This window comes from Crocuta crocuta, unplaced genomic scaffold, assembly GCF_008692635.1.
Source record: "Crocuta crocuta isolate KB4526 unplaced genomic scaffold, BGI_CrCroc_1.0 scaffold205, whole genome shotgun sequence".
Taxonomy (NCBI): domain Eukaryota; kingdom Metazoa; phylum Chordata; class Mammalia; order Carnivora; family Hyaenidae; genus Crocuta; species Crocuta crocuta.
In genome coordinates, this window is record NW_027530644.1 from 3,579,263 (window position 1) to 3,651,351 (window position 72,089).

The 72,089-nt window shown below is 36.2% G+C and overlaps 1 protein-coding gene and 1 long non-coding RNA gene across 5 annotated transcripts in view; both read right to left on the reverse strand.

Annotated features, from left to right (window-relative positions):
* Positions 1-20,530: 20,530 nt before the first annotated feature.
* Positions 20,531-46,087, reverse strand: LOC144235544 (uncharacterized). Of its 2 annotated transcripts, XR_013336242.1 has the most exons (4): positions 45,931-46,087; positions 27,545-27,646; positions 26,392-26,494; positions 20,531-20,744 (listed from the first exon to the last, which is right to left on the reverse strand). It is a non-coding gene; the product is annotated as an uncharacterized LOC144235544 (long non-coding RNA). The 2 variants fall into 2 exon arrangements; XR_013336241.1 differs by lacking the exon at positions 45,931-46,087 and having other exon boundaries at positions 27,545-28,701.
* Positions 46,088-65,448: 19,361 nt separating this feature from the next.
* The window catches only part of KHDRBS2 (KH RNA binding domain containing, signal transduction associated 2), a 572,791-nt gene continuing 566,150 nt past the window's right edge, over positions 65,449-72,089 (reverse strand). For 2 of the 3 annotated variants that reach the window (XM_077769101.1, XM_077769104.1), the window contains one exon: positions 65,449-65,822. In XM_077769101.1, coding sequence (XP_077625227.1) covers positions 65,725-65,822 — 98 coding nt within the window. In that variant the 3' untranslated portion in view covers positions 65,449-65,724. The remainder of the gene's footprint in view (positions 65,823-72,089) is intronic. The other variant, XM_077769102.1, reaches the window with a different exon arrangement.

Sequence of the window (72,089 nt, forward strand, 5' to 3'; positions counted from 1 at the left end):
CTGATTCTGTGTCTCCCTCTCTTTCTCTGCCCCTTCTTTGTCCCTATGCTGTTTCTCTCTCTCAAAAATATATAAGCATTAAAAAGAAATTAAAAAACAAAATATAAATAAACTCTTCTCTGTATACTTCTGTATGTTCAAATAAGAATAATGTCATGTATTACTTGTATAGTTAACTGTGTCTGTGCATATAGTTTTCATGTTGTCACATTATAATATATTTGATTTTAAGTCCTTAAAAATTTTACATGATGTTTGCTATAGGCTTCATAATTACCATTTGTAAAAGTTGAATGCTTTATATATATATATATTTTTTTTTTTTTTTTGCTATTTCAATATTCTGCAAAACCAGCTAGTCCCTGGTTTTAGGTAAGTTGTGAAACTTGATCACTGGAAGTAGAGAAAGATTAATGAATTATTTGTTGAGTTAACTTTGGCTCTTTTAGGCAGGAGACCTATATATAATTCTTAAAATCCAGAAGAAAGCTTGTGAAGCCCAAAGCAATCAGTTATAACAGTGAGAACAGAGAAAATTTGCTTTAAATATATTTTTAAGGAACACCAGGCTTCCAGAACATTCCAACTGAAAGATTTTGAAAACATAATTTTGAAAAAAATAACAACAGCTACTATATTATCCCATTATATTTCATTATATTATTGCCAAGTATTCCAGAAATAACATTGAAGTTCTAGGGGGAGAAAAGAATATGTATCTAGCATGGTTTTATAAAGTTTTTCAAAAAATATATTTAACAATTTTATTAGTTTTAGATTGCTTTGTAACAAACTATCCCAATAATGTTAGCAGCTGAAATCGACAAAAATGTATTATCTCACAGTTTTTCTGGGTGAGGATTTTGAGCTTAGCTGTATTGTTTTTGCTTCAGGATCACTTGCAGCAAAGATGTTGGCTGAGGGTGCAATCACCTGAAGGCTTAACTAGCCCTGGAGGACCAGTTTTTAAGTTGGCTCACCCGCTTGCTGGTCATGGTCAGTTCCTCACTATTGTAGACGTCTCCAGAGGGCTACTAAGTTGTCTTCATAACATGGCAGCTGGCTTTTCCTAGAGCAAATGATCCAAGGGAGAGAGGAAACACAATTGCCTCCCTCCCTTTTCCTTCCTAATGCTTTTTTCTTTGTTTCTTAAGTTATGACATTGTTTTTAAAGTTATGCATTGTTTAAAAGAAGTCACTGATCACAACCTATACCCAAGGGGAAAGGATTTCATTTCCATCTTTTGGAGAAAAGAATATCAAAGAATTTGTGGACATAATGTGAAACCACCACAATATCAGCATCCATTCTTTTCTCTTGATAATACCTATTAACATTCCAAGGATCACACTGAGAATACCAGGCAATAAGGTCCTAACACTGAAGAAGACTCCTTATGTTTTCTCTTCAATGGAGAGAATAAAAGGCAGTGACTAAATCTGTATTCAGTATCTACGTGGTACTTGCATTTTGCATCTCCTTAGAAACAACATGTTTTAAATAATGTACAAATGGGTTCCCTATGGTACTTTTTTTTAAACAAAGTAAGTGCGAATTAAAACAATCAACAACATGTAAATCCTGTAGAAAAATCAAGCAAAAGGAACACAGCACGTGATATTTTATCTCGATCTTCTCTCTCGTAATCACTCATTCTCCCATCTACCCTTCCATGTATCAACCTATCTTGACAGCTAAATGTTCATCAGAACTGTATAGACTGTGTATAAAATCTAGAGAACAGAGGCCTCCTTTCACCGTTTGAAAAACATCATAGTCTTGTGGAAGGAAACACACTTGGAACCATTTGTCCAGAAAGGAGCTGAAGTTAATATCCTCACAGAGGTAAGACCAGGAGTTTGAGAGCCAAGAGATGGGATAAGTAATTATGTCTGTGGAATATCTGGAATGAAACCTTAAATTGTTCTCTCTCTGGCCAGTTTCCTTTTAATTTGTTATGAATCCTAGCATTGTAAACCTTTGTTAGAAGTAGCAATTCAGTATGTGAGTAGTCTACATACATAGTGGAATTTATTCAACCAGTGAATCCTATGTGCACTTAATAAGTTCTATGTTTTAAAGCATTTTTTGTACCATTCTTCATTTAAGAACAATTTATTACATCAACCATATAGGAGAAAGCGAATAGAATCGGATCATTAAAAATGTGCATATATGTAGTTGTAGATAAATTAGATACATGAGCATACATAACATCTGTCCTCTCAGGGTCATATGCAAAAGTAAAGGAAGAGAAGAAAGCTAAATAAAATCTTGAAGATTTTCCATATATTTGTTCATAATTTGCTAGGAAAACTTGGCATATGCTTACTATCTATACAGAATCTCTCAATTGCTCTCCTTATTAAGCTAATGAGGAGACTGGCTTAGACCCTCAGAATTGTATATTATTTCTTAGTTTTTAGCACTGACCACAGGTCTTGTTATAAGACTAGAGTTGAAAGAAGAGCATATAGTCTAAGTGATGGCTTTTGGGAAGGAATGGGGTCTGTTAGAATAAATATGGGCTTTAGCCTAATTCCTAACCAGCTCAGTATTGCTGTCAGTGTAGTTTAAGTTATTTATATTCTGTAAGCCTCAGTTTTCTCAGTTGTATAATGGGCATAATCATATCTACTTCCAGCATAGTCGTAGAAGGATAAAGAAAATAATGCCTTTAAATTCCTATCATAGTGCCTGGCACAAAAGATTTACTCAATGAATAATAGGTAATGTCATTGTTATGATTCTGATATTTCTAATGCATTTTTTTGGTACCATTCTTCATTTAGGAACAATTATATCAAGTTATTACATACATGTCATTATCATATAATGGTATTATCTATTTATTAAGCACTTATTTTATAATGGGAATGTGTGAAACATATTATGTACATATAAAAAATACTATTAATTTATAGAAAAGGGAATTGAAACTGACAAAGCTTTAGTACCTTGCCCCACGTCATTAGTATAATGACGTAATGACGTGCTAAGTAGTAACTTAGCACAGCATTCAGACTCAGGTTTGCTGGACTTCCTTGTAGTCAGTGCCTTTGCCAGCACTTTAGAGGAGACAGTGTCATGCCTATGAAAGGTATATTTTCCCTTTCATATTGGTAAAACATCTTGGAAAAACATCCTGTCTTTCAAAATTGTCTTGGGTGTAGGAGTTGGTCAAATGGGGATCATATCCTTTTTTTAAAAAAAATCATATTTATCTCTTAAAAATCAGGAAAAATGATTCATTTTCTTATTGCCAGCACCCCAGCCAAGCTCCAAGGAGAGTTCCAATTATGGAAAAAGGAAAAGAGGATTTTTTTGCTTTACTCCCTGAGTAACTTTTTAGAGATCAATTTTGGCTCTTACCACCCAGTAGTCATTATCTCTGTTCTTACTGTTCCTAATCACTGTTTCATGAACACTTTGAGGATGCTGCAAAATAATGTAGAATGAAGCACAATATCTGATACATATTGGGGCTCAGTGTCATTTGATTAAATAGATGATTTTTATAGATGAGTGGATGGGTGAATAAAGGAATGGCTGGGAGGCAGAGCAGGGGGATGAGGAAGAGGTGAGAAATGATTCTGACACTAGTCATGAGCGACACCTTTCCTAGCAATGCATTAATATTCCTCGGCTCACTTGTGATGAGTGCTTGGAGTGAGAAAGCACTCAACATCGCTGTCTATCGTGGGGCAGGAACACCTGTGTACAGTGTAGCAGAACACCTCCAAATGGAGAAGTCACATGTTCCCATCACCCTCCAGTGCTCAGGATTTCCCATCCTTTCTATTTTTATGGACCCAAATAATAACAGTTACCACCACCATGTTATCTCCTTCCCGTAGGTGAAGCAATCTAAAGCAGTCTACAATGTATGTTTTCACCTATTTTTTCATTGTTTGTTTTTATGATTTCCTCCTCTAGAATAGAAGGGTTAGGAGGACAGGAACTTTGTCTGGCTTATAGGCATAAATTGCTTTATTGTGTTTCTCTTTATTGCCCTTCACAGATAATGCATTTGTTACAAGCTGAGGGTTTATGGCAACCCTGTACTGAGCAAGGCCCTTGCCACCCTTCTTCCATTAGCTCACTTGGTGTCTCTGTGTCACATTTTACTAATTCTTGCCATATTTCAAACTTTTTCACTATTATTACATTTGTTATGGTTATCTGTGATCAGAGATCACTCACTCAAAGCCCAGATGATGGTTAGTACTTTTTTTTAGCAATTAAGTATTTTTCAATTAAGGTAAGTACATTTATTTTAAGACATGATGCTATTTCACACTTAAGAGACTACAGTGTAATGTAGACATAAGTTTTATGTGCTCTGGAAAACCAAAATATTTATTTGGCTTGCTTCATTGTGATACTTGCTTTGCTTTACTATTGGGGTCTGGAATAAAAACCACAATACTTCCAAGGTATTCCCTGTATTTCCTGCTATAACCTCCCTTCCTAAAATAATGTCTGATGCTTATAATAATAATAGTTGCTCACTTAATGTTTTCTGGATGCTTAAGTGAGCAAATGTCCATAGTTGGTAACATTTGATTTTACAGTAGCTCTTTGTCAAGACTTAACAGAATCTTAGGATGCTTGAGGCTTTGGGACTCAACCTAGAGAGTTTGTTTCACTCACGTTTCAGATAAGGCAGCTGTGTTCCAGAGAGATTACATTAGTTGTGCAAAATCACATACCAGTCATTACAGCACTGAGATGAGGAGTCAGGTCTCCTATCTGTCAGGCTGAGGCATTTCTCACTCCTCTACATTTCTTCCTGTTTTTCTTAAACCCACTCCTTACAATTATCTTTGTAAAGTCACTACAGTCTTCCCTTCTTTAGCTATAAGAAACTTTCAGTGTGTTTATTTTTTAATGTTTTTAAACTCTAAATAAAGCTGTTATTTGACTTTGGTCAGTATTCTACTGGATAATGCAAATTCATGTCAAAAAGAGCTCGAGGAAGACTATTGCCACCAGAAGGTGTTTGACATTCCACAGACCCATGGTATAAACTCTTCCCTGGAATTTGCACACAAATAAGCAGACAGCAGTATTTGGGATTTTTCTACTCAATTTACCACATGATGTTTTGGGTCACCTTTTTGTATCCTATATTAATTGGTCTACCTCATAGCTAATTCATCAACTTGACCAAAAATAATAAAAGGAATTTATACTCCAGTTAGTTTTGGTTCAAGTCAGAAGGACAAGTGCTTGACAGTTTAAGATGCATTATTTCATTCCCTTCTTCAGTAGTACCATAGCTCCATTTTAGACATAAGGGACTGAAGTTTCCAGATGATAACTTGTTTATAATCACATATTAAGAATAAAGTCAGGATTTGAAGTCACTTCACTGTGTTTGTTTACTAACCATGTTGTGACCTCTTTCCTGTAATCTTCCATAGTGGTGGGGATGGTGAATGGGAAGCAGACAGACAATAATAGTGATTATTGATTCTAGTGATAAAATCAATAATTGGGGTGACTCAGCTGTTCATTTGCCTGCCAGGATGGTTGGTTATCAGAATAGATCTACAATCTACTTTTTCCTCAATGTCCTTGCTTCTAAAGATCTCCTAGTGTGGCAATCTCAATTCACTACAAGATGAAGGACTTTTATCTTTATTTCCTCTGATTAAATATAATGCTTTAATCTGTGGAACAATAATAGTTTCATCTTCTCAGTGCTTTCCTGTCCAGTCTCTCAGGGTAGGACTTAAATTATCTTGACCAATAAAGACATTCTAGGTTACATACAGACAAAAGGAATGGTGAGATAAGGACCACTTAGTCTCCCAACATTTTCATTCTACGTAAGGGCATCATGGTGAGCATCAGATTCCTTCATTGTCTTCAAAGTGTACGATGAAGTTTTTGTTTTGTTTTAAAATCATGAACTCAGGATTTTGTGTCAGTGTTAATAGCTTAGGCTGCAGAGGCAGCATGATCTTGGTTTAGATATTAGCTCTGTCACATGCTAGCTCTGTGAACTTTAGCCTGGGAGAACCTCAGTTTTCTCATGTTCAAATGAGAATGACAACAACAATATTAATATGCTTTATATTAAGATTAAATGAGTCACTGTAGATAACAGTTCATAGCTCATAAGTAATAATGAAGTATATGATATTATTTGATAAAGTTTACCTAGCCAATACTCTACTTAACCTTCTCCTTTGCTTTTATTATTTGAGGTATTATAAACAAATATCATTCACAATTTAAAAACAGGAAAATTCAGAACAAAAAACAAATGAAGAAACAAGTAATAGTGTTGTTTTCTCTTCAGAGTCTACCCAATGCCATTTCTAAAGTGAGATATCCTCTTTTTCTTTGGGAATCACTGAATGCCTAGATGTTATTGATTGATAATATCCAATACACAGTATCTACCAAAGAAATAAATCAGATAAATGGTCCAAATCTGTTCAGCTTTGATGTTCCATCTTTATAAGTATTTATAATGTCAGTTGGACAAGCTCAAAGTTGACCAATCCATAAAAATCTATGAAAAGTGCATACAGGGATGTTACAGGCATATTATGAAGGATAGTGGTCATCTTATTTCCTCTAAATGTCACTTTATTTCTGTTAAGAGACAGAATCCTAAAAGAGAGAGGGGAAGGGAGAGAGAGAAAGAGAGAGACAGAATCCTGAGTTGGATAGATTATAGTCTGTCTCAACATGATATTTTCTTCCTGGGGTGGCTGGGTGGCTCAGTGGTTGAGTGTCTGACTTTGACTCAGGTCATGATCTCACAGTTGGTGAGTTCGAGCTCCACATTGGGTTCTGTGCTGACAGCTCGGAGCCTGGATCCCGCTTCAGATTTTCTGTCTCCCTTTCTCTGCCCCTCCTGTTTGTTCTAATTCTCTTTCTCTCTCTCAAAAACAAATAAACATTTTTTAAAAATGGCCTTTTCTTCCTGAAAGAAGCTGACTATAGAAAGATGTTTATGTTCCTGTGCTCACTGTACTAGTAGTAGAAACATTGAGCATCAATCGATAAGAAGAGGGTGAGAGTTCTAGGTGCAAAAAATTGATGACTTAAAAATGTGACCAAGCATACTGTTTGCTTTGAAATGCCTTTCTGGAAGATTAGGACATATTATATTTTAAAGCTATTGAAATATTTCATCTTGAACTCAATGGCCATGTATGTGGAGTTGAGGGAAGGATTATTGGGGGAACAGTTAGCTAGGAGAATAGAATACAATGATCGTATAGTAAGAATGTTTACATTTTATATGTGAGATGACAAAATATGTATGAAATATTATTAGATTCCAAACCATTCATAGCCCAAGCTATTTTTGTAATATTTGTAGTTGAGTAAGTGACTTAATTAATTTGACTGATGCACTAGAATAGATCCTTGGCATTTGCTAAGGCCAAATATGAATGATAAACTTACATATATCAAACATGTACAGTGTCACTTATTTTTGCATTTTTCTTGAGCCTGACAACCCTGATGAAGAGCACATTAATGAAAAGACTGAAGTCTAAAGAGTCAACTGTCTTACAAAGTCTGTTTAGCTAGCTTAGTTTTTTTTTTTTTTTTTACAAATAGTTTATTGTCAAATTAGTTTCCACATAACACTCAGTGCTCATCCCCACAAGTGCCCTCCTCCATGCCCATTCCCCCCTTCCCCCCACATCCATCAGTCCTCAGTTTTTGTCAGCATTCAAGAGTCTCTCATGGTTTGCCTCTCTCCCTTTCCCCCACCATTTCCGCCCTTCTTCTCCCCCTTGTTCCTCCGTCAAGTTCCTCCTAATCCTCCTATACGTGCCAACATATGATATTTGTCCTTCTCTGCCTGACTTATTTCGCTCAGCATAACCCCCTCAAGGTCCATCCACGTTGCTACACATGGCCAGATTTCATTGTTTCTCATTGCCATGTAGTATTCCATGGTATAGATAAACCACATCTTCTTGATCCATTCATCTGTTGATGGACACTTAGGCTCTTTCCATGTTTTTAGCTAGCTTAGTTTTAATACCAGACATACAGCAGACCAGCTACTTATATTCTCCAGTTTAGCTTTCCTCCCTGACTTCCCAACTTAGGTGGAAAACTTTAAAACATTCAGGAAAAATCCCTTTTATTAAGCTAAGTCTGAACCTACTAAAACCATCATTGTTATGATGACCATTTTTAATTCTTAGGCACAAGTTATTTTGTTTAGTAGCTGTTGCAGGGTGCCTGGGTGGCTCAGTCGGTTGAGCGTCCGACTTCAGCTCAGGTCATGATCTCACAGTTCATCAGTTCGAGCTCTGCGTCAGGCTCTGTGCTGACAGCTCAGAGTCTGATGCTGCTTTNATTTTAGTTTATTCTTTCCTTCCTCCCTCCCTTCCTTCCTTCCTCCCTTCCTTCCTTCCTTCCTTCCTTCCTTCCTTCCTTCCTTCCTTCCTCTATTTTAGAGAGCAAGAGAGCACAAGCAGGGAAGAGGGGCACAGGGAGAGAAAGAAAGAGAGAGAGAGGGTGAGAGAGAGAGAGAGAGAGAGAGAGAATCATAAGCAGGCTCCATGTTCAGTGTGGAGCCTGATGTGAAGCTCAATCCCACGACTATGGAATCATGACCTGAGCTGAAATCAAGAATTGGACTGTCAACCAACTGACCTACCCAGAAGCCCCTGTTTTTCTTTTTTATGTATACAGAAAATAGGAACAAGATCACAGCTGAAACTTAGTGCTAGTTGAAGCCAATGTCAAAACAAAAGAAATGAGAATTTAGATGCAGATGTGAAGCAGTTAAGTGGTTTCACCAGAAATAATTGGACTATTGGGATTTAAAAATACATTTATAGTTATAAAAGTATAACTTATCTATTTAGACATATGTAATTGTTGGATTTGATTTTGTTTTAAACTTAGAAACAGCAAAACTAGTTTCAAACCACATTTTAAACTATAGTCCCTCTACAGGAATTTAAAGACTGATGCCTGAAAAATTGATTTATTTCAGCCTTCTCAGCGATCAATGTGGCTGTCTGCATATATTCTACGTATCGATTTTGAAGGATAGCTATGCTTTCATCCAGATTATCTATTTCATTGTCTCAACCATCATCTTATTTTGATGATTTTCTTTCTAAAACACTACCTATTATTAAAGTAATTACTTCTGCATATTTTGCTGTAGCAATGCTTTCTAACATTTTGGTATCGTACAAACCACATTATTTTGATATGTTAGGCAGCCAGAGTATGTGATTAGAATTAAATATTAAAAATACAAATTAAGAAGAATGTTAATTTATTTTGTTCTGAAAGCTTATTAACTGAAGTAAACTCTGATTTTTTATCTATTTTGAGTATCTCATGTCAGCGATATCATGTTCATAGCACACCTCATTAAGTAAAGTAATTTAACAAAAAACTGTGTCCCAATGAATACTAATAACTTACAAAAGCACAAATAAAATTGAATTTGTATGAAGAAGTGTTTGCCTATGTCTAGACAGTAGGTAATCATTAATTTCCACATATTTCCTAGAAATAATTAAGAAAATGTTATTGTTTTTGCTTAACCTTGGGATTCTTAAGAATACCATATAAAATTGAAGACAAAAAGATAAGCAATTAATCTTAACTTTTCCCCCAAATTGTCCTCTTTTCCAAGAAAATTTAATACTATTTCAAATCAATTTGCTATTTATTTCCTTATTTTTTCCATGATTTTCATAAATTTTCATTTCAAATTGTTCTCCACATGGGTACAGATGAGTTTTTAAAATTAGGAAGAAATTTCCAAAATCTATAAAGAACTTATCAAACTCAACACCCCCAAAATAATCCAGTGAAGAGATGGGCAGAAGACATGAATAGACACTTTTCCGAAGAAGACATACAGACGGTTAACACACATACACACATAAAGATGCTCAACATCACTCATCATCAAGGAAATGCAAATCAAATCCACAATGAGATACCATCTCATATCTGTCAGGATGGCTAAAATTAACAACTCAGAAAACAACAGATGTTGATGGGGATGCAGAAAAGGGGAAACCCTTTGGCACTGTTGGTGGGAATGCAAACTGGTTCAGCCACTTTGGAAAATAGTATGGGGGTTCCTCAAAAAGTTAAAGATAGAACTGCCCTATGACCCAGCAGTTGCACTACTGGATATTTACTCTAAGGATACCAAAATGCTGATTTGAAGAGACAAATGCACTCCATGGTTATAGCAAATTATGGAAAGAGCCCAAATGTCCATCGACTGATGAATGGATAAAGAAGAGGTGGTATATAAATACAATGGATAATAATACTCAGCAACAACAACAACAAAAAATGAAATCTTGCCATTTGCAACAATGGATGAAACTAGAATATATTATGAAAGCGAAATAAGTCAGTAAGAGAAAGACAAATATCATGACTTTACTCATATCGTATGATTTCACTCATATCATATGATTTTCCACTCATGTGGATTTAAACAAAACAGATGAACAAAGGGAAAAGGAAGGAGAAGGAAGATGAAAACAAGGGGGAGTCAAACTATAAGAGACTTTTAAATACAGAGAACAAACAGAGTTGCTAGAGGAAAGGGGGTGGGGGAGGACGGGCTAAGTCTGTGATGAGCCTTAGGAGGGCACGTGTAGGAATGAGCACTGGGTGTTGTGTATAAGTAATGAATCACTGAATTCTACTCCTGAAACCACTACTATATGTACATATACTATATGTATATTACATATACTATAGTACATATACTATATGAAACTACACTATATGTTAACTAACTTGAATTTAATCTAAAAAAAATGTTAAAAAAAAACCCCAAAGTAAAAACAAAACAAAACACAAAAGCAAAAACAAAAATAAGATAAAATAAAATTAGGAAGGAATTTGAACCTAAGTAGAAAGTCACAATAATAATTAACAATAATAATAATAATAATAATAATAATAATCTTTTTGCAATTAGAACAATTTTGTAAGGCAAATATTTTCTATAGATGCTTTTAAATCAATCAGTTAACAAATGTTGACTCTGCCATTGATTGGTGAATCACTATTTTGCGATGCACTGTATCAGGGGCTATGCCTTTGGGAAATCACTTTGTTTTGTGGTGGTCTGCTAGATACCTAGAAGTTCTAGAATTCGGTCTACCATTATACACAGAATATTCTTTAGGCCATATGTATAATGTAGGCAATTTTCAGGGGAGTGGATGGTTTTTAAAAGAATTTTTAAAATTCTTAATTATCCCATGACATTTTTTTTGGTAGACAATTATTGGTCCTAATGTAGATTGACTTTTTGAGGTATACCTCACTTCTCAGGAAGTTGTAGCTCTTTCATTGGTCATCTGCTGACCTCTATATAACTGATTCCCATTCTTTTTATACATACAGCTTTTTCCTTAATGCCTTCACTTAATTGTTTGTTTATATGTTTGTTTATTGTTGGTTTCTCTAATATTAGCTCCATAAGGGCTGAGGCTTTTGCCTGTTTTGGTTTATGCTATGTCATTTTCAGCAACACACACTGAACAAACATTTCCCCAAACATTTTTTCTCTCCCTAAGGAACTCAGTTATTTTTCTTTTATAGTGCTGAAGAGTGAGCAAAATTTTGTCAATTTGCAATGCAAAAAATATTGAAATTTTAATCAAAGTCAGTAATTTTGTATTAAGCTCTCCAGTCTCTTTAATGTGATATAATTGTGCAAAGTTTGTTGTAAATATCAAAAATATAATGATTATGAGTCACTTAGAAAAATTCTTATTACAATCATTCCTTGCTGTTGGCTCTTCCTAGCCTCCCACCCAAATTTCATGTGTAGTGTTGTTTTTTGATTTGTGGAATTTACTTTCAATTTTAAGAAACTGCTTAATTTAAAAATTACACAATATAGTTATATGTATCAAAAGTCAAAACTGTTTAAATATTTATACTTTGAAAAGTTTGCTTCATTCATTCTTACTTACTTTGGTAATTATTTTTTAAATTTCTCATTTATTCTACTAGTGACTGTACAAAGAGACTCAAAGGCTTATTTCATTAGTAATATTATTGATTCTTTTAATTAGATTTCATATATGTTATACATTTAAGACAGTATCTATTCTTTCCAAGGTTCCTATAATGTACCAGAGTGTTAGTCATTATAGTCTGCTTTGAAGAGGCAACATGGCTCTGGAATCAGACATTTTTGAATTATCATTCCAGTTCTGCTATTTACAGGATGTGTGGTTTATATAGTTAGTCAGTGTTTCTAAGCTAAATTTCATCATTGCAAAGTACCTCTTAAAGATTAAAAGAACTGTGGTAGTCATGGGGTTGTGAGACTTAGGTTTGTCTTCCTAAGAAGAAACTTCCTCTTGTCTTGTCTTGTCTTTTCTAATAATCTTTACTCTCAATGTGGGGCTTGAACTCATGACCTTGAGATTAGGAGTAGCATGCTTTACTGACTGAGCCAGCAAGGGGCCTTGAAACCATCCCTTTCTATTAAGGGATAGCATGTCTGGAGCAGTAAAGATACCATGAAAGTCTCTCTCCTGCAATGCAACAGATGCCTCTTGTAGAGTAGCCCACCTCCTCTCTTGACTTCTAGGCCAGTAACTTGGGTTAAATCTCAGTATAATAGAAATGGAGATGAGCTAAGCCTGATAATGGATGAAAGATTTTATATCCAAAGAAGTATAAGATTGGTCAGCATGTACCAACTGAATCCAAGGTAATGGATAGGATTTTGAGGCAGATTGATCAAGTAGTTCAGAATTTAAGTGTAAATATGCAAGAATTCAGTGACTTGCATGTCTTTCTTAGAACATAAGATTTAACACTAAAGCAAGGACCCTAGGGGATATGGTGAACTCAGTGTTAGGGTAGCTCTTAGAAGCCTGGAGAAAGTGAGAGCCCATGCCAGAGTGGATCTGTTTGAGTTTCTCTGATAAACAGTGGAGAAAGTAGTAAAAATAAATAAATAAATAAATAAATAAATAAATAAATAAATAAATAAATATTCAGAGAAGCAAGTGTGCTGCAACAAAATTCTCTGGTTGGGGCTTGAGAGAATGGATCCCATTTGGAAGTGCTTAATTGCCTGAAGCTAGGGGATCACAGTTACTAGAATGACTGGCAAAGATGACTGACAGCCATGGGACCTTGATTTGCAAGGGATATGGGGATGATTAGTGGCATCTCTAGGAGCAGAACAGATGGACAATCAATAAGGGAGTTGTTTAACATTTACACACAGAAGAAGTAAAAAATGAGGATTGGTGTTGTACCAATGGAGCAGTTGTAGATAGTGAAGATTCCTTCAATCTCTGGAGCAGGACATGTCAGTGGTGGATAATGATGCAGTGTGGGGTTTATAAGCCCTAGTGGGAAAAGTACAACACAGCCCCCTGGGGTTCTGGAACAATGCAATACCATCTGCAGAAAAGGAGTATAGGCCTTTTGAGAAACCACTTGTGCTATGTTACTGAGCCCTGGTGGAGACAGAACACTTATCCATGGTATAACAACTGGGTAACCACCATGTCACCCTCCACAGTTGCAGCAGCGCCCCTCCCCCAGCTTGCACCTAAGGTCTGATTGGTAGGGGTTTTGGGTCAGATGTTGGGGTTCTATATGACCACCTGAAAAAGAGAAAAAATCCTGAGTTTGACTTATGGAAAGGTCAGTTTGTTTGTGGATGTAAGCTGAAAATTGATGTTTACTACATTATAGTAACATTCAGGGGTGACTTAGAAATTCAGTGGAGAGGATAATATTTCCTCATGGTTGGAGCTGGAAAAAGTGTACATGGTCATCTACTTTATGGGGAAAGAAGAGTGACCTGAGGTGAAAACATATACAGATTCTTGGGTAAGGACCAATGACCTAAGGCTGGAAAATTAAAGGATTAGAGTAGTGAAGACAAGGCAATGAAGTGGAAATATGTGGAAAGTCATATGGGAGGAGGCAAAGAGTTTGGAGATTTTTGTATCCTATGTCAGTGCCAACAACAAATCATTTTCCATCGCAGAGGTACTGCATACCTAGCAAAATGCTTTAGTTAATGGCTATAACAAGCTTTTGTCCTCAACCACCTCAGAATTGGCATGATGGACATATGAATAGAGTAGTTACAGTGGCAGAGATGGAGAATACAAATTGGGTCTGTAGCATGGATTCCCACTTACCAAGGCTGATCCAGCTACTGCCACATCTGGAGGTCCAATTGTCCAGAAAGATATATCAAGTAAAAACTTGTTAACAATTCAGTTACACTGGGGATCCTCCATCCTATAAAGGCCAGAGTTTACTCTCACAGGGAAAGATACCTATTATGAATATGGGTACACTTATGGATTTGACTTTCCTTCCCACAAAGATTTAGTCATCACCATTACTTGGAAGTTTACTAAAAGTCTGATCCATAGGCATTGAATCCTTCACAACACCATCCAACAGAGAAACCACTTCACAACAAATGTGGTGTAGACATGGACCAATGGCCACAGGATCCGCTGGCTGGATCATATACCACACCATTCAAAGGCAGGTCTTCTTACAGAATGTTGGAATGGCCTTTTACTGGAGAGCCAGCTTGATGGCAGTACTGTGTGAAGAGGTGTTGCCATACTTCAGGACATAATATATACTAAGACAGAGATCTAAGTAGGAATATTTGGGCCCAAGTGCGCAGAGACAGGAAAGGAATGGTGCCAGTTACTGACTACTGTTACTCCTAATGACCCACTGTGGGACTTTCCATTAGAGATCCTTGTCTAGGATGGCAAAGGGGCAAACTCTTGCTAAGGAAAACAGCAAAAATTCTATTAAACTCAAAGCTACAGCTGCCACCTGGGCAGTTTAGACAAGTTGTGTCCAGAAAACACCACCAGGTAATTTCCAGGAATAATGGATCTGCTTTCCAGAATGACATAAGGCTACTTTTTCCATGAGGGAGGCAGAGAGGAAGATGTGTGGAATCCAAGTGATTCACTCTGACATCCTGTGATATTCCCTTATTCAGTTTTAATAGTGAGTGGACGTGTGCAGCAATCCTAGGCTGAGAAAGATATGATTGCCTGTGGTTCAGAATCATCAAGAATGAGATTTTGGTTCTATCACCGGGTAAACCAGCAAGACATACAATTATTGTTCAAAGACTAACTGCAGAGACAGGGCTACAATTTATCCTCCAATATCCCACCTTTAAAATTTCTCTCAGGAAAGGAGATCCACAGAAATGAAGGGATACTTTCTGAAAACTCTGTGGAGGAGAGACTTTATCAGACATGCAAGGGGTGGGGTGTGGTGGCCATGGAAGTGTACCACTCAGATATCCCTTCTAGGAAACCTGCTGTAAGGAGAGTAGTTGGTGAATGGCCCCTAGTGGCTATACTTTTAGGACCCACTTTAGTGTTCATGTAAAGCCCATGGTCTCCTGGCCTGCCCCCAGCCCATACCAGAGTACAACAGCCAGGTAATTCTAGCCTGATGTAACACTCCGCTTATGGGCAGTTTTTGCTTTGACACTGTACTACTCCTCTACCCAACCTTTCTTCTTTCCTGCTCTCCTTTCACAGATGTCACAGCTGCACCAGAATCTGAAGGCTTTTCCTGATCTTGCTTCTTCCCTTTATCCTTTGTAGGCATTTCTCCCAGCAAATCACTTGCACATCTAATTCTTGGCCTCTACAGCTCACAGGGATGAAACTGAGTCATTAGATAACGCTGCCTCTGGAAGCCTGATCATTGTGATTCAAACTAAACACTCAATTTTTTAAAGTCCTTATCAGTCAGTGTATATTTTTAATATGTTATAGAAATTGCTTATTTCTTAAGCCACAGAGTTGTGAATATTTTGCATGCATATAAGGTCTGATTATGTGAAAAAATATATTGTACCATATTTACTAATTCAAAATAACAAATATTCTTTTATACTATTTCCTATGTCCATATCTGTTACAGAAGTATAATGAAGCAAAATCTAAATGTAGTGTATTTTATAATATATCCTTTTTCTGCCCATGGATATCTTTTAAGTAAGTCATATTCATTCTGGAATCCATTTCTGATCATTCTAAAGTTGAATAATAAAGAGTTGAAATAGAAAAAGAATCTTTTACATAGTTTTCACTTGTGCCATCACCACTGAATAAGAGAAAAGATAATGTTTTCCATTTGGATACAATCATCCTCAAAGGCAAATACATGCAGATATTGTTACAAGTATAGGGACTGGGTTGGTTGATCTTCCATTACTTCTTAGCTGATAACTGCAAAAATCTGTGGCAATGAATTGAACTAAGGACATATCAAAAGAGAGCAATTACAGCTAAGTTTATGCTGGTATGCAGTGCACAAAATAAAAGGAGCATTAATAATGCTGACCTCATCACTTTTGCATTTGTCTAATAAGAATGAAGTATTTTAAGTCACCGCCATATTAATTTTAGATTTATATATTGTTTAAGATCACATTTTCTTTAGGGATTTGTTTTATATGCTGTAAAATGTATATATTTTAGACATCTGGTTAAAAAAGAAGATGCAAGAATTGTTTCTATTCAAGCAAATGTTAGTTTCAGGCTCAGGGTTGATTTCCTTAGAAATATATGCTGTGTTTGCTTGGGTTGCTTTTTCCATGCATATCCTCTTGACAGGGACTATAGACCTTGCTGAATAGCTGTGAACCCTGAACTATACCATGTGATTTTTCTCTGTGTGACCAAAGTCACATCTGTAGTCTTCTTTTTCTCTCCAGTTTGGTTTGGGATTTCACCTGCCAGTGGAGAGCCCACCTAAAAGAGCCTAGAGTTACTTTCAATTCATTGTGTTGTGTAGTAAAGAATGTGGGCCTTTGTCCCTGGTTCTTGAGAGGGATCCTACCCTCTAAATCCTTAGATTTCCCAAGATAGTAGTGTCTTTGTTCTTTAAGATGGGGCTCTTGAGCCACACCTGAGTTTATGCTAATGAGATAGCTCCTGAAGTGCCTTTAAATAATTTATGCTAATCAAATGAGTCAGGATGGGGGCTGGCCATGCAGGAAGGACCAATCATGCTACATAGAGGTTTGGAGCTTTGAGTCCTGTGATATCAGCCTGATCTCTGAGGAGAGAAAGAAGGTTAGAGATGAAGTTCAGTTTTATAGCCAATGATTTAGTCAGTCATGCCATGTAGTGAAACTTCAATTTAAAAAAAATCATGTACAGTGATGCTTAGTTCAGATTCCTGAGCTGCTGACACTCATCAATATCCTGAGAAGCTGATACATCTTGAGGACATAGAACCTTCATGATTGGGAAGCTCCCACATCTTCCTTAATATTTCTTCATTTAGCTTGTCCTAAATGCTATGCTTTATAATAAAACCAGCATTTTCTTGAATTCTGTGAGTCATTCTAGTGAATTATCAAACCAGAAGGCATACTGGGCACCTCCAAAATTGTAGCCACTTGGTCTCAAGTATGGATAGCCTGGGAACCCTAAAGCTTGTGGCTAAAGTGGGAGCAGTCTTGTGGGGGACTATGCCCTTACCCTGCGGAGCTATGTGTTTACCCTGTGAAGTTTGACCTAATTTGGATTGTTAGCATAAGAACTGCGTTGCAAATTCCTTAAATCCTAAAGCATAATCTCCTTTAATAGCCAATCAGTTTATCTGCTGAACTTTCTAATCCTCCTTCCATATTATCTACCATTCAGTCCAATTTCTCTTCTTTCATAACATTATTCACTTTCATCTCCTTCATTTCATGTTCTATTATCACATGTATATCCCTTTTTCCTTGGGCTGTTTCAATACAACTTCTCATTGCAGTCTTTTCTGTATTGGTCAGTCAAATTAGTCTCCCTTACCTTTTTGTCAAGCTCAAACCACTTTTTCAGAGGTATCTATTTAATGCCCACTGCAATACCTCTCACATAGCAGGGACTCATTTATTTGTTGAAGAACTATCTCCCTGCTATTCAAACTCCATTGCTCTAAGGAATCCCACATGTTGGTTCCTACACATCTCTTCACTGTAGTTACTTTCATAAATGAATCCTTTATTCCAACCCAGTTATTTGCTCCCAAACAATATGGGTCCATCTCCATTCCACTGAACAAACTGCACATCTGAAATGCTACTTTTCCTTCTCTACTTGTCTAAATGCCACGTCTGTGAGCCTTCTTGGACTCCCTTCCTCAGGGATTGCTCTTACCTCTGAATTCTCTTAGCACACATTTTATGCATATTGTGTGTACTGTATGCATTTCTAATTTGAGTCTTCACCTAGACCACCTGGGATTTTATATTATTCCAGGTTCTTTTAAAAACTATACCATGGTCTTTTAAAAATAGGCAAATGTAATATATGATCTCAAAGACTAATGCATGTAAAGGTGCATAAGATTTACAATTTTTCTATAGATTTTCTTTTGTTCTGTCTAATCAGCACAAGCAGTCAAGTCTGATCTATAAAAACAATGAAGATGGGGAAAATGCCTTAGCTGCTAATGCTGAAGCTATTCTAATCAACCCAATATTTTAATGTCTGAAATGTTAGAGAGAAATTGTCCATATGGCCCTCCTTGTATCCAGAATTACAGAGAAACTAATATTTCTTTGTTGTCCTTCAGTAGGACATGTGTGATTTTTCACTTATTTGTTCTAATCTGAACTTTTCTCACCTCAATCTCCAAAGTCAGCAAAGGCTCACATTTTCCACCATGGAACCAAGCTAAAAATACCCTTACAGGGATAACAGGGTAGCCCTCACTGTTTATAAACAGGCCAGGAATCATTTTCCAGGCTTTTATTTAACAATGTTTTTAGGCAGTTTTGCAGTCCTGACTTTGGCATATCTTCTTTCATCACCTGCATACTCATATATGAAGACTAAAGAAATACATTCTTTGTTATTTTGTGGCAAAGAGAAGAAAAACAAGATCCCATTCTCACTAATCAAGAAAGATACACAATTCAGCGTTCATTCAATAGAGACATGCCTTGAGAAGAAATGGCCTTTTTGTGAGAAAAGCACAACTTAAAAAAAATCAAATCCAAAAATGACTGGAGGGAGTTTACTGAACCTTTTGGGTGAATGGGTTCTGGGGCACTAGGTCTACATTTGTTTTAAGGAGGTTTATATGTTCTGAAACTGACTGACCAATAATAATACTGAAAAACTAGGGTGTTATAAAGCTGAATTTTAAAGTACAGCACAACCAATCTCTCAATAAAGATGAAAGTATTTGAAAATAAAGATAAAGGGGATAGTGAAAACTGAAAAATATTAGATATTAGATGTATTAGATCTAAATTTATTAGATAAATTTCAAATTTCCTCATAAGATTCCACATTATTTTTACTTACTGTCAGTGGAAAAACATTTTTAGAGGTCTTGCTTTGTTAATATAACTTTGTAGTGATTTTGTATTCCTGCACCTGCGTTAATGTTTTCCCCAAAATAGTTCTTTCAACCATTTATACCTTTGTGGGTCACTACACATTTAAAAACACTCAGTAGTAGGGGCACCTGGGTGGCTCAGTCGGTTGAGCGTCCAACTTTGGCTCACGTCATGATCTCACCATTTGTAGGTTTGAGCCCCATGTTGGGCCCTGTGCTGACAGCTCAGCCTGGAGCCTGCTTCAGATTCTGTGTCTTCCTCTCTTTCTGCCCCTCCCCCGCTCATACTCTCTGTCTCAAAAATGAGCATTAAAAAAATTTAAAAACACTCAGTTGGGAATTTGAAAATGAGCTCTTATAACTCAAAGGGATAGCAAAATTATGTATTGATGTAATGGTCTTATAGAAAACAAGATGGAGTCACTTACATCAAACAGGGGCCTATGTGAAGCAATGATACAGGCAGTTACGGGTACTACAGCTATGAAGTATCACCGAGACCAGCATTAGCCAACACCCTAGAACTGATTACAAGCAAAAGCACAGGAGGTCTGTAGGGACCCAAAAATCATTAAATCCGTCTAAAAAGGGATTTTTGTAGCAAACTGTCAGACTCTTCAACCATGATCCCTCTATGTCTGATCAGTTAAAAAAGCAGCTGCCGCCGAAGGCTCTGCTCAGTTGATCTCTGAACAGAACTGAGATCCTTCACTGCTTGAACATCATAAGCAGTAAGTGCCAAGAGCTGACCCGGACCCAACTGAGGCCCTGTCTCATCTGTGTGCCCACAGACTGACTTTGTGTTTGGTTCATTAACTTTCTAACCCTGTGTATCTTGTTTGTTGTATGACTTGTCTTGTGCTCTGGTTTGTGTGCTGTGTAAGAAGCCAAGTTAATCACGTGGTGAAACGTCATTGAGTTTGGAATCCTGAACCTGCTTCATAAGTATGTTAACCTTGCTTTATGACTGAAATAAAGCTGACACACAACTCGTGTGTGCCTTCACTGTGTGCTCGTACAAGTCTATAAAATGAGACAGTGACTGAAATTTTCATTTATTTTTACTTTCTTATTCCTGTCTTTTGATTTAGTTGTTAAACAGTATACTGAGCTGGTAAAAAATCAGACTAGTAGAAAGAAATGTAGATAATGTACATATTTTAAACACCTCTTTATTTTCAAAGTTTACAGATGTATGATAGGGTCTGATAACTGAGGATCATACTTGTACCAAAGCTGATACTAGGAGTGAAAGGTAGAGCAAAAACATAGGTGAAAGACTGCTTTCTGGTGAAGGCCTCCAGCTCCAACTATTGAAGGTTCCAATGTTGCCTGCAGTGACTAGGATTGTCTTTGAAGAAAGTGCCTAGAACCAAACCAGAGGTACATATTGAGAGAGGCTTCTTGGGAAATATCTCACATACAGTAAAGGGTTGTATTATGGCATCAATTTGGTATATATCTACAGAGCAGAGTAAATTCTGAACTATTGCCTGAAGTGTAGAATGCAGAATAGGTACCAGTGGAGTGGGTTTTCTGTTTCAGGGGTCCTTGGACATTGGGCAAAAGAAGAAGTGGACAGGAGGGAGTGGCAAGAGTGATGAGCAGGGAATGGGTTTCAGCATATCACTAAAAGGGAAGAACTGGGATCTATGTATGGGGGGATATAAACTACCCCAAAGAATGACATCTCGGAGTTTGGTGCGTGTGTCTAGGGCTGAGTTGAGTGCTGCAGTCCTAGGTCAGGATTCTTCATATACTACCTATTAGTCTCTTTGTGGCTTAGTGAGAGGCACTATTTAGGAGGTAGAAGAAAAAGAAAGACAAAGAGATAAAGACAGCATTTTACCTAGAAGAGATACATCAGTAAGTTTTTGGAATCAGAAATATAGTACCTTATTTAGGAAATGTCATTCTTTCAATAATCATTTTTAAGCATTTCCTACATACCACTACTTTGGCAGGTAATAGAGCTATAAAGATGAATAGGACATTTTTCTGCCCATTAGAAGCTTACATTCTAATGGAGGATACAGACAAGTGAAAAATGATAATACAGTATGTTCCATTTTCTGATAGATTTGCTGGAGGTACACTGAGAGGGGAGGTATACTTCACCCAAATCAGGAACAAGGGAGAAGGGTCAGAAAATATTTTCAAAACAGTAGTGGCTGAGCCAAATTTAATTAACATATGTGCTCATGACTTTGTGTAGAAGGCTGTCTGTTGAGTTTTGACAATAAATATATCAGTGGCATTCAAAGATGAGTTAGGATTGGGCCTTAAATGTACATAGTTAGTTTGACTTGATAGAAATGGAAGATAATTTAAGTTTTCAAGCTGGGAGCAACATTATGATGGAAATGCTTCTAAAGTTTTCTGTCCGTAGGGCAATCAGGTAAAAAGGGATTGGAGGCAGGGAGGTAAGCAATGGCAACCACTTGTGTGTGAAACAATGGAGACCTCACTGGAGGATGGTGGTTGTGAGGACAGCACAAATTGTCAGAATGTGATTCTGGATTCTGAGTTTGTTTCAAATGTTTCTTCCTCAAGAATGGGCATTTGGCTGAAACTGGTAAGCCATATATCAAACAGCAGGAGCACCCAACTGATAACTGGTCTGAAAACTATGAAACTCTCTGAAGATGTAAATAAGGATTTGAAAGAGACATGGAAATAGATTAAATAGAGAAGGTAAAAGTTAGTTGCCAGATATGGGCATTAGGGTCCACTTACATCCTTAGTATTCCTCTAACATGGCTGGTGTTATTTTTCCAGCTTTATGAAAATGTTCTGAAAGAAAATGGAAATGACTGTGTTTGTGAAAAGACTGGCACCAGATAACTTGAGGATGGCCAGTAGAAATGTGCAAGTCGAAATAAAGTTTAATACACCTGGTAATTGGTAAATATTATTTTAATACTAAATGCTCTTCAGGGGAAAAAAAGTGCGTTACGTGGCACTGAGAATGGACCCAGTATGAGAATTAAACCCTTTCAAAATAATTTATCATGAGAAATATGGAGAAATAGAGGAAGGAAATACTTAATGAGCACTTGTGTTATTCTAGATATTATGCTGGGTACATTATTAGAACAGATATTTCTTAAATTAGAATGTGTACATATTGTAGGGCACATGGGTGGCTCAGTCAGTTAAACATCTGACTCTTGATTTTGGCTCAAGTCATGATCTCATGGCGACGGAGCCCTGTGTTGTTGGGTTCCTTGCTGGGTGTAGAGCTGGCTTAAGATTCTTTCTCCCTCTGCCTCTGCCCTTCTCTCTCTCTCTCTCTCGCCCTCGCTCTCTCTCCTCTCTCTCCCTGTCTCTCTAAAATAAAAAAATTATTTAAAAAAGAATATTCACATATTGTATTCTATCATTTTAGTTGGAAAGTTTGATAGAATAATATTAGTTCTTCCTTAAGAAGGTTATAGCATAAACAATTTTGAAAAATAGTTTGGATACAAAAATTAAATGTTCACATTCAATTAAAAATGTTTAGGCAATTGATTGCAAAAGGCATATTATACATTATACATACTTTCTATCTTTGTTTATATGTTGTAATATTTGTTGGTGCCCGTGGTTTAGGGTCAGTCCCTGTGAGGACGGCAAATGTCGGTCTGCCTGTTGGTAGAAGCTACTTTCTGACAGGGCAATTTTTCTTAGGGATGGATTGCATCAAATTCATCACTGCCACAAGAAAATTAACAAAGCAGATATCTTACAGATCTCAGCTTGAAATAATCATCTCTACATATGAAGGGCAGCATGCAATTTCGCAAATATAAATGAAAACCAATATTCTCTTTCTTTAAACATTCTAATTTATCTGAGTTATGTTTCTGAAGTATTCATGATTTGAGGTAAAAAAAAAAGAACTGAGTAAAAGCTTACTTAGAACAAAATAAATGACCCTTTAATATCCAGTGTAGCAACCTAGTATTTGAGAAAAGCAGAACTTCACAAAAGCTTAATATATTCAGAATTTGACAAAGTGTGACCCATTTACTGAAGCAGAAAATGCACCACAGGTTTTTCAGTGTTTCTTTTTTTTCTTTCGAAAGCAGATAAATCATATTTTTCAGAGAAATAAAAGAACTGCTTTTAGACTTATTGAGGAGAAAATTGGGAAAGAAAGAGAGATAGGGAAAAAAACAACAATAAGATTTTGACTCAGAAAGATAATTCCCAAATAAAATGTAGTGGGTTTCATAGCACTGTCAGAATATGGGAAATATTTAGTCAATTTATGTAAAAGAAACTGCTAGTTAACTGTAGGTTTCTTCAGGCTCTATAGATGCTGTGAGGATATCGAACAGTTTATAGAAGCCTCATCTTCATGGTGCCATTTTCGTAGGAAAATTATGAGATTCTTGTTGTCAGAATTTTAAATAGAGAGGAAAAAGGATACAAAACTTGTACTCTGACTTATGTATTCTAAGTACTCATTTCAGTGATAGCACTTTTTATATTTTTCTGCATTGTACCAGTTTAATTGTCAATTCCCTGAAAATGGGGAGCTCCGTCCTATACACGCTCATTCCTTGTACTTATACACCTAGTTCCTTGTACTGCATCTAACACAAATCAGCAGTATCAACAAATGTTTGTTGGCTGTAAGACTGAAGAAATAAGAATGGGGCCCATGGACATTTCTTCATAAAAGAGTATATATATTAACACATAGAATGAGATACTTTTTATTAATCAAGCCCTTAAAATACATGAATATGATCACTGATGATGTTTAAATATTTTTTCCTTCCAAGAAGAACTTACATAAAAGAAATTCATTTCATTTGTATCACTTAACAATTTTATAAAATACTGAAAAAGCATGTCAATGTAATTACTATTACTTCAACAATTTCAAATGGTGAACGTTATGATGACAAGCTAGAAGAATGACTGAGAAATTTCACTTTTCAATCATATTTTTAGATTTTTTGGATCATTCAGATTTTTTTTTGTTTTAGATTCATACTTTAAGTCAAAATCAGAAGTGGGACTAAAACTGAGTTTTCTAACAATATGAGTAAATTTTAAGTTATACAGAAGGATTAAAAGTCTCTCTCTCTCTCTCTCAAAAAAAAATCTTTCATTGGCAGTTTCTTTATTCACTAACAGTTACTCCCAGTGACCTGATGGTACAGATCAGACGTGGCTAGAATGAGTTGAGTCCACAGTGCTGCAGATGAAATTAATAAAAAAAAAAATTGGAAATCACTTTCGGGACCCTTGAAAACCATTTCCAGTCTAAAGCCACAGGGCAGAAGTGATCAATAATGGTGGCCATTTGGCTCATTCATTTCTTTTAATGAACACAGTCACAACTCACTAAAAGCATTCTTGTAAGACTGGGATGGATTTCAATTCTCTGGTGACTGACAGAAATAGAACCTTTGATGAAACTTGGAGGGAGTTGCACTGCTCCCCACCAACCTTCTTCCCTCTCATCTTTATAACTTGGTGTTGTTTCACACAGAAAAAATATGTTATCTTGGTACAGACTACAAGCAGTTGATCGGCAACTATTAGCAAAAGTCTCCTCATGATTATTAATGCAGCTTATTTTAAGAAAGCATCCCCAACTGTGGATCCATTTCAAATATGTAAAGTCTAATAAATGTAGGAATAAAGGCTTCGTGAAAAAAATGGGCAGTGAGCTGGTTTAATCATTTTATTAATATTCAGTAGGATCATTTCCATTTCAGCAGTCACTGCCCGAGTTCAAGTAAGCATTAATTTGTATCTAATAAAGTGCCATTAATACTGAGGATCCTTATAAATTGCTTTTGATAAATGAGCAACATCTGGATTATTGCCTCAGTCTCTTAACTTGTCTCACTTATTCAAGTTTCTTCCAATTATTACCTATTTTATATCTAACTGCCAGGAAAAACAAAACAAAACAAAAATCCTTTCTTCAATTTTCACCAATATTTAATTCCCTGCTTATGAAACTAGAGTTTGCTTATTCAAAATTCTTATGCCTGAGATTAGATTTTTTCCACTGATTTTCCTAGATCCTTATTTCCTTCTATTCAGTTAATCTCTTGTTGAATATATATTTTTTAAAAAGTGCATTTTTAAAAAAATGGCAATAGTAATACCAAAAAATAGTACCAATTTTTTGGTATTATAATCTCAAATAAGGTAAGTTTAAGAATTTCTAAAATGAAAATACTAGCCTGTTGGCAAATAAAGACTCGAAGGTCTCTTCGATTTCAGAACGTGTCCCTTTCTTGGATCTAAGTCAGAGGTGACTTGGGCAAGGATGGAAGGAGATGGGGGGTAGGGGGAGTGATGATTCACTGGGCCTTTCTCTTTGTTGCTTCCTTTATTCCTTATTTGTAATACCATATCATCTGAACAAGAGAGTTTTAATATTCAAAGGGATAGTAAATATTTTCAGGGCAAATGAACAGTGTAGTTACAAATCAAGAGTAATACTGAGTATGTATTTTAACCCTTTAGATGGGGTTTTCTGAGGTTCTAGTATCACAGTTGCATGTCACATGGAAATGAATTATGTCTTGTTGTAAGAGTTCATGTTCCAAGTGGGGACATGAAGATAAACTTAGATAAAAATTCCATAAAGGCATGAGAGAGATTAGGAGACTTTCAACAGTCTGGTCGTGTGGTGCGAACCTTAATGTCGATAAATATTAATTTCAGGACTTGGAATAAAAAAATAATATTTATTTAGTTTTGAGACAGAGACAGAGTGTGAGCAGGGGAGGGGCAGAGAGAGAGGGAGGCACAGAATGTGAAGCAGGCTCCAGGCTCTGAGCTGGCAGCACAGAGCCCTGTGTGGGGCCGAAACTCACTAACCGCAAGATCATGACCTAAGGTGAAGTCAGATGCCCAAATGACTAAGCCGCCCAAGTGCCCCAATAGGCCTTGGAATTTTAATTGAATACTTTTCATCAGCAAGATTATTTAAATGCCTAGATTCATTCATAGTTTCTATGTCACTAGAGAGTTATTTTTGAGAATAATATCACCTTTGTCTTTATACTCTTCAGCATCAATTACAGCTTTCCACTTCATGGAATCCCAGAGAATCTGGGCACATCTGCCAATCAGCTCTGTTATGAAGTGTCAACTCTATAATGAAAAAACAATTTCAACAACAGTTTATGAGATCAAATATAGAAACAAGCTCTTGAATTTGCTTCTTCACTTGTTTTTCCTCTCTCATCCTGTGTTGAGAAATACATCTCCCACAAATACATTCTCCAATTTCTGCCAAATTATGTCCTTAACTGAGTCCCACACCTAAAATGGACTTTCTCATTTGCCCATATCATTCTGCTCAGAACTGCCATTTTAACATCTCCAAATGATGCTTTATTCATTTCACTTATATTTTCCAATGACATCCCTACAAAATGAAAAAGAATATTTTTATTTCATATAATCAAGGACCTCCATGATTTGATTGCTTTTTGCTTGCTCAATTTTTCTGTATTAACCACCTCCGGAACACTGACTGCTGCGTGTGACTCTGGAACATAATTTATACTTATCCACTTGGCTTCTCATCTCCAGTTTGGCCACTTTCTCACTCTCTTTTCTACTCCTGAAAAGCTCTCCTCTTCTCAGCCTACTTCTACCAGCCACCCTCTCCTCTATGCACTTTCCCGGATTTCCCCAACTGCAAATTCTCTTCATTAGCAAGATGCACATAAGACTTTCCATCCAATACAGAAGTTTGAAACTACAGGTGATTTTTCACTCGGTCTTTGGATATGAGCGATATCTGCACATATTTTTGGGTGTCACTAGGGAGAAGGTGCTATTAGCTCTAGTGAGCAGAAGTCAGGGACACTGCTAAACATCCCACAATACAGGACAGTTTTCTACCACTAAGAATGATAGGGTCCAACGTGTCAATTGTGCCACTGTTGAAAACCTTAACTTAACCCAATTTGATACCTCCATTTCAATCCTACTCATAATTTTACTTCAATAAGTTTATGTTTAGTTATGTGTATTAGGATCTAAGCCTCTGGAATAACAGGACGCCACTGTATGCAGAATTTTATTTCCTCCGAAGTCTAGCACAAACTCTGGTGTATGTGGGCACTCAAAAGTACTTTAAAATCTATGTGATATGGAATATGTACAATCAGCATGCAGGAAGAAAATACTCACCAATCAAGCTACATTAAGTTCAGTATATACTTTCTTTGAAAGCTTTGAAAATTCACCTGTCATTTGAGGATCTTTTAATGATGCAAATCATTTCGCATTATGCTAGTAAAGAGAGAATATATGGGTCAGTATATACTTATTGTTGGCAAGCAAAAACAAAGACATATTACAAACATTACTGTATTTTCACAGGAGATGAAAAATGTAGAGTCTGAGGTTTTCAGGGATAGTGTATCTATCCTTAGTGGTTATCTTCTATTTCTCCTATGGCAGATTTGTTGAATTGTTGTTGTTATTGTTGTATACTATGCCACAAATAATCCTTGTTCCATGAGGGTCTCTCCGCCGCTGGGAGGTATGTATTGGTTAAATCAGCTCCAATTTGTTTGTATTCATCTAAATAGTGCATCTAGCTGTTGGGCAAAATAAAACATTAAATTATCTTGCCAGCTTGCTATAAATATTTGAAAATGATTGCTATTGGAATACATAAACAGTTTTTTAAGCTTCCCTTTGAAATAAGCAGATGCATTTTGCTTACTAATGGAATATCTATTTTTACATAATGCCTAACAGTCTCCAATATATAGAAAACTGAGCGGAGCTGATGGTGCCCTGTTCCCTGTTCTAGAGGACATGTTCAAGCAATCTGCCTGCCAATCAAGATCTTCCAAAATCTGCCCCCTAGTTACATGTGTCTGTTTCACAAATGTCCTGCTTTGGCTGAATCATTTCATTTATAATCTCTTGAATGTTATTTCTTACTTCCTCCACCTCTAAGGTTTGCTCTTTGTTTTCTGTCCCCTCAAGTTTTTCAATCATAGAATGAGTTTCTCTTTTTAGCTCTCTTATGTCTATTGAATTGCTGGTCGTTCTAAACCATACATGTCACATGCCAACTTCCCTAAAAAGAATCCGTTTATCTTTAAATCATGCCTTGCCTTTAAAACACAGCATCTTATACAACTTAATTAACTTCTACTGACATGTTGTTGCCATTATATTTGTACATTATTATTTTCCCTTTTCCTTCAGATTGTAAAGTCCTAGAAGTAGGGGTCATGATTTACGACATCTTTGAATCATACTCAGCACTAGTATACTGTCCTATACATAGTAATTGTTCATTATTCAGTAGTTGAATGGATGTTGAATGAATTATGGTTTCGCTTTATAAGTAGAAAATAGTGTGGCAACCTGGCTATAAAATAGGAAATAAAATTTGTTTTTTATTTAATAAATGTCAAGAATAAATGAAGGGAGGATTTTTACAGACATAATAATTAAAAGTAGTGTCTAAATCATGTTTGGATCTTGATTTAACCAAACTAACTACAAAGGAACATCTTTGACATAATTGGAGAAATGTGCATATAGAATAGGTACTAGATGATATTAAGGATCTATGATATGACAAGTGTGTTCATTGTGTCAGAAATAGATTTTAAAAGTTAGAAATATGGGGCACCTGGGTGGCTCAGTTGGTTGATTAAGTGTCTGACTCTTGGTTTCGGTTCGGGTCATGATCTCATAGCTCACGAGATCAAGTCCCACGTTGGGCTACATGCTGACAGTGCAGAACCTGATGGGGATCCTCTCTCTCCCTCTCTCTCTGCCCTCTCCTGCTCATGCATATGCTGTCTTTCTCAAAAGAAATCAATAAACTTAAATAAAATAAAATATTCTAATAAAAAGTACTAGGGATAGTAAAAGAGTTAGCAACAATTGGCTAAATATTGATAATTACTGAAGCAGAGTGAAGGCTACATAGTGTCATTATACTCTATCACTCTAGTTCAGTGTAAATTTAAATATTTTCACTGAAAGTTCCAGTATATATATAAAGTGCTATAGGAAAATCATAGGAGAATAATCTTTCAGTCATTTTATGTATTTACTTTCTGGGACTCGAGTGACTTGGATAAAATTTCATTTTACAATGTTTAACCCAACACTTAGGCGCCAATTCAACATGTGGAAACATTGTACTAGTTGCACAATGTGCTACTCTTGTGGATGGCATAGAAGCCATAGGGAGCTGAGTGAATCCGTCTGGCTTTTCCCTCTTCTCTAATGACCCCCTTTTTATTATTCATAACTGTCTGGCTTGAAGAACGTTAGTGTCAACATAATAGCCAGCTGCTGCCCCCAGATGACTTACTCTCTTATCCTGAGAAAAGGCCTGTACAAAGCAAAGAATAAATTTTCGTCTTTGCTAGCCACACTGGATCCACTCATCCTTAATGTCATGGAAGAGAAATGATATGATATAAAGAAAAGTTTTCTGTAACAGACATGCCAGGGATCAGGTAAGTTGACAGAGAAGCTGTAGACATTACCAAGTAGCAAATGCTATAGGAAGATGGCAAAGAGAACACAGATGAATTTGTGATCTGAATACTAGACTTGTTATTGTCAAGTCTTTCTCTAATACTCATTCTTGTATTTCCATCTTTGTTGCCACTCTCCTAAATAAGTTCCTCTTTACAACTCCTTCAGCTGATGATCCAAAGCTGCTAACCTTGGTTATCTCCAAAAGCGTGCCCAAATCACCCCCAAAAGCATAGAATCTAAATTAGAATCTTGTGCTTGATAAGGAAACACAGCTTCTTCATCTTCCCAGGTTTGAATCACCAACATGCCTTTCTTTCTATTGACAGCTATGCACCTCCATTTTCCCGTGAGTTACTTCACCATCTTTCCTGGTGGTCTCTTTGCTTCTAATCTTTTCCTCTTCAACACATACTATCAGATGGTTCTAGATTAGGCTTCCTAAAATATGGCACTTATACCAATCTCATGTTCAAAACCTTGCAGTGGCTTACCAGTGCTATCACAAAGTCCATTTCTGTTCACTCAGCATTTCAGGCCTCACAAATGTGTCTGGAGTCTGCTTTTAAGCACTTGAAACTATAAATCAACAGAACTAATTGCACTTCCCTGAAAATACTCTACTTTTGGGTCTCCACTCTTTGGCTTATTAATGCTATAATTATTTAAAGCCTCTCTATACATTTCTGCTTGAGACCCTCCAATTCTTTCATCTTCCTCTAAAACTTTAGTCTTTCTTGTCTCTGTCAGAATCTGTCTCTTACTTTCTAAGTTTATACAGCTCTTCATGTGTATCTTTCTTGGACTATGTCTTCTCACTGGTATTGCAACATTGTATGAGCTTCATTTTTCCAATGAACCCTAAGTTTTTTTTTAATGTTTATTCATTTTTGAGAGAGAGACATACACGGAATGGAAGCAGACTCCAGGCTCGAAACTGTCAGTACAGAGCCTGATACGGGGCTCAAACTCACGAATAGTGATATCATGACCTGAGTGGAGGTGGGGTGCTTAACCTTTTAAGCCAGCCAGGTGGCCCTCCAATCAACCCTAAGATTTTAAGAACACAGTTTACTCATTTCACCTTTGTATCCCTAGTCTCTGGCACAGTGCTCTCTGCTTAGAAGATGGTTAGTAAATACTGGTTAACGGGCTGGTAGAAGGAATACTAAAAATTCTATTCAAAGATAGAGATCAAGGGAAAACAGTGTTTCCACAAGTTTAAACATTAAGGTGTTTAAATTCTAATTATTACATAAACTACTACCATTTATTTGAGGCTATACCAGGCATTAGGCTAAGTGCATCTTTACATTGTTACATTTATTCCTCTCAATTTAATAACTTGCTAGATGACAAATTTGAGATTTGAAGAGATTAAGTAACTTATCTATACATGGTCTATCTGATTCAAAACCAGGTCTGCTTGAAGTCAAACTTAGTCACTTTTCTATTATGGTCTGGGAAGTCCTAGGGTTTAACAGATATAACTCAAAGGATGCCTTAAGAGATTAAAAAAAAGAAAAAAAAAAACACAACAAAAACTAGGGTGCTTGGGTGGCTCAGTCAGTTAAGCATTCGACTTTGGCTCAGGTCATGATCTCATGGTTCGTGGGTTCGAGCCCTGCGTCAGGCTCTGTGCTGACAGCTCAGAGCCTGGAGCCTGTTTCGGATTCTGTGTCTCCCTGTCTCTCTGACCCTCCCCTGCTCACGCTGTCACGGTCTCTCTCTCTCTCTCAAAAATAAATAAAACATTTAAAAAACTTAAAAAAAAGCAAAAAACAAAAAAAAACCCCAAAAAAACTCCTACAGAAGATATTCTTTTACTTTAATAACAGAAGCTTTTGTTTTTTTGCAGTGAAGTTTTTTATTTTCATTTTTATCTGCAAGGAGGGACGTACACTTTTCATTTTCATCAATTCCTTTATTAACAATTGTCTTGTATACTTAAGGATTTCGCATATTTAATTTGTTTGGAAGTATGTAAATATATAACCCATCACATAATGTGGCAAGTTGCATTTGCTTCCCCAGAGCAGGCATGTCATCAGCCTATGTGTCTATTTAAACAATACCATCGTATTCCAACATATATGTTCCAATCCACTTTCGTGTTGTTCTCAGAACCAATTTCTAAGTCTTGCAAGAAAATCAATTTCATTACTTGACAGTCTCAATTTCAATTTGCTACAAATAGTTTTACTTCTTTGCAGAAATTCTTTGATTCTAAAAGAATGAGTGCCATCATGACACTTAAATGTGGTTTTTAATCTTAATTTTATTTATTTACACATAGTTTTTATTTTTATTTAAAAACTTTAAAAATAATTTTTACTTATTTTTGAGAGAGAGAGACAGCACATAAGCAAGGGAGGGGCAGAGAGAGAGGGAGACACAGAATCTGAAGCAGGCTCCAGGCTCTGATCTGTCAGCACAGAGCTCGATGTGGGGCTCGAAACCACAAATGGTGAGATCATGACCTGAGCCAAACTCAGACTCTAAATGGAACTACACAGGTGCCCCAAGATGGGTTTTTAAAAGCCCATTCCCAAAAAGAATTTAAAAAATTATTTGGGTGATCATTGGCTCCTCATGGTGACCACTTAAAAGATAAATAATTTAAATGTGTAAATTTTGGTGTGTGTGTGTGCGTTCTGATCTGTATACATATAGACATATATGTGTTGTGTGTATATATATATACACGATACATATATATACACACAGATATACATATATATACACACACACATACCCATATGTGTGTGTGTGTGTGTGTGTATAGTAGTTGAAAACCATTCCCTCTTTAGAACTTATATCATATCAATTAATTACTACTGTGTATCAGACATTTCAAAAATTTAAAAAACTTATTTCTTCTAGGGATGAAGGAGACAGGAAAGATTTCTTGAAGGAAATGCATTTGAATTTGAGTAAGTAGTCCATGGAGCTCTGGCATGGGAGATGGATAGCCTCAGGATTTGGCATAGGATTTCCTGGAATGCAGTTGTATGTGGAAGGGGATGGCGGTGAAATGGGTGATCCAATGTGTTGGGGAAACTACCATGCCTCCTTGGAAGCTTATGGAGCATCATAATATATTAACGTCTCAGAAAAATTAGTCAGGAAAACAAAAAAGTTGAGCTTTATGTTTCCAACTCATGTGATAATGGCTTACCCTTACTTTCTCTATATAACCTCTGATAACATCCCCATTTCTCAAGTAAATAGAACTGCTTTTTAGGCTGATGATTATGATGCTGGTAGCATCCTTATATGTCTTCCAGTAAACACACATTTTGTGTGTGTTTGCCTTGAACAGTTAAACATTTACAAGTTGTATGATTATGGAAAATTATTGAATCTCTCTGAACCTCAGTCTCCTTATTTGTAAAACAGAAGTAGTGTAACAGCTATTCCTAAGGTTGTTAGAGGATTAAATGAGTCAGGCCCTGTAAAGTGCTTGGAACCATGCTCAGTTGCTCAGTAATGGCATGATTTTGTCAATGCCCTAGGCCCGCAAAAAAGCATTCATGTTTCCACACAGTGGCAGTCTTTCCTTTTGGTAGTTTCCAGTTACAGGAATGTTATGTAAATGAGCACACAGTGCTGTAAATAGAGGCATGTTTTTCTATAATGAACACTAAATAAACTCTCAGAGCAGCATGTGCATTACAATAGTTTGTGTTTAAAGAGCCCTTCTAGATTTAAACAAGTAGGTAGGCCCTCCCCCCCGCAAAATACACAAGTTCCTTACCTCTAGAGGACCATTTATTATATTAGAAATAATTTATATGGACATTATTTTTGGTATTGAAATGTAAAACACCTGGGAATTATAGAAAGATGCCTCAATACATACTATTGATCTGTCCATTATTAAAAGATAATCATTCTGGTTTCTTGAACTTACAAAGTTGTGAAGACTATGGTCTTTGTAATTTGGCTTTTGCATATATGTTCAGCCAAGTCCCTGAGGTTTCCTGGCAACCACAATACCATATTCACCTTCCAGAAAAACACACTTCATCACCTATGCAATCATAAAGATTATTGATTTGGACTCTTTTGTATCTAATTTTTATCAGGAAAAAGCAAGCAGAAAATAAGTATATATATATATATATACACATATATATATATATGCTGTGTTTTCAAATGTAAANACTGTGAAAACATTCTATAAATGCTAACACCTTATGAAAATATGTTTACTGGTGGCGAAAATAATAAATTCGTGTGTGGTTTTTTTATACTGAGGTCTGTAATTTTACTTATTTTATATCTCAGAGGAGGTACCAACCTCAGTATTTTCACCAACATATATCAATAAGTCAATAAAACATAATGTTTATGTAAGTTAATATGTAATTATCTATAGTTATATGTAATGATAGATAATTACGTAAGTTAAATACTGAATTCTAAAACATCTGGTAACCATTTCTCCCTGGCATAGAAATTAATTCAGTTCCGTTTTTACTTGTGACACACAGCGTTTTTAAAAATAATTTATAGGGGCGCCTGGGTGGCTCAGTCATTTGACCTCCGACTTGGGCTCAGGTCATGATCTCACGTTTATGGGTTCGAGCCCCGCATCAGGCTCTGTGCTGACAGCTCAGAGCCTGGAGCTGCTTCAGATTCTGTATCTCTCTCTCTCTCTCTCTGCCCTTCCCCTGTCATGCTCTGTCTCAAAAAGAAATAAAACATTAAAAAAATCATTTATAAGGCACATTTTTTGAATTTTGAAGTCAGGGTGCTTCTCATAATCACTATCCAAAAAATTGATGGTTATTTATCTTTTATACTGAAAAGTTTCACCGATTATGTCTTACAACCTGTTCTGTTTCAGAGTTCAGGACGTGGAGGATATCGTACCACCATGTGTCTAGAGACCTTGTGTGACGATAAATGCACTTCACCCAATTAGCCTCCATCATCTTTAATGCATCTGGCTGTGATGTTGAGTAGTTAGGTTTTGTTTTCACAGGCCAAATTGTGAACAGTATACATGTATCTAGTAAAAACATATACGGGAGCAATGATCTAATGCAGCCATTGCATTCTGGGGCCAACTTTGCCCCTCTAAATGACAATCTAAAGCTATGGCACTGAAATCAGAAAAAGGGGTTCCAATTAAGAGTAGAGAATTATCTCAGAGATTACTCATATTCAGATCTTATTCAAATTGGCCTAACATGCCGCCTTTTCTTTATATTAAATTTCATATAGAGAAGCAAAACCAAATTAATAGAATGATATTGTAAGGTATACTTTAAAAAGGCTCTCTGCATGATGTCATCTTGAGTTTTTGTGAAATTAGCTGCCTTTCTAATTACTTAAAATATTTTCATATTATTCCATTATCTCTACATATAGTTCCTATGGTACAGCACATGTAAGCCAGTGTCCCAATGTCTGTATGTCGGGTAGGAGTGAAATCTGACCTTTTAATGAGAAAGAGGAGTGGCTAGTTATACCATCATCATGGAAACAGAAGATGCCCTGGAGTTCCCCGAACACTTGAAGTTCTCTGCCACCACATTATCAGCGCTACCCTTTCCTATACCCATTCTAATACAGTCAGATTGTACAATTCATTCATTTGCTCAGTCAGTCAGAAAGTCTGTATTTTGAACTTTCTGTCAGGTGGTGTGGTAGATCCTTGGAATTTAGAGAAGAACACACATTCTGCCTCAAGGACAGCCTCATGTGGAGACAGACAAATACTAACCAAGAATATGTGGTTTGGCAAGAACATAGAAAAACCACAGGAATGGGGAAGAGGACGGTCATTCTAACTGCTTGCCTTGATGGGGGAAGAGACGGGATTTTGTCCTAGAGGAGCTATTGTCTGGCCCAAGGGATAGAATTAACCAAGTGGTTATATTTGCATGCTTTTCCTCTTTACTAGATCTCACATTCTGAAATTTCAGATTTAGTCCTTAACCCTCCTGCTTTATTTCTGTACACTCCTCTTGAAGTAGTGTCATTGACCCTTCAGTCTTAATGCCATCTCTATGCTAATTATTTCCAAGAAGACATCTGAGGGGACATCTTTCCTTTGGAGCCTTAGGAAGCGTTCAGGGAATTTTGTGGCCGAGCTAGGAAAAAAATGTGACCACAAGGTGGCAGTAGCACTCACAAACTTTATTGGGAGCTGCTTTGATAAGTGCTTTGCCAAAGTCCCTCACAGCAGGTGTCTGTACACTCACGCTGGCCCAGGGATGCTCAGAAGGGGAGGAGGACATGGAAGTCCTGAGAGAGAGAGATTGGAGAGGGGGCTTCTGTTTGTGGGCAGTGTGGCTCACCAGTCTGGCAGACAGTCTGGGTCAGAAAGTTCAGAAGGGCAGCCTGGATTTGGTCTCCATGGCCGAGGCTCATCTAGTGCTAGCAGATATGGAGTGAGAATTTACAAGGAAATGCAAAACAGGAGGGCTCTAAATGGCTAAAAATGCTTGTGTGGCCTATTTTAAAAATAAATTGATGTGTAAATATTTGATTTTGTCTCTGGTGGGCCTTTGAGCTACTGGGTCATCAGCCTGCAGTGAAGAAAGAAATGACCTTGGGGCCATCTCTGGCTCACTTATATAACAACTTCTCATCTATATAATAAAAAGCTTATTTAACATCTCCATTGTGGTCTCATGAGGGTATCATGAAATTGACCCAATCAAGATGGAAGTCCTGGTACTTCTTCAGTTTTTCCTTTTCAGTAAATGAAGCTATTCAGGGATATTTGAAGCAGAAAGTTAAGAGTCATACATGGTTCCTGTCTTTCCAATATCATTCATCAAGCTTTGTCATTTCTACCTCTTAAGCATCTCTCATAATTTAGTTCTTTACATCTCCAATGCCAACGTTCCAGTCTAAGCTAGAAATCTATCTTGCTTGGGTTACTCTTCATATTCTGCTAGGTCATCTTCTTATTTTACGTATATCTCTTTTCCATGAATTCTCTGTACAGCAAGCAGAGTTATTTTGAAACATGGATCCTGCTTACACTAGCTCCTTGTTTACATACCTTTTAGCAGCGTCCAGTTCCCCATGGAGAACATCCCAATCTGAAAACCCTGCATTTCTATACTTGCCTCTACTCGCCTTCCTAGCTCTTGCCACACCATTCCATCCCGTTGCTCACCAGTGTCCAGTTACTGACCCATTGACTTGTGCACATTCCTTTTCACACCACAACCTCTTTACTCCTTTCTGCATGAGATGTGCTCCTCTCCCAGCAATTTGAATGGCTGTTGACTTATCTTCCTTCAGGTATTGCTTAAATGTCACTTCCTCAGCAAGGTCTCCTATAATTGGCTTAACATAGCTCCAACTCTACCCTCTACCCACCTTCATTATTCAATCTCAAGCTTTCCATTTATTTCTGGGGTAACAATTATCTCAGTTTTTTTATTGAGATATTATGTGTTTTGTTTATTGCTTCAAACTCTCTCTAGACTCTAGGCTTCATGACAACAGATACTTTGTCTTGTTCACTGCTTTTTTTGTTTGCTTTTTAAAAGAAATCTAGTTTCTAATGTAGTGGTTGGTACATAATAGAAAATAAATAAATACTTGTTAATTGAAATACATTTCATACTTTCATAAAGAACAAATAAGCAGGGAAAGTTGTAGTCAAGGGGAGAAGGATTTTTTCCTCTTTTTTAAGGAGCTAAAGGTGTTACTGTATTCGGTTATACAGTTAACATGGAAAATCTAATGCCTTTCTTGCTGAGGTAAAGGAATTCAAACAACTATAGGGAATATGAATTGCCTTTAAATGATCAAGTTGGAAAATCACTGAAGTAAATCGCTTGTGATTCCTTAACAAGGCTGGGGGTGGTTTTTTTGTTTGTTTTTATTTTTGCTTTTTGGCTGGGGGTATTAAAAAGTAGATTGTGATCAGCTGTTCTCCAAAATTTTTAGAACAAGAAAGGTGAGACAAGAATAATCTTCATCGTTTGGTAATTAAAATGTATATGAAGGTACATTTTCTATCAGGAATAAGAATTAAAGAAAAACTGCTCAAGTGGATATAATAAAACCTTAAGAATTCTTTCTGCCATGCCATTTTACATTTCTAATGAGTCTATGGCTATCTTCCCTTTTATACTTACTGTTACATTCTCTTTTTTTTCCTTAGTCTTTGTGGGAATTAAGCCACTCTGCATTAGAAGTAAACCTGCCTTAATTTGGAATTGGTCACAAAAATAGTAATACAAAGACTAAGAATATGATTAGTGAGCATTTACTGAATGTCACTATGTGCCAGGCATTGTGCTAAGGGCTTTACATGTCCTAACTTCTTTAATCCAGTAAGTAGCCCTAGGAGTTAGATGTTATTATAATCTCCATTTTACAGATGAGGGAACAGGAACAAAGCAAGTTTACCTGCTTGCCTGTGATATCACTGTTAGGAAACAGTGGAGCCAGGACTTGAAATCAGGCAGTCCAGCTCACTGCCCTTGCTGTCAACCACCATACCCTACTGCTTACTCCTGTAATTATGTCCTGCACTTTCTTTTTAGTGATCAGAAATTTAGGTAGGGGGATGGGGTGCACAGAGTATCGATATATCCTTAAGATATCAGGCTTGTGCTCATAGAGAAGAAACAGAAGGCTGCAACAGTAAATGTAGCAATGTCCAATTTGTTTTTGCTACTCTATTTGGAAATTGTTAACTTTTTGCTGAAGTATTTGTGTTTATGAGTGGGTAGCATCAACAGTGAACAGCAAAGACTTTCTTGTTTTCCTCTTTCTTGTTTCCAGACAAAACACAAAAACAAACTGAGAAGTCTGGCAGGCTCCTTCCGGGAGGAGACATTATTGCAAGGCTGTGAAATTTTGGAGTAGAGAGAAGGACATGGACTCCTTTACTTGTCTATGCTTCTGTTTCTTGTCTCCTTTCACATTTTGGTCAGTACAATGTAAGATCTGATGTGATGAAGGCTGGAAAGAATTCTTTGCTCTCATAGCTTCACTCATTCACATGTTATTTATTCAACAAATATTTCTGAGTATGTACTATGTACCAGGCTCTGTGTTAGGTTTGGGTGTTAAGTGGCGAAGCAAGTCATGGTGAAGAAAACTGTGGAGGGAAAGAGAAAATGAAAGCATAAAACACACACGTGTGTAGACTCACACATATGGTTGTTGTTTGTTGTTTTTTTTTTTTGGTGTACACTACTTACACATATACATGCATATACTTATATATACTATATATTTTACATATTTATAGAAATCTAACTTTTTTGTTTATGTGCTTATTCTACATATACTTTATATACATATACATATGTATATATACATACATATAGTTACAAATTATCCTAAGTGCTATGAAAAAAAATGAACAAGTTCAGTGACGGAGGATCAATGATCAATTGTGGGAACTATTAGAAGGGCCAAAGTTAAGTCTCTGGGTGGGGAGTAGCTTAGGGATATATGGCTTTAAAGAAAAGTGGCAAAGGGCATCTTGAAGTCCTTCTACTGCCCAACCTAGTCCACAGATTCTCTGACCTGGAATAAAGGAACAGTTCAGAGCTGTGTTCTGTGTGGTTGATCAAATGCCCACGGCTATAACTGCAGAGGGAACACACCTACACGTTCATTTGACAAGGAACTCAAAACACTAGCAAAGACACTAGTGAAATTGAGAAGACGTTTAGTTCACAAGTCTATGTTGTGAACACGCTGTGAGGAGATATAAAAGAAAAGTACCTCTGACCGCAAAGATCTGAGTCTAATTGGGTAGAATAAACAGATGCATGAGGAATGACATCGGAGGTAATGGACCAAAGTGTGCAAAGAGAGCCATTATAAATGGAATAAACAGAGCATGGTTGGGCTCATCCTTTTCAAAGGAAATGAGTTAGAGGCATGGCATTTATTTTATTGATGGTGGAGGCAGTGGGAATATATTTAGATGGACACTGAAAATAAGGGCTTAAATTAAGGAAGCCAAACACAGAAGAAGCAACTTACACTGAAGGAGACTATAAACAAGGCAAAGATTTGAGAAGCTCTGTTCCAAACTTGTTACAGTACTTGTGTGCCTATATCCCTATTTATCAATGTTGCTAATCCATAAAACATAACTTCTATATGTGGGGCGGAAACACCAGGCATTGTGTGAAATAATCAGTGTCTCTTCTGTGTGTGTTAGTAAAATATTCCTAGTACAAAAACAAAACAAATGTTTCATTCCATGATTTTAAAAATAATTTTTGTCCTGCATGAGAGGCCTTGGAACTTTCAGCAACAGTTCAACAAATCTATTTTTGAATAATCCCTGGGTGCCAAGGAAATTATGGAGCAGCAGAACCATGAAGAAGAAACGTAGTTCTTACATTTTCGAGCTTACAGGCTAACTCAAGATGGAGAGAGATATGCATGTATTTCATACAGTGTCATACGGTGACAACCAGTGTCACCCAATGATGGAGGAAAGTTTAGAGAGCACTCCTGGAAAGATGGTTATTTGACTGAGATTTGATAACATAAGAAAATAAGAGGAAGCAGGATCATTTCAGGATGGAGGGGGCACCGTGAGCAATGCAATAGGATGAGGTGTAGGGACAAATGTGAAAAACTTTTATAAAATATTATAAACTCAGCATTAAGGTATGTTTCAGTGTTCAAAGGCCAAACTAATCTTAACAAATGCACGGGATGTACAACCCTAGTTTGATACTTTTGGGTTGAGATTATATTCATAGAACTAATTTAAACTCCTTAAAACTATTTTAAGATACAGAGTTGTTTTCCTTTCATGGAAAAGGAAGAGGGACAGAATTTTAGAATGGCAACAGCCAACAGATCATATTCCAGTCTGTCCTTCTTTTTAAATATTTATTTATGTTTTCATTATTGGGAGAACACAAGCAGGGGAGGGGCAGAGAGAGAAGGGGACAGAGGATCTGAAGCAGTCTCTTATCCTGACAACAGCGAGCCAATGCAGGGCTCAAACTCAAGAACCATGAGATCATGACGTGAGCCAGAGTCAGATGCTCAACCGACTGAGCCACCCAGATGCCCCTCCAATCTTGTTATTCTTATATGTGGAAATAATCTGTGGATTCTGGCATCCTTTTTGACTTTCTAGGAAGGTCATTAACATTTGTGAAAACTACAACCTATAGGTGAATTTGCGAGGTGTGGCCTGAGGAAGGGGTCAGACTAGTCTGACAAGTATAATGGCCGGGAGTCTTGTGACACTGTTAGCAGGAACAAAGAAAAATACTGTTTCTCTGCCTCCATCTCAGGGATACGGTGCAGAACAGGCTCAAGGTAAGATTTATCATTTAACTAAAGGAGAAGAACTGCAAAGGGAACGGTGACTGCAGGAGTCTGTGCCCAAGACGGACCTCTGAGGTGTTCATGATGAGTACAGAAGAACTGTACTTCCCACACTGTCACTTGCCTAAGAAATCCGCTGAGCAGGTGGCCTTTGTTAGATCTTGGGTCAGTCAGGGTCCAGTCAAGGAAAACGGGATCCACTTGTAATATTCACTAAGTGAAGGATTCAAATGCAGGGAACTGATTAAAACAGGAAGCAGGTGAGAAAAGAGAAGAACCAACCAGGGAAAAGTGAGGCACCAGGAGCGAGCTGGAACGAAGCCTAGCTGCAGGGACACAGGGTAAGGAGAGGCTGCTGTAAGGCAGGGGGCTTACCTGTTCCCAGGTAAGAACAGGAACCGCGGCAGGCTTCACTGGCAGGAGGTGGGCATGGAAGACACATGACTGCTGCGTGAGAAGGTGCAGGAGGCAAACGATGTCGAGAGAAGTGCCCTGACTGCTCCCTTCTTCCCCGTCTCCTGTGTCTTCCCAGCGTCCCCCTCCTCAAGCCTCATTGACCGAAGCCAGCTACGGTTCCCCTGAGACTGCTCTCCGGGAAAGGAAGCCTCCGGGGTCAGAATTTCCTGTCCTCTAGTGAGCCAGATCATGGGACTGCCTTGCTTACAAAAGGAAGCCTTCACTCCAAAGAATGGGTTCTTAGAAGGTTTGATTATAAGAAAAAAACATCTTTAAAACACATCTCCTCTCTTTCTCTGCTTTGCGTGGATAGAAGGTCAGCATAACATCTCAACATCTGCATGCACACCCCCCAAATTAGTTCTAATTTGGCAAAAACACTCATCAGTAAAGAAAACTCATTTTTTCCCTCTAGAAGAAATTGCATTTTAATGTCCTATTTTGTAAAACTTAGCCCACATGGAAGATCTTCTGTTTGTTGTGCTAGTACATTCTACAAATCACAAAATCCCTGAATTATCAAACAAAGGCTTATTTGCCTAAATTACCATGCTGGCCTGACACTGAGATGTGGGGTTTGTTTTGAGTCTTTGCACATTTAGTGACCTGCGGTACTTTGATAAATGCCATTGCCTAGAACTATTCAGTAGGAGGTTTGGGCACCATCTGTGTTTGTTTCTCTAGGAGCAGTAACTGCCTAGAGAAAAATCTGATGCTCATTTCAAAGATGCAGTATAAACAAAATTCAAGATGATGCCTTAAACATAATTATTCCACCTTTCATTTACATAGTGCTTTATGCATTTCAAAGTGATTTGATATGCTTTCATTTAACGGATCTTCACAGAACTTATGGAAGTTAGGTATGGGCTTCTAAAAGATATAAAAGCCCAACAAGGAACATAACCACTGAAAATAGGCAGTCTTTTCAGAGAAGACTATAAAATACCATATAGTTTCATCTGCTGATGGCGATAGAAAATACTTATTGAGCACCTACATTCCCTGGCACTTTAAAAGTGCATCAGATACATGAACTCATTTAATCATTGGAACAATCGTATGACGTAGGTATTATTATATTCTTATTTTAAGGAGAGAGGGATGAAAAGAGATGGGGAGGTTAACTGACACAGTAAGAGACATGAGCCTTAGCAGTGTAACAAAATACTGTGTTTCTTAAGTAGTATTTTTTTTTAAATATACACCTAGCAAGCAGTGTTCTTAATTACAGACATATATTTGTATTGGGCTTCTTCTTTTAAAATGTGCATGTAACTCAATGGTGGGCTGCTAAAGCGGCTCACTTCCTTTCTGCAAAAGAAAAAAAAAAAAAGGCCGTGATTGGTAGCATGCTATGGTTTGAATGTTTGTTCTGCACGCTGCCCCCCAAATACACGTATTAGAATCCTAACACCCATGTCATGGTGTTAGAAGATGGAACATTTGGGAGATGATTAGGTCATGAAGGTGGGGCCTTCATGAATGGGCTTGATGATCTTATAAAAGAGATTTCACAGAGCTCCCTAGCCCTTCTGCCATGTAAGGATAGAAGGAGAAGTCTGCAGTCTGGAAGAGGGCCCTCACACAACCATGCTGGCCCCCTAATCTCAGATGCCCAAGCTAGGGAACCGAGAGAAATTAATTTTTGTTGTTTAAAATCTACCCAGTCTCTGGTATTTTTTTAAAAGAGCAACATGACTGGATTGATCCGAACCTTGCACAATTTCCACGGTATAAGTAGTCCCACGAGAGTCCACTTCAAGCTACCAAAGTGAAGTCACTGAATGCTTCATTGAGAAAAGATGTGCATATTTAGATCACTGGCATATGGCTCCAGCATCCTAGGGGCTGACTGAAATTACTGTTGTACTCAAGATGACATCTATGCTATGGATGTGATGATCCACTCTTGAAATGTTCTTAAAACACAAATCCATTTTATTTTCAGCTGTTTTATGCAACTCACTATGAATTAAAACGTTTTAGATATGTTCACATTCAATCACTGCTTATAATGAATTTTGTAATCATGTTTATGTTGGAATGTATTTTGCCAATGATAATCAGGCTTGTCTGGGATAAGGCTGTCATGTAGCGGCTGGAGATGGGAGAGGCAAGACCAAGAAAGTGCAGCTATTACTCTGATGATCAGTAGATGTATATACCTTGAGCCAGGTACCAGCCATTTTTCAAACCATAGTTCTTTGGGTTATTTTGCAGCCAGGATGGTTAGTTACTAAGAGTCCAGTTAGCAATCTGGGAGTTCTGGGTTTGGCTTAACCTAAGGATTCCATGTGTCTGTTATAGAATATAGTCACCTCGGGGCGCCTGGATGGCTCAGTCGGTTAAGCGTCCGACTTCGGCTCAGGTCATGATCACAGCGTTCATGGGTTCGAGCTCCGTGTCGGGCTCTGTGCTGACAGGCAGCTCAGAGCCTGGAGCCTGTTTCAGTCTGTGTCTCCCTCTCTCTCTGACCCTCCCCTGCTCATGCTGTCTCTCTCTCTCTCAGAAATAAACGAAACATTTAAAAAAATAAAAGAATAATATAGTTACCTCAAGAGTCTATCTAATGGTCCTTTAAGGAAGAGTGGCCATTTGTTAAAGCCCCTCTAGGGGCGCCTGGGTGGCTTAGTCGGTTAAGCGTCCGACTTTCGCTTAGGTCATGATCTCGCGGTTCGTGGGTTCGAGCCCCGCGTCGGGCTCTGTGCTGACTGCCAGCTCAGAGCCTGGAGCCTGTTTCAGTCTGTGACTCCCTCTCTCTCTGACCCTCCCCTGCTCGCGCTGTCTCTCTCTCTCTCTCCTAGAAATAAATAAAAATATTAAAAAAAAAATAAAAGCCCCTCTAGCCTAGAGCCATGTCTGGAACCGGAAACAATAGGGATGGACAATCAGGCCTTCCCCTGAGGGGCACCAAGGCTCAGCTCACAGACATCCTGTTCTGGGACAGCTGCTTCTGCCCCAGCTCCTCCTTCTGGATCCTACCTTTCCCTTCTCTAATACCAAAATTAAGTATCTGACCTTACTGTCATAGCTGCCTCATGTTAAACAGTTTTACAAATACATGTCTACAGCTAAACACCATGTAATGCCTTCCATTTTCCCCTTTATTCTCCAAAACGTAAATGAATAAGAAATTAAAAGCTTTGCCTTCATATCACCATATTCTTTTCTCTTCTGTGTTTTGTTTTCTGTTTATTCTTTCTTCTTCCTATTATTTTCTCCCCTAGGAAACTGTTTCCAAACGTATTATAAAATTCCACTGGAGGAATATGAATATCTTCTTTATTACATAACAATAACAACCACAGCAATAACAAAATGCTAAGAAAACTTGGCATGTTTGGTGCTGGGAAGATGCAATGCGGCAACATAAAGTTTCTAAGGGATCTTTTTGGCAGTCATGCTTTTACAACAGTTAACAACCCAAACCAAATCAATGGCAAAGCAACCCTGTTCTACAAAAAAGCAGGTGTGTAGAAAGCTTGGAAAGGCTTGCTCCTTCCCACTGACACATTTGGCGATTTTGTCCTCCATGCAGAGCCTGGTCTGAGAATAGGGGTTTACTAGATGTTCTGGGTACAAACATGCACAGAAAATGCCTCCTACTGCTAAGGTGCTCACAACTCCTTTGCCTTTTCCACTTTTCTTCTTTCCCTTCCGTCATTTTAATTGGTAAGGAAAAAGCCTAAAAGCTTACTCTTATAAAGTAATGATTGTTGAACATCTTTGCCAAATCGTTGGTTCTGGTTCAAGAAACAAAAACACAAACTAACCAAACCCTTTATAGATCAAACGCTTGATCCTTCAAATGGAGAACATTGGAATTTTCCCCACAAACAAGGTGGAATGAATAAACTGGGTAAACCTAAATACCTCACTCATTTAACAGACAAATACATATTATAGACATATTTTAGATACCAACCTCTATGGTAAAGATTTAAGAATTCACATTTGAATAAAATATAAACTTTGTCCTTGGCAGTTTGCAGTCTAAACTGCATTTACTAATTGTGACAAAAATTCTTTATTAAGGCTAGTATAATCTCTATCTATCTACCTATATCTTTCTCTATATATAATATCAATATATAATCTATAATAATATACAAGCTTTCAAGCAAGACTTGAAATCTGAGTTTCATATCAGAAGATAATGGAACATTTCCAGGTATTATAAATTGTGTTATCTCTTCCAGATTAATCCAATAGGAATCTCAAATGCAGGAAAAAAACCTTAAAGGCAAGATTTTGTTTTGAGCTAAAGATTAAAAGAAAAAAAGTTATGGTTTACCTACCTTCTGTCCATATCTGACTTTTCATCCAAATGTCACCTCTTCTATGAAACGATCTTTTAAAATCCCAGCCCAGCTTAACCTCTTGTTTCTTAAGCTGCATAATTAACATATTAATATGTTCCATATATATTTTAATCAGTGGTTGTTATTCACAGTCACTTCAGTATCACCTGCAGAGTTTAAAAAATACACATTTCCAGGCTCCAACCTCAGAAACTTATTAAGTCAATGCAAATATGGTCTGGGCATTTGTATTTTTAAAGCACACTACACATAATGTACTCCCAGTTAAGAACCACTGTTCAAATTACACTGTACGATTTGGCATCTTATAATAGCATATAATCCATATTTATACATTTATATTCTTAAATCCCCAAGTGAATTTTAATCATTTTTGGGTATAGGCACAGACTTCTATTTACTTTGTTCTCTGGAGCACATAGAACCTAGTCTGCATTAGTAAGAATTTCTACACTTCTTTTGTGAAAAAGGAATTTCCTTGCAACAACTTCTATATAATATGCTCATATCTGCTTTTTTATTCATATTCTTTACACAGTGCTGGAACAAAATTGATTATAAGCAAATATTATTTATTCATCTTTATTTAATATTGCCTTTCAGAAAAGTTTCTGAATTAGGGCAAGCCCTAGAGAGTTTTATAGAAACATAATATAATTCTAGCATTGTGGAGTTCAAACTTACGTTCGTTCAAATCCAAATTCTCTTCTTATTTGCCCTATGGGGAGGAGAAAAACAAAAGAAACAAGTTTATAAAGTTCATGCCCTTAGTAAGCCCTTAATGGATGATAGCTAATATAAATATGAGCTGTTAGGGAAACCTCTTCACCCCCCACCTCCAATTTTTCTTCAGCATCTAGATTTCATGCCTTGTAGTCTGGTAACCAATTACCATCTAGTCCTAGGATGTCAGAGTTGGAGAGGCCTGCTGAAATGAAATGATCCCCAATCTTCCTTTTAACCCCTGAACCAATTGTAGCTACAGCAATCCACACACATTTGTGGGACTGAATGTTCTGCCTCACAGAACTATCTTAAGAGTCAGAAAACACAAGGAAGACTCTAAGTATAAAAAGTAGTGACTGAATAAATAACGGTTATAATCATTAGTACAGTAGTAGTAATGTCCTGAACTATAACCTAGTTCACTGCTCTTTCCTTGCATTTTAAAATGCACACTCCTTACAAATATATGGTTTTATAATATCTAGGAAGAATAACAAATTATACCTCTTGATCATATCAACCAGCAAATAGGAATATAGTATACTGTCTTCTAGCCTCTGTTGTTAAAGAGTCAGATCTTTGTCTAGTTTCAAGTTTGCCCACGATGACAGGAGGCCATGCTCTTCAATCTTTCTGTCTCTGTTTCTTCAGCTGTAAGATGGGAGCAATAAAAAATCTCCCTCATTGGGTTATTGTGAAGAATTCACTATACATGAGAGCATTTCAGTATTGGAGAAATAGCAAGCTTCCAATAAGGGTTATTTTATTGATTAACATTTAATTATTATTTATATATAAAGTTAACCATAATTTGTCATCCATACTGGGACATGTGTGAGAACGAAAGGTGGTGCCATTAATAATCACACTGGAAAAATAGATATAAACCAGGGGGCACGGCCACCTTATCTGTAATGTACTTTCTAGCTGAAAACAAATTCCTAAGGGAGTGTTAGATTGTGCAGAAGAATTTACACGGAACTCTTTGAAAAGACGGTATGTTTGGATCAGATTGAAGATGGGCATAAAGTAATGCTGCTGCCTTCTCCCAAGCTCCTGTGAGACAAAATAGGAGGCACTTTTTTTATAACTTAGCTGAAGAATTTCCTAAAGTCTCTCTGGCCAGGAAAAGGAATTTTTTAAAAAGTTATTTTAATTACTTTCAAGAGAAACTTTCTGAAATCTCTTACATAATTTTCTGTCTCGTTAAAACAAACATATACACTGTACACTCTTGAAACAAATTACTTTTTTAAAGTTTATTTTATTTATTTAAACTCTACACCCAACATGGAGCTTGAACTCACGGTCTGGAGGTTAAGAGTCGCATGCTCTTCCAACTGAGCCTCAGGCACCTCACAAATTATTTTTTAATAAAAATGTGCCTAAAAAAGAAAACAGACTTCTATTTTCAATCATCTGTATCACTGACTACCATTCATCCATATATTTATTTCTACTTTTGTTTTAGAACTAAGTAGAATTTTAAGAGGGGAAATAGTCATGGCCCTAGCCTATTGTGCTTTATACCACTGTGCTCCATCCTACCCCATTTCACTCTACAAACATTTATTGGACACCCACTGCATATCATCCTTCTTGCCGGGAACACTCCTCTTTCCCTCTAAGACAAAAAGGTGACATTGGGAAGGATAGCCAAGGTAACTCTTTAGACACAGGCTCCATAAAGACGTATCAGGTATAGTGGATGACATTTCCTCTTCTCAGGAACTTTCTCTCCCTCATCCCCATATTAACAAAACTCGTGTAACTATTCATCAGAAGCTCTCAACAAAATATATTTCCTTATTGATTTTTGTTTCAAATTTATTCTGGGACACAGAAATTCATAACCTCAAGTTCTGAAGGTATAAGGCACATGAAAATCATGTGCACAAGAGAATCAACTATTACTGCTGTGCTGCTACAATGTAGGAAAACCTAGGTATAAAGACTAGTCACTGAAATAATTGTTATTATTAGTACTACAGTTAATAGCAATATCCTGAACTACAACCTAGTTCAGTTCAGTGCTGTTGCACCTTAAAATGCACATTTCTTATAAAAATATAGTTTTATAACAGCTAGGAAGAATAACCGATGATAACTCACTGAATTATAACATTCATGAATGTCCCACTTAGCTACTATCAGATGCAAAGATCTGCTTCATCCATTTAAGCATTTCTTTTTGGGCTCCTAACAAAGTGTTCTGTACCTGTCTTGTAAACAGAGTGCACAAATGAAATCAAACAGATGAGGGGCTCACCTCCATCATTTAAAACATTGAACTTCAATCAGTGTCAGATTTATTCCTGCTCTTGGTTTCTCTGTCATCCATCTTCACCTATAGTCCCAGATGAGCAGAACAATTTAGAGCATTATGCAATCTCACATATAGGCATCTCTAAGGCACTCCCATATGGTGTATCAATTCGGTTCATGGCAAATTTAACAGCAGCAGCAGTTGTCAGACATACTCAAAACAAAATAAATTACCCATCCAACCCCTTGTCCTTAAGTGCTTTTTATATTCTATGTTTTTGAAAACCGGTTTAACTTTAAGCAGCATTGTAGCTATGATCAGTCTCTCCTGAGGAAGTTTTTTATGAGATTGAAGGAAGATAATGACAACCATTAGTCATTGCCATTAGCATAAGGCATGAGGCACACTACAATATTTATAAGCAGCTAAGTCATGACAGTAAAAATATGACTTCCTATAACTTGGGCAGGCTTCTAACTACGGCTGACTGCCATTCTGTACAGTGAAACTGGTCTGAGTCTGGTAGTAGTATATTTAATGGCGTGTTCGTCATAAGACCTAATTGTTTTCCACCACAGGGTATGGAGCTTTATGTCCTCTATCAACCAAAAACAAACAGTCATACTGCTTAATGGCTGCTCAATTAATGTTTATGTGCTACTTTTACACTCTGAATTATTTGATGAATAAACTCTAAGAAGCTATTTGAGAACTAAGTTTAATGGAACCGCAATGACAATAAAAAAATTCCCAGGAATCTAACAGTAGTTCAAATTATCAGCTAGGGAATACAGAACATACATATTTTTGATATTCAAAATCTACTTTCCTGGAAAAGTGACAGAAAAACCAAACTTTTGGAAGGCAATGATCTATTTACCTTGAACCTTGCTGCCTTCAAATTGAAGATCAAAATAGGGTTATAATGAGAAATGACCAGGTCAGACTAAGTCAAAAGTGAGACTTGGTTTATTATTCTAAGAAAGGCTCAGCTCTTATATTTCAAGTACCTTCTTAATTTGTAACTCTATACCTGCTAATATTTCTACTTTCCTTATATAAAGACTTAGCAGAAAGCACTGGTTGATTACAAATGTGTTAATTCAACACATGTCTCTTGTTAGAAGTTTTGTGAAATCACTAAAAAGGCATTTTCACCGAAAGACTGCCACTTTTGAATTTATGAGAAAAAGTGATTTCTGACTTTCATAGTTATTTGGATATAGCAATGTTATATTTGCTGTTTTTCTTTCTGATAAGAGTCCTGATTTGTCTCCAACACTAGGGTGGTTAATGAATAGTACTCCCTATTGTTCCACACTGGTTGGCCACCATCAGACATAGGAAAAAAGAGAGACAAAAATAACAAAAAACAAGAACGAAGGAAGTGAAAGATCTTGCAATTTCCTTTGGAAAGGACAGATCCTTGAACACTACACATGTTATTTGTAAATGCTGATGTATATACATTTTTTAAATGTTTTTTATTTATTTCTAGGAGAGAGAGAGAGAGAGAGACAGCGTGAGCAGGGGAGGGTCAGAGAGAGAGGGAGTCACAGACTGAAACAGGCCGCAGGCTCTGAGCTGGCAGTCAGCACAGGGCCCGACGCGGGGCTTGAACCCGCGAACCGCGAGATCATGACCTAAGCGAAAGTCGGACGCTTAACCAACTAAGCCACCCAGGCGCCCCGCTGATGTATATTTTTTAATAGAACTGTGGCTATCCTCTTCTTCCTGTCCTATGGTTTAACATATCTACAGGAGTCCATAAAACAAGGACAGATGAGATAGCAAGTTCAAGAGATATCAAATGTTCTTCACAACTTCCCACGAAGAGCACAACTAAACACGGTAAACTTCTCACCTGGATAATTGAAGATTAAAACTCACTGCTTTTGATTATAAGGCAATGAACCTTTGATTTTTTAGTTCATTTTGTGTTTCCTAAACAATGTTTCACTGAAACATATGCAATCGAATTGATCTGAATTTGATTAGTTTAGCACTACAATTTCATTATTTGTAATACATCTGTGTGATGTTACAGCACATTAAGAAACATCTTAGAGCAATTGACTTTTATTATGATTTTTAAATGTATCATTACTTGATATTAAAACCAAATTCGTTACAACTTAACTGGATATACCTTTTCAAACTCTACATACTGTTAGATACTAATTAATACTGAAATGCCTTTCTAGTCTGTGTTGAAGGTACTGAGCAAATAACAGATGACATTAAAATCTGAATGTGTTGGGTGGGTTTGGGTAGATTAACTGATAAGAAATCCTCAATATGACTTCTAATTTAAAATCCAAATAGTATGTTTCCCCAGTTATAACTGATTTTCATATGTCAAAACTTAGAGTAGAGAAAATATTTTTAGGAAAAAGAGCATCAGGAATAAGCTTTGTGTGTCATTATGTTAATATATAAATATTGGTGTTAAATGTAATCAGAGCTACTGGATGGTACTTGAGTGTTTTATGTTGTACATTTTTTTACTTAATTACATTATAAGAGCATATTTTGAAATGTGAAAGGAATTGTATCACTTATAAGTGATGATTAGATTCTCCACAAATGCAAAGTGGAACAGAAAGTTAGCAGTTTGTTGGCTAATTTTGGCAAATGTCCTATTTTGGACAAATTATCACTTCAACAGATAGTACTCTTTCTAAACTTCACTTTCTTAAAGTAGAAAAGAAAATAAACTTTCAAAACTGCAGAATCAGTAATATTAGATGTTGGGAAATATATGACATGGAAAATAGAAAATTTATATAAATTTCATTAAAGTTTGCAGTAAGAATCTTATTCATTTACTTAAGTTCTGGTAAGATCTGAATATATTTTTACAGTTAAAGATTGTGAAATCGGTATTCTACACCAATAAGCAAGACCTTGTTATGTTTTTATATATATTTAAAAAATTTTTTAATTGTTTATTTATTTTTAAGAGGGAGAGAGACAGAGTGCTAGCAGGGGAGGGGGAGAGAGAGAGGGAAACAGAATCTGAAGCACGCTCCAGGCTCCAAGCTGTCAGCACAGAGCGTGATTCGGGGCTCTAACTCACAAACTGTGAGATCATGACCTGAGCTGAAGTCAGATGCTCAACCGACTGAGCCACCCAGGTGCCCTTGTTTTTATATTTTTAATCATAAAGATCATTCATGCTTATTTTGTACTCCAATAATTTGATTTTGAAATTTAATTCCATTATAATACATGGTTATTTACAGATCAACGGGCTATGCCTTGTCTGGAAATTTCTATTCCCAAATTCTGGTTTCTTATTGATTTTACATTGACGGCAATTAAAGATAAGTAAAACAACTACTATATTTAGGAGTCAATAGTCTGATAAGTTAAATAATTATATCTGGATGTTGTCTATGGTCCTTATATTAAGAATAAAAATATTAGTTACATATATAAATTATTTGAAAAGTGAAGTATAGGTCTTTTCTATAAAATTGACTGTAGCTGCAATATATTAATGTTAACAACCAAGGTTATTGTGAGAAATAGGTATAATACTACTGTGATGAAGTCTAATTAGAAAATCAATCAAATAAAGTATTTATGGCATATTTTAAAATCACTAAAAACAAATCCAGCCTCCAAAGAGTAGGAAATAAAGTTCATTTAGATACTTATCAAACATCACATCCAAGTAATTTCTCTTTATAAATAAATAAATGCATACTCAAGAAATACTCTGTAGCCTGTCAATATCTTACCTTTTTTGGTGTGGACATCATAATGTGACTTTAACATAGTTAAAGTCATCTCTCATTTATATTATGCTCCTAGACCCTTCCTTCTCTTACTTTGGGGAAGGGAGGCAACAAGGATCATCTCATCATCCATCACATGTATTTATTTTACTATTTGCAACTTAAGGTGCTATATTGTAGTTATATAATAAACCTAATATTTTAATTAGTCACATATCCTTTTTTTTCTTTCTTTCTTTTTTTTTTTTTTAGAGAGAGAGGGAAAGTGAAAACAAGGAAGAGGGGCAGAGGGAGAGGGAGAGATACAGAGACAGAGACAGGGAATCTTAGGCAGGCTTCATGCTCAGCACGGAGCCCAGACACGGGGCTCCATTCCATGACCTTGGGACCATGACTTGAACTGAAATCAAGAGTCAGATGCTCAACCAACTGAGCCACCCAGGCGCCTCTAATCACATCTACTTAATAAAAAATAAATAAATAAAAAGTGCATTTCTTGATCTCAGCAATTATGGACAAATAAATACTCAAATCCTTTCAGATGACTACACTTATATGAAAGAAGCCCACATCTTTGCACTGCTAAATGAAATTGTTTAGTAAATTAAATCAAGGTCAACTGATGATCTGTATAATTTAGACTCAAACCTTCTGGGATCTTTTCCTTAAAAACAGACTGCTTGATTTAAAATTAGGAAATTGCAGTGACTCTTTTTGGCCTTTGCAAATTGAGCCAAAATTAGATTTTGAAACTCACAGAGCATTTAAAATCTCAATTATCCAGTAGTCATTAAGTCCTTTTTTTTTTTCTTTTTAAAAGATGGGACTAATGTAAGTACTAGAAAAATGATGGCCAAAGTTATGCTAATTCTTGTCTAGTGGTAGAATAATAACCCATTTGGCTTTCTTTTGAAGTTCTTTTAATCATAGATGCTAAAAGAAATGGAGTTGCAGTTTTGATATGGAATAAATCAAGTTAGAATGCTTCCATTAATTTCTTACTTAGTGTTTTACACTTTTAATTAATTTCAATTCCATTTACTTCCAGCTAAAATCAGAAAAAAACTATTAATTTAGATTTTATAAACTCAGCGTACATTTCTATAATCATTGGGGTCTCAATTTTGAGTAATTTAATATGTAGCTGACACCAGTATGCTATTCTTTAAAGTATTCAATATTATGGCATGTGTTTAGGAAGCACCTAAATATTATTAAGGTTATGAGTAAATGTTAATGTGTACAAGTAAAAGTAAGTCTAATACTTTGGCAATATGTTTTATTGCAAGATACTGAATAAAACTGCGCACAGTGTTCTCTGTCATTCAGGCTTGTTGGTTTTTTTCTTCTACCATTAGCCACTAATATGGGTATTTTGGAGAGGTTAATGTCCCAGCCTAAATCCCACCATTTAGACTTCAGGCAATTTTGGACAAACCTCTTAACACTGTGAAATTTTGTTTTGTTATCTTTGAAATGAGGATAAGAAAATTTGACCTGCTTTCTTCATGGAGCTGTTTGATAAATACAATATTATTGTAAATGTTTTTAAAAGTACCAAGGCATAATGGATAGGTATATAGATAAAAATATGTATTGTGAACTTATATTAGCATTTTATATATAATTATAAATATTACATAAAAATATAAGATCAGAAATAGATGAGAGTAAATTGATAAACATTTACTCACTGAGTTATACTTGATAAATGTCTCCCATCAGTCTGGTCCAGTATACTAGCTAAGTTACAAAAAACAAAAACCTGATGTCTTTTTTCTAAGAGGGCTAAGAATTTTGCTATTAGAAAGGTAAAACCAGGGTATTCCTTCTCAGAATATCTTTTGAATACCTTTAAACCAAGATGCTGCTCTTGATGACATTTTTTCTTCTGTGACAGTTAGCAATGTATTTAGCTCAGCAGACTATATTTGCATACACTAAAAATTTTTTGGCTGTAAAGTGTCACAAGACTACTTTCTCTTGACCCTATTTCATTTAGTCACAGGGTATTATTTCTAGACTAATTTGTAGGTTAAAATATTTCCTTGAGTGATACAGTGAACTAATAGAATAAATGATGGAAAATTATGTGGATTCAGTAAATCATTTGATTATTACTATAAATACATGAACACCTTGGACTTAAATCCTGAGAGAATTAATTAGTGATCCTCTCCTACTTCTGGGCAATCATATCAACTCATTATCAAGTTTTACTGGCTAGTAATTAACACTTGACAAAATCCTACATTAGATATCTTCCTAATAATCTAAATGTAACAAATAAATTCCTATTGAGAATCTTTATGGAGTTAATACTTCCATCAAGGTCTATTTTTTACTCAATATATTCTCCCTCTTTCTCTTTCTCTCTGTGTCTCTGTGTCTCTGTCTCTCTCTCTCTCTATATATATATATAATACCAAACTATAAGATATTTAACAGATTGGAGGACAGGGGTGCCTGGGTGGCTCAGTCGGTTAAGTGTCAGACTTCGGCTCAGGTCATGATCTCGCTGTTCGTGGGTTTGAGCCCCGCGTGGGGCTCTGTGCTGACAGCCAGCTCAGAGCCTAGGATCGTTTCAGATTCTGTACCTCCCTCTCTCTCTGACCCTCCCCTGCTCACGCCGTCTCTCCCTCTCTAAGAAATGAAACATTAAAAAATTTTAAAAACAGAAGACTGGAAGACAGTATCTCTGAAACATCAATATGATTATAAAGCAGTGTAAAAATAGTATTTTGGCATGTCCTTGGAATTCACAGATTTAGTACTCTTATTTTATAACATCTCTGAATGACTCTGAAGTTACATGATATAAAATAATTTGTAATTTTCTAAAGTCACAGAATTAAATTAACCTATGCTGTGAAATACTGGTACACACATTTGTTCTTTATTCAACATTGGACACCCAGAAATTTTCCAAAGTGATAAAATACTCTGCTGGTGAAAGTGAAGGGTAAGTGCAATGGTCTATGAGAATCAAATGCAGAAGCTAACATATAACAGAAGTTCTAGATATATTTGGTAGAGGAATGTTCTGTGTTTGCTCTAAAGGGAAGGCATGTTTTTAATTTCTGAAGTTACTGCCTTATGTGATAAGTTACACATGATGATGATTTATGAAAATTTTTAGATCTCAGGACATTACATTCCCTGAAGGATATAAGGGGTGCTCTGTCTCATTTTTCACGCTGCTACCTCTTTCTTCCCTGCATTTCTCATGGATCTTTCTCAGCTTTCTAGCTGCATTCCTGCTTTTTCTAGATCAGTTTTTTTTTTCTTGTCCTCAGGTCCACCTTCATCTGGTGCCCTATCACTGGGTATAATAAAATGTAAAATACATTTCAACAATGTTTATCATCGATATATAAAGGAAAACTCCATTTTATTTTTGCAGTTGTACAGATTAAAACAAATCAGTACAATAGAACATGCCATTAGTAAACAAGTAACTGTTACTTTTTTTTAAATAGAAATACATTTTTCCAGTTTATTTTCATTGAAGTTTTATGTTGTGTTATTTAGGATATCTCAGTTTCCCTGAAGACTAACTTCTAAACTTAGATACACATGATTCCATTTAAGTAAGATGAGCAAATAAATATGATCAGGGTCAACATCTATGGTGTTCAGGGTTGTTATGCAAGACTCATTTTCTAGAAAACTCAGGCTAAAGAAATATTCGGAATATTTTGGTTTAGGTATATAGAAGTGTTAAGAAATTTATTATCAGATTTTAGTCTTGGAAATATTCATAATAAGAGAATTTCTTCTAATTCCTTTTTACTAGCTTGAAGAATGAATTACACATCTGCATTTTGGTTTCTTCTCAAACTTGGTTTACTATAAAATTTGTCATCAAAGCCAGAGGGGACATTAGAATGCAGGGGTTAAGAATGAGGTCTCCGTTTGTGATTGGTTGGGTTTAGAGTCTACCCACTGCCCAGAGATGTGACCTTGGGGAGGTGACTTCTCTTTCAGGACCGGTTTTCTCATTTAGAAAACGAAGATACCCTTTAACTTACATTAGAGGGTTGTTGAGAAAAGATATGAAGTAATTCCTAAACATACTTAACACTGTGCTTGACATGTCTTACGCATCCATTATTGAAAATGCCTCTTTCTTCACATTATTATTGAAACTGTACCAAATCATCACTAGTCTCACTTTCATTTTTACCCTTATTTCAATGTGAATGATATATGTGCAACATTATTATAAGATTCTTGTGTATAAACATATAATATCTGTTCTGAAGATACCCAATACATGTTTGCTTATTAAAATAAATGAAAAACATTTCTACATCGGTAGTCTAAGGCCTACATTAGCTGAATATTTTAGTAAAGATTATTTTATTTTTAAAGTTTATTTATTTATTTTGAGAGAGAGAGAGAGAGAGAGAGAGAATCCTAAGCAATCTCCATGCTATCTGCACGGAGCCCAACACAGGCTGGAACTCACGAACAGTGAGATCATGACTGGAGCTGAAACCAAGAGTTGGACACTTAATGAACTGAGCCATCCAGGTGTTCCAATAAAAATTATTTTAGAAACATCTAAGTTACATATTGATTTGGATTGTACAAATATTGGTGTTTGGTTCAAAATAGCTTTTATATACTCATTTGATACATAGCATGAAGATAACTTAAAGCTAACATTTTTAGTTAAGGAAAAATAATTTAGGGGAGAATATTAACTACATTTGGGGAGGATATAACCACGCCTGTATAACTTTACGTACGTCACAATTCTATGAGTAGTGGTATTATTATCACCATTTTAGTTCTAAGAACCCTGAAGCTCAGCAAGTTAAAGTAACTTTGCTTACAATGTAGAGTGTCTATTGTGAGCTAAAGTTTCATAATACAAATAATTTAGCTTTAATCCTCCACAAACAAATCAGCCCTATGGAAATAGGTATTAACTCACTTATAACAAAGAACCAAATTCAGCTCACTGCGGAAAATTAAAATTGCACATATGTATACAACAGAATCCCATTTCAAATGAATAAGTAACATGCAGGTGAGGAACAGAGGAAGGAAATAAGAAAAGAAAGAAAAAGAAAATCAAAAGAAATAAAAACTGGGCACCCAGGTTGCTCAGTCAGAGAAGCATCTGACTTTGGATCTTGTGGTTTTGTGAGTTTGAGCCCAGCGTACGGATGTGCTGACAGCTCAGAATCTGGAGCCTGCTTCAGATTCTGTGTTTCCCTCTCTTTCTGTTCCTCCCCTGTGCACACTCTTGTCTCCCTCTCTCTCTCTCAAAAATAAAGATTAAAACAAAAAAGAAGGAATATAAACCAATCTATTAAAAGAGCTGTCACTGAGGATTAGGATTATAGACTTTAGATTTTTACATTACATATTTGTATTATACATTCTAATTTTTTTAAACCCTGAATATGAATTATTTTTATAAAAAAGATATATATATATGTGCACTCCTCAAAAAAACTCCAATTCATTGGCAATTCTGCCATATTCTAAGACCCCATTATTTGTCCCTGAATGATTTACTTACTAGAAATGAAAAAAAGTCTTTATGAAGTTAAACCAATTTGTGCTTTGGGATTATTGATGATAAAAGGATTCCAGAGAAGTTTCTCTGATGGAATGTGGTATTACTTATTTAAAAAATTACTGCTTTATAAAAAAGCATAAAGCAGCAGATATGTTCTGAATATTAGTTCTAAATATTATATACTGGTCAATAAATCAACTTATATTCTTAAACTTCCAACAGGCTAGTTGAAAGAAACAGCTTAAAAATTCAGCATTAATTCCATTAAGATGATCTTTATGCAACATGCAAATATAACTTTCCAGTCACAGATCTTAGAGAATTCCATGCTATGTTTATTTCTAATATTAAGGTTTATATTTTGAAATAGAGAACTTAGACTAATTGGAGACATTCTCCATCCCTTTATAGCTAAGAATGCAAGATTTTGTGACCAGTAGGTTATATAGAATGCTAATGGTCATTACTTATCTGCTTTAATTAAATGTGATTTTTTTCTTGGCATACTTTTTGGTTTACAGTGGGAATGTACTGGTTTTGTAATGAAGACAATAAACATTTCTTAACATGGGGCTCTGTTGAATAGGTTGGACAGTACTCTTTCCCTAGTGGTCATCAATTGCCTTTCTTTTGTCTCTTCATGTAACCATGTACAGTTGGGAAAATGACAGAGGCATTGGGAAGGAAGGGGCAAGATGATATCAGAGAAAGTGAAAAGTGTTCTGATGTTAAAAATGGCAGGCTAACAGACTAGCATATAGGAAATATGGTATACATGTGTTAGGACAGAAAAGAATGAGACAGAGGAGAGGAAACATTTTCCTACTGATGTCATCCTGAGAGGCATTGAGGGGACAGAGAACATTTGCTTCCAGAGGCCCTACAAAGAAGATCGAAGAGTCTCCAAATTTCTCTTGTGAGTATACCATTCACTGTATCCTCCTGTAAAGTACGAAACATGATGGAACAGAAATTTTAACTAAATTAGTGCTTGAAAGCTCGCTACCAATTTTTAAGATGGCTCGTTCTGCACTTATTTTTTTTTTTTTGATAAAGGCAGGTATGCTGGCTATTAAGTCATCCAGTGTATATGAATCAGCAAACTTCCTCTCCTGTTTTCTCAATTTGCCTGACTATAAAGTATAAGGGACTGAGATATAAAACAGCATATTAAGTACAGTGACCTGTTTTCTCTCACTGTAAATGATCTTTTGAGTACCAGTTAATAAATTCTGTGTAACAAGACTAGGAAACTAATCTTTCTAGTGAATATGGAAGGCTAGTGCCTGCCTGTCAATAAGAACAGCTATTTTACTGTTAACTCAGATATTTTAATAGGAAACTAGATATGTCCAAATAAATGCTATACATTATACCAACATAGGAAATACTTCATTTAAAAATATTTAACCAGGAGTGATACCTTCACTCGTGTTCTTAACACATGACCTCATGGATTATACAAAGATATTTCTGATTTGAAACTGACTCTCGTACTTTAAAACTGAGTCCTGATTTACAGATTAAATAATAAAAGCCTGAAATTGCGCTCATGCTTATTTAATCATGTGAGTGTTTTTTTAAAATGTCAAAAGGAATCTAGAATATAAATGAATTCATTTGTACTACAAGAGACAGTAAGCCATGCTTTACAACAAATGCGGGATACTCTCATTTATATTTTTCTAAGATGGAATCTTAGAACTTTTGAAAGAGTGACAAACTTGAGGAAAGATCCAAGTAAAGATGCATTTCAAGTTAAAATATTTTATCATAATCTTTTTTTTTAGTCAATGTTCATCATCTTGCTACAAAATAGAAATTATGTTAAGGTTATCTGAGATTTTAGATTCTCTTTTCAATGAAATTCATTCAAAGTTGGAAATCACCATACCATTTTGGCAAATGTGTGGGTTTCCAAACTTTGTTTTAAATATTGGCTTTGCTATGTGTTAGTAGTGTGACATTGGTTAAACCTCTGGACTTCAACTTCCTGTTTTATAAAATAGGGTAAGTATTTGCAAGCTTGCTCAAAGGATTGCAGATATTTCATATAAGTTCTTATGTGAGAATTATAGAACCCTGCCCGGAAGATATGTACTACATACTTTTTTTCAGTAAAATATTAAAGTTTCCCATAGTACCTGCAAGAGTAGCAAGTGAATGGAGTTTTCAGTAACAGGTGGTCTCTTGATACTGACACTGGTACCTGACACTCAGCCACCTCAGGTTACTGATCACTGTTCTCCATTCCCTTAAAACCATAAACCTATAAACTTCTTTTTTAAATTTTGAATGCTTATTTATATTTGAGAGAGAGACGGAGACAGAATATGAGGAGGAGAGAGGCAGAGAGAGAGAGGGAGACACAGAATCTGAAGCAGGCTCCAGGCTCCATGCTGTCAGCATAGAGCCTGATGCGGGGCTCGAACCCACCAACTGTGAGATCATGCATGACCTGAACCGAAGTCGTACGGTTAACTGACTGAGTGACCCAGGTGCCCCAGAAATCTATAAACTTATTTATTACATTAACCAAGAGACAGAGATGATTAGATAGAATGCTGTATAGCTAAGGGATTACATTTTTGAGGGACATTTATGGTTTTCAAAACAGTTTATTTTTAAGTGAAGAACTAAAGGCACAAGAGTAATTTCTTAATACAGTTTGAAAAAAAAAACGATTTCCCTTAGAAGAATTCATGGGAACCTTTAATATATCACATTGTGTCAGATTTATTTAAAAACTGTTAGTGCTTCAATTGTTATGAAGCTAAACGGCCTTAGTTCCATTAATATACTGCAAATAAAAATGATCTAAATAGTACAAATAGCACCTAAAAGCACTATTTAGTCTCTTAAATTGCATCAAATTGATTCTGATTTAAAAGTTTTAAAAGTGTAGTGAAACTTTTTTTTTTTGGACAAATAGCAGGCACAACGACTTTATTCCCTATTATGCTATTATTACTATTTACAATGTTTTAGTGTCCAAGCTAGCTACCTTTGTTTGGTGTTTTGGTGAGTTCCTGGCTGTCATAGGATCATCAGTGTTGAAAGAATTACAGCATTATCTGAATAAATGCTGGAACATAACAAGAATAGCTTCAAGCTGTACTTACATAGAATGCACTATAATTTATAAACCTTAATTTGCCATGCAAGTATGTATAACTTGCAGAGATGAATATCAGACTTGAGAATGTTTGTAAATTCATGGTTGTAACTGGCAAGGTAGCTCTTGCCTGCCATCTTTGGGAGCCAGCACTTTGAAACCAGTAAGAGCAGACATGACGCCATGAAGGGATGACTTGGGACCAGGCATCACTGTCTGATACCGACAGGAGAAGAAGGCGCCCTTTGGGCAAATAAATGTTAGTTAGCGCCACTCTGAACAGTTTTCATTCTATCAAAGGTTTCTGCTAAAGGAGCACTAACATGGGGAAATTATCATTCCCCATCGCTGGAGAAACCTACTGTATTCACTTCTGATTATTTTAAGAGTAAGTTTGGTGGATGCATCACTGACTGACTGATTGATCGATTGATTGGAGTCTACTGTTAACACAGAAACTTGACGTGCTAGTTAAAGCCTACTCAAAACACAGGCTTTTGAAACTCCAAATCTGCTTTCTCACAAGTCATTTTTGTTTTTTGGTTTTTTTTGTGCTTTAAAAACTCTTACTTTTTAACTCAGCAGCCAAGAATGTTCTCTTCTGTTGATCAGCACTGGTGTTCTGCTGTGACAACCCTGCCCTGAGTTAATGCATTCAAAGATGCAGTCTGAATGGTGAGAAAGCCACAGGGCGATAGAGCAACAGCAACAATAAAAGAATTTCAGAGGACATAAAAACATATTGATTAATGTATCAAACTAATAACAAACAGTGACTGGTTTCTCTTTCGTTGCTTTATAAGATCAAGCCTATTGTTTGAAAAGGATCAAAGGAGAATACTACGCAGGATATCGGGATTAGAGATTCTTTCTCGCCTTGGTTTATAAAAGCAGTAACATTTCCTAGGAGTCAAATCAAGTATGCAATGTTACTGAGAAATGAAATTTTAGAACTGTATTCTCTCTAACTTTTGATCTTTCATTCTGCGGCTTAACAAAGGGACTTGATTAGTTGAAGCACCTGCAGTTTTAAATAGTTATTTTAACAGTTTGAATTTTTAGAAAAGTTCTTCCGGATGAAGAGGCAGTTAGTAATTATTAAATTGACTAAAAGTGTGGTTTGCTGTGGTTCCTTGGGATAATTTCCTTACCTCTGATTATTTACTTCAAACCCAGAGTGGCTTCCTTTTATTTTTCACATAAAATCTGAAAAATTTAACATAGCACTCAAGGACAGTCACCTGACTTGACCTTACCTCTGTGCCTTCATGAATCTGGACCTCAGGGCCCATTGATCTGCTTCTCTTTAAAGCACTTCCTGAACTTTCTGGACTCCATGAAGTTACACACCCTATTCCCTTCACCAGTGGTGTTTTGTTCCTCATCGGTGGACAGGCTACCCCTCTCATTGCACAGTGCCTCAGTTTCTGTTCTACCTCTAGTCATGAAGATATCTCCAGACTCTCTCATATTGCTGCTATGGCACTTGTTTAAGGCTACATGGTATTACAGATATTTGTGTAGTGAAACAAAGACCAGGCCCAGAAGGAGAAATTTTGGGTTTTACCTCTATATCAAACACTGTGGCAAAGCCATTTCAATTCTCTGAGCTTCAGGTCAGTCTGCATATTTCACAACTCCCTTGCATTGTTTTCAGGCTGAGGTTTATGGGCTAAAGTTTTCTACTTGTGCACGGAAATTAAGTCTCAGTTTCCCATAGCACTTTGAATTCAGTAAATATTTGCTGAATCAAATAGAATGGAAGATGAGAAACAAGAAGTTTATTGATAAGTCCAGTGAAATAACTGGGGAGAATAAGGGTAAGTTTAGTTATTGTATTTGACTAAATAAATGTTAACATTAATAAATATTATCTCACTGACAAAGGGTAGGCGAGAGGCTGGTTATGGGGTTCCCTTTGCCACTCCCTCCATCTCAGCCAACGGTTGTGCTTTCCTTCTCTAAAACCTCATATTAAAGGTTTGAATACTCTTCCTTCCTACAATTAGGGAAAGGTAATACATAGTAATTCATAGGAAAGAAAAAGGCTGAAGATTAACTGCTAATTCATGTTTCATTTGACAAGCTTCTGAATAAGCTCAGAAAGCCTTGTCAGGTAAATACCAAGTTAGATCACTTTATTTCAAAGAAGATAAAAATAACTCCATTCCTTCACAACAATCTCAACCTTTTCAGTATTTCAACAAGTGGCGTTTGGTGTCCTAGCTCACTGCCATAGCTCCATCTTGGTAAAGATTATCTCCCTATTTTGGAGAGGATAAAAAATAAGCTTACCTCTGTCCTTCTTAGCTCATCACATCTGCTATTCAATTATGTGCTCTTTGCTTGTGGATACCTGAAATAGTGAGAAAGAATAAAAAAGGAAAATTAAATATAACTCAACAGCATTTTGTGTAAGGCAAACATTTACAATTTTAATCGATGACAGACACACACTTCATAAAACTAGTAGCATGCAACTCCAGCTGCAAAAACCGAACAGCAATATGTCTAAGCTGGTTAGCAGCAAAAAAGTAAACCAATCACATCGACAAAAGCCACCATAAACAAAAAAACTGTATTTAAAAGATGAACAGTTTTGGCATTCGTCCCTACCATCAAGTCTTTCACTTTCTTTTTCCATCAAAATTTAGATTACGTTTGATGTTAGCAAGAGTTGCATTACTATTATTGTTAATTTTAGTTCTGTTTATTACCTTGAGGGTTATATATTGTAAAATAATTTTGGTGCCTCTAGTTAATGTTAATTAGTTGTTTTAATAACCTATAGACCTATTTGTTAAGTTTTTGTAGGTTTACTTTTTTAACTATCAGGAACTTAATAACTGAGAATATTTAACATTACTGTTGCATAGGCAAAATTACAGAGTTACTATTAGTGTTACCTGTTTAACGTTTAGTCATCCTTTGAGTCCTGCGACATATTTCCTTAATAATCATCAGCCATCAAGTCTGATAGTCTCAAAAGAAATATCAGCCCTCTAAACTGCCTTCAAGGGCGGTGATATTTAGCACTGAAAATTACAAATAAAGTTTTTGAGGTTGAATAGAAACAACTGGCCAGTGACACTGATGATTTGTTTGTCAAAACAAATTGTTATAAACTACGCAAATGAAGTCCACGCACTCCTTTGAGTGAAAACAATAAAGTGAATCTACGCAATGCTTACATGTTGGATGGGATATTTAATGTGCGGGGAAACTCAAAGGTTGAAGAACTAGGCATTTAGACAGTGGTAAGTGGTACTCTTACCTCTTTATACTCCATTACTCTTTCTCACGAGAGACATGCTAATGCAAACAAGTCAATCAGAATTTGTGTTTAGCAAGATAAAGCTTAGAGGATAGTTTAAAATCCATTTATTAGTCTAAATCCATTTTTTTCCATTAACATGTGATACATTAGTGTTTACTAACCATGACTCATGTAACAGTTTAGTTTGTTAACTTTTAAATTATTTAACAACCATAAGTTATTAATACAGTTTTTAAGTATTACACAAATATCTTAAAACAGGCTTGGGTTCATTTTTGTAATTTTTAAATAGAAAACATTTTAGGCATCTCTTGAAGAAGAAATAAAGCAGGCATTTAAAGCTAGAAAACAAGTAATTCCAAATTTAGTTTTTACAAAAGTTTTCAGCTTTATTGACAAATTATGGCAAACATATTTGACAAATTGTGGTTTCCTATTTAGAGTAGCTTACACATGGAACTTTATGTGTGTTTTTTTTTCTTTTTTAACAAATACAGGTTAAAACACTGAACAAATTCAGTTAGCTACATACATACAGTAGCTTCTTGTTTTCAACTCCATTAAAACAGCATTTAAAAATTAAATTTACAAACTTAATATCGAACATCTTCATCTAACTAACAGATATTAAAAGACAGGTTAAAACATCTTATCTACAACTTTATTATCAGCTAGTTCAAAAATCATATTACAGTCTTTTAGCAACCCTAAACAAAGTTTTTGCTAGTTGATTGAAACTTGAAATCTGTTAACAGATTCATGCTCTTTCTTAAAAAAAAAAAAAAAAGAAAGAAAAAAAGAAAAGAAAAAAGAAAAAAAAGATTACACACAACAATGAAAAACAACCAAGAGAATATCATCCTACTGAGTGGTTTATAGACAATGCTTGCCAATGTCTTTTTTTAGTCCGTTTTGTAAAATAATACTAGTGTCAATGTCACGCCAACAGTATAGGGGGAAATACAAGAAATATATGGGAGAAATCATGAGCAGTTATCCCTAGAATAGAAAAAAAAAAAAAGGACTATTACTTGTCTTGTTGCTGTTTATGTGGAGACCACAGGCTATGAATTGTCTTTGAGGTGAGGTCACAGGTGAGAAGGACCTTCAATATCTACCATACGGGTGCTCCCTGTATCCCCCTCTGGCTGACCTTGGCGGTGGTGCCTTCAGGCTGGAGCGGGTTGTGGCCCATTCTTCTGGTGCTATGAACAAGAGAAAAACAGTAACATTCATGTGGTTTCACAGTTACCAAAAATGGTCATTTCAGACACAAGAGCTGACCAAGGAAAAAAGAAAAAAGAATGTCAACACTGATGGCCAAAGCCCTACTTCCTTTTCCAGATGGTGAGATCATCAACAAAAGCATATAGTCTGAAATGCAGCCATGTGTAATTAAATTTGCAGGGCGTTCTTCAAGGAAGAGAAAGTTAAAGTCCTTGGATAACTCCACATTCATTATGTGTAAAATTTTGTGCCACAAGAGAAGAGTATCAGTGTAAACCACTCCATATTTTTTTCTTTAGGCATCTAAAAGAGACTGGCTATAGGAATCTAGTGGTGCTTAGCCTTTGATTAACTTGAGAGTTCACCTGTGAATCTTAAGACACTACAAAACCAAACAAAAAATGGCTAATGTCTATTCTCTGTCTCCCAAACAATGATTAGAAAACTACAGGGTGAGACATGGGGCTTGCTGTTTTCTAGTGATCCCTTGGATGATTCTTAAGTGGTACAGGATGAGATCCTCTCAGACAAAGTTAGTGAGAGATAGCCAGGATATGGTACAGAGTAAATGTAAGCAGTAAAATCAATAAAGAATATGCTCATGTCAGTTTTTACAAATACTTTGAAAATCAAGAGGTATTACTACACTAACAAAACTCTTCATTTATCTGTTAATCAGATTTTCAGTAACTTTAGTGTTCTGGAACCTAGCCAAACAAACAAACAAGCAACAACAACAACAACAACAAAACAAAATTAGAATTAAGGCAAAAAGCTTTCGAGTATTGGGGAAAATAGCCTTTGTAAAGTCCATGTCCCCAGAAGATTAATGTAGCCTTCCTTCAAAGGGCCAGGGACTTAATATGGGTTTATGGTTACTTCTATGTAACTCCTGAAGCTAGGTTATGTGGGTCTTTCAATCCACACTCAGTTTTCAGTTGAGAGCCGATTTCATGCAAGGAGCTTTGGTGAGAGGAAGTAGGGACATAGGAGAGATTAGTAGAAAGAGACACACTGGCATTGAAAGCTGATATATAGGATAATGATGGTAATGGACAGATCAACTGGAAAGAAACTGCAGATTGAGGCCAACTGATGTAGGGCATGTCCCTACATAGTTCAAGTGCCCTTAAGAATATTTTTGTACATAGTTCAGGGAGATTAAGAAAAAGCAGTAAAAAAAAAAAAATTCAATTGTACTCACTATACTACATATAAAGCAAAGGAGAGAGTGACATACAATGTAGAACAATGATTAAAAGCCTATCAATATAGGAAAAAATAGCATTTAAATGTTTTTTTTTCTGGGATATTCTTCATCAGAACTTCTTTATTAAAAATGATACCTAATAATGAAAAAAATTATCTTTTCCATATTTGAGTTACATGCTTAAGTTTATTTCACTCTTTGATAGGACATAAAATAGAAATGAGAAACTAAATAAAAATGAAAAATACTACCTTTTCTCAGAATACAGATCTACTTAGATCAGGGGTTGGCAGACTGGCCAGTAAGCCACATTAGGCTCGCTGCTTGCTTTTTAAAAATAGTTTATGGAATGCAGTCATGCTTAGTTATTTGCGTATGGTCTATGGCTGTTTTCATTCTAAAGGCAGAGTTGAGTAATTGTGATGGAGACCATAATGTCTGCAAAGTCTAAAATGGATGTGAATGAGTCTGGGCTTCTACAGAAAAGATTCACAGACCCCTGCTTAGGATTATGTTGTCTCTTCTGGTTGGAGATGTGGATGTTAGTCTTTCTGATGTGATCTCTTAAGGACAGGATTTCCTAAAGCTGCCAGAATTTCTCAACATAAACATTATGAAAAAGAATTCTATGTATTTACTTTTTGGAATGAAATAAAACTTTTTGATGTACTAGAAGGGAAAACTGATTCTGCTTGCAGAACTAGCAAATGCCTTCTTGGTCTTCTGTAATATGAATCTTATGCTTTGACTACAAATATCAAGAATATGTCAATGTCCTTGTCTTCTAGTGGTAAAATCTAATCAGTTCTTTTAAATTTAAGTTTATTTATTTATTTTGAGAGAGAGAGATAAAGAGAGAGACAGAGAGAGAGAGAGAGAGAGAGAGAGAGAGCGCACGCTGGGTAAGGGCCGGGAGAGAGGGAGAGAGAATTCCAAGTAGGCTCCACATGGTTAGTGCAGAGCCCGACGTGGAGCTTGAACCCACAAACCGTGAGATCATGACCTGAGCTGAGCTAAGAGTCAGATGCTTAACTAACTGAGTTACCCAGGTGCCCCCAAATCTAATCAGTTTTATTAATGCTTTTAAGAAAAGGAATGTAATAAAAAAAAAAGAAAAAGAATGTAATACTTTTTGCTTCATTCTGTGCTAGAGTGTTAGATATCCCTGGGTTGTAGTCTATGGGATTTAGAAACTGAGATAACATAAGTTTCAAGTTTTCACAATCCTGGATTCTCTCTCAGATGCTTGCTGTTCTTGGTAGTTTCTGCAAAACAGTGAAACAACATAAACAGAGTGATAGCAATATCTGCCACAGCTATTCTAGATTTGTCAGAACTTTTAAACTGGCATAATCTTGAGGGCACATTAAGTGTTCGATAAGAACTCATTGGCTTAGGTGTACTTGATTTTATCTAAAGCTGTAGGGCAGCTAATGTTCATTTCCTAACTTTTGGCTAACATTAAAATGGGGGGTGTCATTATTCACTGCTATGTCCTTAGTGCCTGGAAAAAGCACTGTGTCTATTAGGGGTTGAATGCAATGCGAGATGGCATGAACAAAAGGATGAATGAACGAATAAACTGAGGAAGGATGAGGCAGAAACAACTCTGAATTACAACCTTACCAACAGTAATATTTGAGCTGAAGACATTTGACATTAATTTAAAAAGCTTTAGAACTAGAAATATTAAATATTTTAAAGTCAGACTTCTTACTCAAGAAGGTTAGTTAGCTAAATAACAAAAGTATTTCATGACTGGATTCCATAAAAATTGATAGTTGAGTCCCATTACAAAAAGTATAAAAGCATGTGTCATTGCACAAAAATATGACCTAATAATTCTCTGTATGTAAGCTCATACTGTGTTCCTTCTTCCTTGCTAAAGTGTAGGAAGGGGGAATACTTTAGTCTACGAAAACTGTGACCAAAAAGCAGCCAAAATGAATTCCTACATAGGTAAAAGTTTTAGGTATTCTGAAATTCCTTACCATTAAGAGAGGAATCAGGATTTATTTCACTTAATGTATGTTCTCCATAGTAAACTGAGATCAGGAAAGGTATTATTTTTATTTGTGCCAAATTCCCTTGGTCTATTTGTCTAATATCAGAATGTTTATACATAGCCAAATGTTTACAATCACATGAGAATACAAGTCAGCTTCTTTCAGTGAAGTTATGTTCTTTGAATCTGGACTGGAGAGCACTGACTTAATGGATGTTTTTCCTTCATCATCATTTAGTGTGTCATTGAGCCTTACCAAGTCAGCCAGTCCCCTCATTGCCTACCATTGGATTTCTTCACTGTAAGTATCAGAGATAGAAGTGGTTCTTAGAAATCCAAGGAGATTCTAATATGAGTCCACCACAGAACCTTGGACATGGAAAAGACCCAAGCACAGGAAGAGACAAATCATTACAAGGTCCTTATGATAGGAAATCTCTACAATTTGAAGTAGAGAAGACCCAAGAATAGACTTAGAAATTGCTTGTCTTCTTTGGGTTCTACTATTCAGTAGACAAGATAGGCTTAAAATATTTTAGAGATTAATACAAATTTTGGAGTCCTTGCCAATGGTTTCTATTCCCATGATACAGTCTAGGATGTCACTTTAAAAATCATCAGACAGTGAAATTTAGAGGTAAGCTTTCTTTGTCCTTTTGGAAAACAATAAAGGACGTAAGAGGCTCTCAATATCAGGATCATTGTCATATGAGAAGCACTACCATGTGAATGAGCAATTAGATAAATAATTCCTCAGAGAATGTGCAAAATAGCTGTCTGCCAAGTTGAAATTACTGGAATGTTTTACCTAATTGGGGATCTGGAAATAGGAAATGAAGATATGAGAAATACCTTCAGTGACTTGATCAAAATCCCACCATTTCTAGGCTTCCCAATTCAGATTTTAATGTGCCAAAGAATATATGAAATAAAGAAGGAAGGAAGCAAAGAAAGCATTCAATAAATATTTTCTTTTCTTTACTAAAGATCTCCTATATGCTAGTCATCATAGTACTAAGCCCTGAGTATGAGGATACTTTAAGGAGACTTTAGGAGATCACAGGACAAAACTAATATGAAATTTCATAGATTTTTAACACATTTATAATTGAAGAGAATGCTGGGGAAGGCCTAGAGGAGAGAGAGCTACTAATTTCCATCATTCAACTGAATTGATCTCTAACATCTAATCATCTCAAAGAAGTAATTTTCTGAGCAAATATACAGTGTAACTAAAAATTCAGGTACTGTTAAACATATTTAAGAGAACTCACTTTCCTTGAAGACTTTCTTATGTTAATTATTTTGTTTTTATTATATTACATATTTTTATCACCTGGTCGTGTTTCTTAAACGGGATTCTAAGATCTAGGAGAGGAGAGCCCTTCTGTAGTGATACATAAATAGGAAGAACACCATAAATATTTGTAAGCTACATATAAATAGATGATGTCACTAACCAAAAAGAATTTTAAAATCAGTTCTGTGAAATAAATAAAATTCTTATTCAGAGACACATTGTTAGCAATTAGGTTATAGTGTTACATATATTTGAAATATATTAATATCTCTTTAAAAAATTACTTCATCTCTGTTCTTTTAACTGATTTTTTTTCCCAGTTGAGTCAAGTCTTACAGAATTCCATAGAGTGTATCTCCATTACGTGCTAATAAGCATCATTGAGGAACATTATACTTTGATAAAGGGGTGTAAATTACCCAGGAAACCCTTCTTCTGCATTAGATGTTACTCTAGTGACTTCAAATTCTGCATCTCAAATACTCTGCTTTCAGCAGAATCAGATCTGTTAAGTGATATGCATTCTTCAGTGTGCACTCTCATTCCTGCCCTCAGACCAGCTACTTTGAGGAGCATTGAGAGCAGGAAAGAAAAATCGGGATGCTATTTAAAGTTACAAAGCTGTGTTCTCTGATTGTTCCAGAGATACTATCATTATTGAGTGGAGGTTCTTGCTGGAGAAATTGAAGCATAGGAACAAGGCACCGATTTAGGAAAAGTCAGCATCATTTAACCTGGAAAGTAAACTTTTAATGTTTATTTTTACAGAAGTAGGTTTAAAATGCCACCCTCCAAGCACATCAATTTCAGGAATCATTTAGAAAGGATATAGGATATCATGGAAATTATTGAGGGCACAGCTCTTATGTTTGCTAGGCCCTATATAGCTAGTTGTTTATAGTTCTGAGATCTTAAAAAGAATCTAAAAAAATTGTTTAACTCACCGCATTAACATAAATAAATAAATAAATAAATACATACATACATACATACATACATAAGGGATGCCTTGGTGGCTCAGGTTAAGGAACTGATTCTTGATTTTAGCTCAGATCATGATCCCAGGGCTGTGGGATTGAGTCGTGCATCAGACTCTACACTGACTGAAGAGCCTACTTAAGATTTTCTCTCTCTCTCTTGCTTTCTCAAAATAAAACCAACAAACCACCACCACCACCACCACCACCACCACCACCACCAAACCCAAAATCAAAACAGCTTAACGATGACCCACAACCCTCAGACCGACTAAAACCCAAAATCAAAACAAATATACCTCGCCACAACAAAAAGGGAGAGCTCATGCTATTTATTTTTAGTATACTGTAAACAAATATGTAAAAACCACAAGTAAAGTGGGAAATCTAAGTTAATTTCCATTATTACAAACCACTGGTGTCTGGTTTGCCAGTCATATAAGAGTGCTACAAGGTTGATTAGAATCCACCTGGCTCTGAGCCACTCTGTTGATCTCAGAATTAAATTTCTCATATTTCTCTAAGGAATATCTTTATATTTAAAAGCACCTTTGAAATGTATTCTTACATGTTGTGTTATTGCTCTTTATTCCCAAAGAAAATGTGTTAGCTTAGATGTTTCGTTCTTGTAACTCACTGTAACAGTGTTCATTTTCTTCATTTAATTTTTAAATACCTATCCTTTTAAAAATTTGAGATATTCCCTCTCATCACATCTTCCAAGGGCCAATCACAGTGTGGGGCATTTTATGT